Source organism: Hydra viridissima, unplaced genomic scaffold, assembly GCF_058129835.1.
Source record: "Hydra viridissima isolate aposymbiotic clone 2 unplaced genomic scaffold, HvirCarnegie_v1 scaffold_2, whole genome shotgun sequence".
NCBI classification, from domain to species: Eukaryota; Metazoa; Cnidaria; class Hydrozoa; order Anthoathecata; family Hydridae; genus Hydra; species Hydra viridissima.
In genome coordinates this window covers 13,432,228-13,491,443 of record NW_028324301.1, presented here as the reverse complement: position 1 = coordinate 13,491,443, position 59,216 = coordinate 13,432,228, and the positions used below count along the sequence as shown (strand labels likewise).

Sequence of the window (59,216 nt, the reverse complement as noted above, 5' to 3'; positions counted from 1 at the left end):
GAACCTTTGAAATGGTGGAAAAAAAATGAAATACATTTTCCTCATCTTAGCAAACTTGTGCGTAAAATCTACCACATCCCTGCTACATCTGCAACTTCAGAACGTGTTTTTTCAGCCTCTGGAAGAATTATCAGTGACAGAAGATCTAACCTCGATTCAGAAAATGTTCACATGATTGTGTTCATTAGAGAAAATTTGGACAAATTGAAACAGATCAAAGTTCTTGAGACTGAAGAAGAGCAAAGCTTAAGAATGGCTGCAGAAAAGTGACCTTAAAAAATGTCAATTTTAAGCATTTTTTTCACATTGTATATTTTTTCTAAACTTTTGGTATTTTTCTAGTATTTTCAAAATCTTTCAAAAAATAAGTCTTAAAATATGGCATTGATGTAGCCTATAGTTATCAGGAATACTGATAATGAGTCACTTACGCTTGAAGACTGTATTTTGGGTCAATTTTAACATCTCATTTTTTTGGAATTTCACACAGACCCTTAATGCCAGAGTTGACCTATATACATTGTTACATAACTCAACAGTTCAGTTTGGCACCCTATCATTTTTTTGACAATAGTTTTGTCAACAGAATCATTTTGTTTACAAACACATAAAAGATTCATTTTGTTGACATTCTTTTACTTAAAGTAACTTAACCTAACCTAAAGAGTTGCCAGTGGAGTTCAGTGAATTGTTAGGTTAAATTTGGTCTGGTTAGTTTAGTAAAAGATTGTAGACAAATTACCTTTTTATTTGTTGATGAAATGATGTGTTACCCCAGCAAGCACACAACGTTGAAACAACGTTGAAATAACGTTGATCGACGTTGATCAACGTTATTTCAACGTTGTTTCAACGTTGTGTGCTTGCTGGGACGTTATATGATATGTTATATTTATGTCAACTAAATAATAGTTTTATATCTTTATGTTGACAAAGTAATAGTTTTATTTTTATGTCAACGAAAGTATAGTTTTATTTTTATGTTGACTTAATCATAGTTTTGTTTATTGTTGACAAAATGAATGTTGATAAAATGAAAGGAAGCCTTCAGTTTCATTACAACGTGTCAGAATCACAAGTAGGATATTTCATGTTTTACTAATTTTTGGTAATCAAAGTATTCCTTCAGTACTTTTGTGTAATAAAAAATTAATAGTTAAATTTCCAATGTGTGCCTTCTTTTGTAATAAATAATGCAAAATATTTCTTTTAAGCAAGATTCATTTTGTTTAGTTTTAATAGATTATATTTGGGAACTTATTATGTTACATTTTTGTATAATATATGTTTGGGCATAAAAATTTTATCTGCTTGCATTACTAAAATAATAATGCCAAAATAATTATATTGATGATGAATTGTAAGGTTTATTTAGTTGGTATTGTAATACTGCAAGACGAACTGAGTTTTGTTATTTATATTAGTTATGTTTAACTACATTCTATAATGAAATTAACAAAATAAATACTCAATTTCATTACAGTCAAAAGAAGAGATTAATGTAATTTCATTACCATTATTTTTATAGCACTGGGGATGATACAGATCCTTATCCAAATATTAATCAATTATTACTTAATTAACAGAATTGAGCAACCATAATGCAGTATTTTATGTCATAATCTTAAATTTTAACAAATTCTTTACAATTCCGTTAATTTCGTTTAATTACGTACGAAACGTAACTTGAAAAATTCCGTTTAATTTTTTAACGAAATAAACGTAAGGCTGAGTTCGTTTTGTTCGTCAATTATGTTAATTACATTTAACGTAATTAACGTAATCAGACGTAATTGAACGAACGTAATGCAGGACTTTAGTTTTAACACAGTTAACTCTGTATTTCTCGCACAACTCTGTCGCCAACTGAGTAGTTGGTTTTTCTTATCTGCCTTCTCTCTCGTTTGTAATAAAAAAAGGTACTTTTTCTTAATAAATGCATCATCAGCTGGCACGCAACGTTGTACTAACATTGTAACGTTATACTAACATAAATTTAAGTTGGAAGATTATTGGTGGTTTATATTAACGTAAAATATTGATTGTAATTGTGTTTAATATTTAATTTTAATATACTGTTATATTCATATAACCCTGCCAAAGCCTATGGCTTCGTGTCATGGTTATTTAATGACTATAACCGTATGTAAACGGTTTACATATACCTTTAATGTAAATATACTAACATTAAATGTTTAACACAATTACAATCAATATTCTACGTTAATATAAGGGTTTCTAATCCCTTACGAGGCGTTAGAAAAACAGTTTTGGGGATACTCTAACTAAAAATACAATGTTTTTAAAGACTTTATTTAAAGATGTATTATATATTCTTTTGTATATTATATAGCATATATAATAAATTTATAAAAAAAACTGAAAATTAATAATTGTTCAACAATCACTTGCTTCCTCAATTAATTTCTTTTTGCTTCCATTTACAAATGGTGAGAACTTTAAGATGCTTCCTACTTGATCTTTTATTTGTGCTTCCGTCGAAGACTTGTGCATTAGCAGGATGACTTCTAAAATACAACATGGGATACTGTTAATGGGATGTTAAAAAAACAGTTAAAAATACATTTTTCTTATAACTGACTAGTTGCTTGATTTTTTCTTAACGCTAACTTTCAAGATACAAGACTAAAATATATCTAATTATACAAAACATATGTAAGGAAGAAGAGATAGATTGTATTTTTATTTTTTGTTTCAGAAGTATCTTTATGATCAAACACACAAAAAAAAATTGTTATACTTCTCAATTTCAATGTTTTGGAAATCAATGCTACTCTCCACTTCATTAATATTAGATTTGACATGCAATGAGTTGTCAATTTCTTCATTTACAAGAAGATTATTTAGGGTTCGATTACTTTACCGCCATTCCCTCAAGTATTGATTTTTCTCTTGTTTATTCATTTTTATTATTCTGAAATAAACCTAAATTTTAGTAGTTTTGACAATAACAAGATGATAATAAAAACTGAACATAATAAAAAAATAAAAAATAAGAAAACCTAAATTCTTTCTAATAATAAAAAGGTAACTACATTTATTCAAAGTAAGTTTTTTACTTGCTAGCTCATTAATCTCATACAGTTAAATGTTTCTATCATAATTAAAATCATACAGCTAAATGTTTTTATAGTAATTAAAATCATACAATTAAATTTTTGTATCATAATAAAATCATATAGTTAAACATTTATATAAAAATTAAAATCATACAGTTGAATGTTTGTATCATAATTAAAATAATACAGTTAAAAGTCTAATGAAATATTTTATTTTATTTTATTTTAAGCTAGTTTTTATTTTATCCTAAATAACCGTAACTAATAAACACAAGCAAGTGTTTTTACTATCTTTCCAAAAATTGTTTTCACCACAATTATTACTAATAATTATTACTATATAGTAATAAAAAACACTTGCTTGTGTTCATTAGCTATGGTTATTTAGGATAAAATAAAATCTAGCTTAAAATAAAATCTCAAAATAAAAATGAGGTATTACAGGTTTTTCAAGAATGAAATGTTAAGGTTAAAATTTAGTTTGGAAAATAATTTTTATTGTTTTTTTTTTCAGTTCAATTACTAAGTTATCTTAACTAAAACACAACTAAATGAATAAATAAATACTAAAAATGTGAAAATACAAGATGATTATAGGCATAGTATATAATATACGTTGTTTGTCAAAATATAAGCAATGCAAGCAGTTTATTGAAATTGATTTTCCACAGCTAACTTGATTTTAAAATATTATACTATATTGCTAAGAGTGATTAACTATCAGATTCAAAATAACATCATAGCAGATTTGATTGGATGAGCATTAGGCTCATACCAATTTGATACCTGTTTGTAATTTCCTTGCATCTAAAGTAAAATACTAGACAAATTACTCACATTTATTATAAAAAATCTAAACTTAGCTGTAAATTTGGATTTAACTAAAGGATTATAAAATAGTAGCACCACTCTTTAAAATTTTAAATGAGATAAAAAGAAGAAAAATTGTAATAATGAATACCCAAATACAAATGTTACATCATTGTTTGAACATTTCAAATAATTGGATACTAACTTTTTTTGTGGAAATTCAAAAGATTAAAAGTTGAACAAATTTAATGATATCAAGCTAAGTATTTATAATTTATCTGAGAACTAGTAGATTCAGAAAAAGTTGTAACAATAATTTATGAATAAAAAAATTATTCAATATCATAATAAAACATTCTATAACATAAAAAAAATCTGTTCTATATTTTATAGAATAGGTTTTGATAACAAGAAAAAATCAAATCAAACCTTTATAGTCGACATTTTAGTACCTTTTATTAAATCTTTTATCAGCAGTTCAAAGTTTTTAGTACTTGTACGCTTTATATTCAAAAATATTTTTTCGAAATTGCTTTATTGTTTTTTAAAAGACAATTCAAACCTTTAAACTTGGGTAATTACCTTCGAACTAAGCTTATAAGTTTAGTTCGAAGGTAAGTCACCTTTATATTTATATTTAAACAAATATATTTCCTATCTTCAAACTGATCTCAAAATTAAACTGGATAGCGTATTCAATTGCCTTTTTCAAAAAAAATTGAAGCCAAATTGGTCTCCCAAGATGGCGGATATCGGAGAACTTAGCGGTGATCGATGTACATTTTATAAGGCTTTTTACAGAAATATTAAAGAAAATAAATAGAGTTTTGAAAGAAAAACTAGACTATAAAATAAAGTTTTAATGACTTTAAAGAAATGAAATGATTTCTAAAAAATTCAGACAATTAAAGTAATTATTTAGATACTAAGGTACAAAATATTCGATATACTTTTTAAGTGCAATTTACGATTAAATAATATTTATGCACAATCTATGTACCTTTTAGTTCTTAGTTACCCAATGCAGTATGCTAGAAGGTTGATAACATGACTGTATGGTAAGCGGCAGTTGTGTCTACTTACAATTTTGACAAATTTTATATTTTCAATTTTTGTAGCAAGATACCAGATATGTACATGCTGCATGAACTATTAGCTGAGTGCTGTGAGTACACACAACTCAGGGGTTCCTTCTAGGATTATTTAATACATACATGTAATTAATGGATATAGTATTTAATAAAAATATTAAGTACAAAATATTATTTTTTAAAATATGTTATTTTACTTATATATTATTCTTTGTAATATTTCAGCTCTCAATAATTGAGTCAATTGTTTTTAACTTGTTATTCAAAACAAATCATTAAGGGAATGTTTTGATAACATATGTTTTGTATGTTATCAAACATTATCAACATTATGTATCTTATCAAAAAATTTATGATATGTAAATTTACAATAAACCATCTGCATTAAATGTTGGAATGCATTAGTACTTTCTTATCATTTCGAACAAACCAGTTTTTTAAAATTCAAAGACAGAGGAGGTTTAATTAAACCAACCAAAAGTGTTGCTATCATATGCGAAGAAACTGAAAGATGTTTCCAAAGGTTGCTTGCCTCAATAAATGGCAACCTTCCAAATGAAATAGGAATTCAAAATGCCATTTCTTGTGCTGTTTTGAGATCAGTTGATTACTCAAAAATATTTAATGAACAAACTTCTCATATGTTTGACTCAGCTATAACTGATAACCATTTATTTGCACTGATTAAACTTATTTCAGAAAACTATGCAAAAATATATCTTTATCACCTGGGTAAAAAACAAACTGCCAAAATAGCTGAAAAAAAGCTTAGGAAGCAATTAACAAAACTTATCCTATTCAAAAACCAATCAAAAATACTTTTATGATATATATATATATATATATATATATATATATATATATATATATATATATATATATATATATATATAATAATTCTAGAAGGAACCTCTGAGTTGTGTGTAATCACAGCGCTCAGCTACCCAGCCGGTGTAGTATGAGATTTTTACTCCCACTTTTTTTTTACTCCCCAGTAAAAATCTGATATGAAATTTTTACCGCGGAGTAAAAAACGCGTATGAGATTTCTACTCTCTTTAAGAGATTTTTACTCCCTTTAGATGTTTTTACCGTTATGTTTATATAGCGCTATTAAAAGTTGAACTTTTAATAATAATTTTATTGTTAACTAAAATTTTAAGTTACATATAGTAGCAAACAACTTTTTAAAAATAATTTATTTCCTACATTTCAATATAAGGAATTAAAATCATAATGGAAGTAAAAATTGTTTTACTATTTTAATTAAAACGGATTAAGTACTCACGTATCTGTAAAACTTATATTCTATTCCCGATAGTGATAAATTTGTTTTAAACTTTAAATTTAAACTTAATATTAAATGAGTTTTTTCCCCTTGACAGCCTTGAAAAAACGATATTTAAATTATTATGGAAAATAGTGCGATAAAACCCATATCTTACCATAAATATGAGCACAAATGCTAGGAGTATTGATTATTACATTAGGCGTTGTGAATAAAAATGAGCAATTGCCTTTGCTATGTGTTTTCGGAGCAATTGCTCCACTTTACATAAAAGTAATTGCTCCTAAAACACATAGCAAAAGTAATTGCTCATTCTTATTCACACCGCCTATTATATTTCATATCTCGGAAAGAAAATTAACAAAGAAATTATTATAACTTATAAAATTAACAAAGAAATTATTATAACTTATTTGTTAGGTCCTAGAAATTAAAGCAAATAAATTTAAATTATTCAAGGAACTTTGGCACTGTCAATATATATATATATATATATATATATATATATATATATATATATATATATATATATATATATATATATATATATATATATATATATATATATATATATATATTTTGCAGTCAGCAAACCTTTAATAGTAAATAACAGTTATATAGAAACAAGTAAATCAAAAATATTTATACAAATCATATATCTTAAAGTTATTAAGAGGATGATTTACAACTATTTTTCTGCAAAATAAATTTCTTTACAACAGTACAACATTAAAGTGATTTGCAGTTGAATTGTCAAGGAATATAGCATGTTCACTAAGCTGAGTAAGTGTTAAACTACATGGGTAAGTCAGCCATTTTAATTCCTCACCATATTTGCTATATACTTTTATATCAATACCCATGAATGAGGCACACCCAATTATTTCTGCATCCGTTGCCCATGTTGCATTATCACTCATACCACTTTCATTTAGATATGTTATGACCGATTGATTCATATATGAAGCCATTTTATCATTAATATGGGTACACATATGTCTTACAACTTTTTCTCTTATAATTTCATAACTGCTTTCACTGCCTGTAATGATATAAGATATTGCCCTAAAAAAGCAATTACCATCGCCTATGATACTGTGTAGTTGTTTTGGACATGAAAGTAGATTAATATCTGCAGTAAATATATTTTTGGTAATACCAATTCCAAATTTTTCAGAAATAGAAGTTCTCATTTCAATAGTTGCATACTTTCCAATCTTATCAATAGACATTTGCATATTCATTAGATTGAATGTGATTTCTTGTTTACCATCAGTTATTTTTTCATTATATAAACATAACTTTGTCAAGTTGTACTTTGTTTTTAAAACTTGACCATTTAGATTTTTCAAGGTACAGTTATTTGTGCTTGAAATGGATGTTACAATGTATGGTCCAGTCCAAGGCTTTACAAGTTTCCTTTTCTATCATCACGTTTACTATTTCTTAGCAACACTTTATTACTATTTAGCAACATTTATACTAATTTCAAAATTTGGAGCAATTCTCCTGTCATAATCAAGTTTTTGCCTTTTTTGAGATTTTTCTATATTTTGATAGGCTTCATCAAAAAGTTCATTCTTCATTTTATTCATTGCATGAAAGGTTTCTGAAATTATTTTTTTGTTGGAGGAATCATCATTGCTAAGAGTGTTATCATCATTAAAATCAATTAAATTGCAATCTAAATTAATAGGAAGAACTGCTTCCCTTTGGTAAAGCAATGAAAATGGTGAAAACCCAGTAGACTTATGTTTTCTGACTCTCAATGAAAACAAAACACTATCAATAATGTATGGCCATTCCAGAGCAGCCTCATCCAGCACCTTTACTAATGTACGTTTAATTGTTTGATTTTGTCGCTCTACTAATCCATTTGCTTGAGGATGATATGCACTCGTAATTCTTTGAATTGTTCCTGTTTTTGAGTAAAGTTCTTTAGAAATTTCATTTACAAACTCACGACCTTGGTCATTTATTTGAATTTCAAAACAACCATGTCGACATATCTGTTTATACAAAAAAAAAGCCACAGTTCTAGCAGTTTTATCAGTAAGTGCTTCTGCTTCAACCCATTTACTGAAGTAGTCGACTAATACGACCAGATATTTATAGCCATTAACTTCTGGTAGTTGTGTTAAATCAATTCCTACTTGCTTCATATTACCTTTTGGAATTAAAACATTTTGTAGCAATGGTTTTGACTGAAGTTTCCTGTTTTTCGACTTTTGACACTGGTCACATTCGGAAACATAGGTTATAATATCTTTTGTCATTGCATACCAAAAAAATCTACTTTGAATGTAATGTGTAGTGTTATTAATACCTGTATGACCAGATAAAACTTTGGACTCAACAGAGACATCGTTTCCTTCATGAACAAGCTTTATTATGTTTTGTTGTTCATCTCTGCTCCAAATAAATTCTCTAAAAAAAAACTATAAACCATAAATATAATGAAAACTACAAAGTTTTTTAGTGTTTATCTAGTTGTAAATTTTCGTGTTTATCTGGTAACTAGGTTCTAGTGGCGCTACTGCAGTTTCTCCCCCCCCCCCCTTTTTTTTTTATTTTTGATTATGATAGAGAATTTTATGCTGATTCAGAAAAATATAAAAACATGGACCTGAAAATCAACGGAAAGTGCTCTATTTCGAAGTCAAAGTTGAAAAAAATCCCACTAAAAACCCTAATATTCGCCATTTTGAAAATACTAAGTTAATGATCTTTTAGCTGACAAAAGCAATAAATTTATAGCATGGTTTTTACGTTAAAAAATTCGTTAAAGTATGTTTATCTTGCGCAATTTTTTGTGGCAATGAAAACAGCCGTTTTTTGATTTATTAGAGAATAAACTATATTGCAAGTAATGTACTTTTGTAATGAATTTTAAAAAAGAATTCAGCAGTTTTGTTTCCTAAAATAAGAGCTTTTGAAACTTAGTTCATAGTTGTTTTATCACATGTAAAGTTTAGAAAATGTCACCTTTAAACCGTTTTTTTCAATAAAAAAAACCAGCGTACAATACAATAATAATTATTCATCAATTTGTCTACATTCCCACATTCTACGTTCAACTTTTATTTGAAATCTTCCATTAATTTCATTTCGTTTATTACACTTTCGTTATAACACTTTAAAATAGTAATGCGAAGGCTGATGGAAACCAGGTCTTTTTATTGCGCAATGTAACGGTAATTAACTTTCGTTAAAAATGAAAGCGTTTTGAAAAAAAATGGCGAATATTAGGGTTTTTAGTGGGATTTTTTTCAACTTTGACTTCGAAATAGAGCACTTTCCGTTGATTTTCAGGTCCATGTTTTTATATTTTTCTGAATCAGCATAAAGTTCTCTATCATAATCAAAAATAAAAAAAAGGGGGGGGGGGGGGGAGAAACTGCAGTAGCGCCGGTTCTAGTTATAACAGGATAAAAATGACAAAATTGTTTAAAACATTTTGAAATAATAGAATACCTTTGCAGCTTTATTTAAATGATATAGCTCATTATTATGAACTATAAATGGCTTTGTTTGTCTTCTAAAATTGGCTTTATCACCTTTATTTATAACTTCTTTTGGATACGTTTTATATTTTAGATAACTAAATATATCAGCAAATCTGGCGTGCGTGTCTTCTTTATTTGTAATTTGGCTAAAATTAATTTGAGAGTAAAAATCTCATAAAGAGAGTAAAAATCTCATACCCGTTTTTTACTCCGCGGTAAAAATTTCATATCAGATTTTTACTGGGGAGTAAAAAAAAAGTGGGAGTAAAAATCTCATACTACACCGGCACACAACGTTGTATTTACGTTGTATTTATCGATGGCTCCGCGCAAAATCGGACTATCTGCAATCTCTGTGGAAAACAAATTTTGTCATATCTGCTTTCTCCGTATAAAACAAAATTGGCATATCTGCAATCTCCGCGTAAAACAAAATTGGACTATCTGCATTTTTGCCAGATACATTTTTGGACTATCTGCGTTTTTCGGGTGCATAAATTTTTGGTGGTGTTTCTTTAAATATTTGAAGTTTTTTATAAAATTCTTTAATTTTTTAAATAATAGCGATTATTTAAACATTTATTAATAGCGATTATTTAAACACAAAACCTTGATCATAACTTGATTAAGTTTGTGAGTAATCAAGTAGTTTTAGTTAAGATAAATATGTTAAAAATAACTTATGTTATTGTTAATAATAACATAGCATATGTAACAAAACATTGTTATGTTATATACTAATTGCTAAATTCATCATACATACTTTGTCAATTTTATTTAGCCTTGTTGTTGTACTAATAACTTTAGATCAAATTAAATTCTTGTTATGTTATGTTGAAATGTTGCTAAGTGGTCTTTATACGCAAGATCTGCATATAAATATATACAGGATGTCTGCCAAATCAGGGAAATGCCAGGGAATTCGGATATCTTCAAAAAAATCAGGGGATTATCAGAGAAATTAAGTTAAATTTTAGAAAAATCAGGAAAGATGAGTCTTTATCAAACTTATATAACTTAAATAAGTTGTATATAGTACACGTTAGCTAAAAGTTTATTTGGCAAATAGTTTTATGAACTTCTCTTGATATATTTAATGTGGGTTGTATTATTGTTTATATTTTTGCAGTTGAAGAGCATTTTTCTAAACGATAAATAGGTAAATATCAGGGAAAAGCTAGGGAAATCCAACTTAAAATATTGGCAGACACCCTGTGTATATATATATATATATATATATATATATATATATATATATATATATATATATATATATATATATATAAACTATGTTAGTGTATTCTATAAATAGAGTGCTCATTGCTCTTAAAGAGCAGAGCAGTAATAAATTAGTAAAAACACTTATCTAATTTTTTTCTTCCACAACTTGTTTCACCATCAATAAGTAATCAGGAAGGTTAACAAATTAATCATTAGTTAACATGTTATATATTAACCTTATATATTTATAAACTCATCTTTCACCATCACTAGGTTCATCAGACTTCCTGATGAACCTACTGATGGTAAAACAAGCTGTCAAAGAAAAAATTAGATAAATATTTTGGCTAATTATATATATATATATATATATATATATATATATATATATATATATATATATATATATATATATATATACACATATATCACAATATTTTGTGTATATATAAATATATGTATGTAAATATATATACTATACGTGTATATATAAATACATGTATGTATATATATATATATATATATATATATATATATATATATATATATATATATATATATATATATATATATATGTATGTATATATATACATACATATAATTATATATACACGTATATATACACACACGCATATATAAATATATATATATAGTAACCTAGATCGTTACTAACAAAATTATTGTTATTAACCTATTTTTGTTCATTAACAAATCAAACTATGTGGAGTTTTCTTTGTTGTTTACTTAAAACCATTCTTTTTTGGAGATGCTACTTAACTGAACACAAACTAGTTAAAAACTCATGCATGAGTATTAAACATTATGGTTTCCAACTTTTCTTAAACTTGGTTTTTCAATAATTAGGATCAAAATCAAACTGAACCTAAGGTTCAGTTGGATTTGAGCTCTAAACCATTAAACATTGGTTTAATCAGATGTCACCTCAACTGCAGTGATGATCAAACAATTTTGGTCCAATTACACTATGCAAAAAAAAATAATCGTACACTTGAAAAAAAATCAAAATTTTAAAGATTGCATCAAAAAAATGAGTTTTCCGTTAAAATACTTGAAATTTTTTTTTAGATATCTTATCAAGTATTGTTTAAAAAATTTATTTGTGTATTGGTGAATTAATTGCTTTTCATACCTAATGAACTTTACGCAGTTGATCTAATGATGCTTAAATTTGACTGCAAAAAAAAAATCGTACGCTGACAAAATAGGTCGTTATTTTAGCATAAATCGAGCAAATTGAACGATCAAACTGAAGTTTGTAAAATTGAAAATTGGAATTTTTTAAATACACTTTCGTTCTAGAAATGAAATATAGTGTTTCAGCGAAATGGCGTCAAGAAAACAACATTTGTCTCTCCATCAACGAAGCCTCGTAATTGATTTGAAAAATCAAGGAAAATCCTACCGTCAGATCCAAAAAGAAACAGGATTTCCTTTTACAACAGTGTCCTCAATTGTTAAGAAGCATAATCTGATCGGAACCGTTGCTAGTGTGGCTGGCAGAAGACGAAAACGCAAAACCACCAGTGCAATTGATTGCAATATCATCATTAATGTGAAGAAAAATAGATTTGTTTCGGCTGCTAAATTAGCTTTAAAAGTTCAAGATCACACTATCACAGTAGCCCCTCAAACAAATAGAAATCGTATTAGAGAACAAGGATATAGAGGTAGAGTTGTTCGAAAAAAACCTTTTTTAACGGCAAAACAAATGAAACGTCGATTAAAATTTGCATTGAAGTACGAAAAAATGCCGATATCATATTGGAAAAAAATTTTGTGGTTAGATGAGTCAAAATACAACCTCGTCTCATCGGATGGAGTTCAGAAAGTGTGGCGAAAAAAAGAAAAAGCTTACAAATTAAGTTGTTTGCGAGGTAGTGTAAAGCATGGAGGAGGAAATGTGATGGTTTGGGGTAGTATGAGTTGGAAGTTGGGGAAATTGACATTTATTGATGAAAAAATGGATGCCTCAATGTATTGTGAAATTCTCAAAGCCAACTTGCGACCATCTACTAAAAAATTGAGAACGGGAAACAATTTTATACTTCAGCAGGATAACGATCCAAAACATACCGCTATGAAAACGAAGGTATACTTTGAAACAAACAACATTAATGTTTTGGAATGGCCATCTCAAAGTCCGGACTTGAATCCTATAGAACATTTGTGGTATATTTTGGACAGAAAAATTGGTGACCGAGCATTTAAACGCAAAGACGACTTGAAAGAAGCTATAATGAGCGCATGGGATAATATAACAACAAAAGAGACTCAAAGTTTAGTCAACTCAATGCCAAATTGTCTAGCTGAGACCATGAAGGCAAAAGGAGGCCACACTCGATATTAATTTTCATGAAATTTGATTAGTATGACATTATTTTTTAACTGTACGATTATTTTTTTTGCAGTCAAATTTAAGCATCATTAGATCAACTGCGTAAAGTTCATTAGGTATGAAAAGCAATTAATTCACCAATACACAAATAAATTCTTTAAACAATACTTGATAAGATATCTAAAAAAAAATTTCAAGTATTTTAATGGCAAACTCATTTTCTTGATGCAATCTTTAAAATTTTGATTTTTTTTCAAGTGTACGATTATTTTTTTTTGCATACTGTATATTTGATAATTTTTACATATCCAAGACTTTGGGATGTAATGATATATAAAAAAGGGTTGTAATTTTTTTACTATGATAGTAATAACTATGATACAATCAAAAATAGCTGTATTTTTTCTATAAAAGAATAATTACAAAATAACAAAAAACTGCTGTTTTAAATAAAAATATCCTTAACTTGCACATTGATCTGAATATTAGGCTTTTATTACTTTTACAGTATACCCAATATAATAAATCATCGCATTTTTAAAAGACAATATTAATTACTTGAATTTAAATTATAGTCACATTTAGGTAACTTTTAACTTTAGAAATTATAATTTAACATACAAACACAACTTATCTAAAAACCAGGGCTGTGGAGTCGGAGTCGTGGAGTCGGAGTCGGAGTCGGAGCTCATTTTGGCTGGAGTCGGAGTCGGAGTCGGAAAAATTGTACCGACTCCGACTCCGGTTTAAAAAAAATCTTTCAAAGTTTCATAATTTTCATAAGGATTTTTATAGATGTTACAAAACTACAAGTCCCAGGATGGTCTGAAAGCTGTAGGATATCCAGACACTATGGGAATTGTAGTTTGCAACAACTGGAGGACAAGGAGTTTGACATGTTATTTTTAGGCCTTTAAAACTCTTATAAGCAATAGGGTATTTTGCTGCCTATCACTGAGAATCATATATCACCTCCCTTGCGCTCTCCTCTACCTTCCCTTAAACTATATAACTTCATGATCCCCTAACTCCCGACTTAAATTGTCTGGCACTGTGCTACATATTCTTAGTAGAAAGCTAGGCGTGCCACCACCAAGCACCAAAGAGTTGCTCCACAAACAGAAAGACTGTAAGTATTCAATTAACTTTGTTTCTCTGGACAGAGAGAATATTAGAAAATTAGTGATTGAAGAAGCTGTTAAACAAAAAGAAGAACTTAATGAATCTCTCAAGGGACGCTTTGTGTTTCTTAACAGAGTGAACTATTTTGCAATCAATGTTTAATTCTTTTTTGAAAAAAATGAAGCAGTTACCAAGACATTGGCAGTAAAAGACGCCAAAACTAATCACACCAGCAAATTTCTCCAGGTCTTAGTAGAAAAGATTCTTAAAGAATATGAACTTAAAGAAGAACAAGTTCTTTCATGTTTGAAATATTGTCCAACTGACAATATTTCAAACATGATTTTGACAAATTCATAATGTTATTAGCGACTGCATAAGAGTTTGTTGCATAACAAGAGTTCAGAAAAGTTGTTTGTTCAGAAATTGTTTTCTTATAAATATTGTTTAAAGCACTAAGTGGTTGGATTGTTTGTATCAGTGATGAAATAGCCAATGTTAACATTTTACTACAGTTATTTGTTGTTACAAACAAATAACTGTAGTAAAACAAACAACTATTTGTTGTTACAAATTGGTTACTTATGAAGGAGTCGGAGTCGGAGTCGGGAGTCGGAGTCGGAGTCGGTCCATGATAAAATCAAGGAGTCGGAGTCGGAGTCGGAACAGCAGCTTACCGACTCCACAGCCCTGCTAAAAACATCTATAATTTTGTAGTCCTATCATATTTTTAAGATCTAACATATTTTATTTGACGATAGCAATAATACACTTGAATTAATTAATTTTGTAAGCTAAACAAACCAACTTGTTATTTTCACATTTAACCCAAACATGACTGACTGCTATATGCTATATAGCATACCTATATAATATAGATAACACAGTAACACTACTATTTTTTTTTCTGTTGAAAATAGACAAACTTGAAAAACACCAAACAATGTTTCGAATAAGTCTCGTAAAACTGTAAAACGTTTTCTTAATCCAGCAGCATTTTAATTTCAAATTAAATTTGAATACATAAAATTGGTTTTGCGATCAGCTACACTTTGATCAATTCATGATGTGTATACGCTTACTAAGTTAAGACTGGAGATTAAAGTAGATGCAGACTGTTCTTATTTTAGCTGCTAAAATGATGTTCTAAAAGTATTGTAAATTTTTCATTTGCATTAACATACCATATGTCATATAACTATTTAAAATAATTACTTCTAAACAAAATCAAATGTGGCAAGTGAAACTTTGTGTTAAAACTTAAACAGATTTATATCTCAGGAATAGATGGAAAATAATGCAATTACTGTTTTCTTATTAACAACTTTTATCATCAAATCTGCCATTTGTAGTGAAATCACATTTTGACAAGGCGCTTAATTTCATGCAATAAAAACTTTGAACGCCCGTAGAATGCAGATAGTTCAAAAATAAAGCTGGCGGAAAATGCAGATAGTCCAATTTTGTTTTACGCGGAGATTGCAGATAGATCAATTTTGTTTTTGGCGGAGATTGCAGATAGTCTGATTTTGCGCGGAGCCATCGTTATGTTAAAATTACGTTTTACGTTACTTTACGTTAATCTGACGTTGTGTAAACGTTATCTTTTTAACGTATTATTCTAACGTTGAGCTAACGTTGACACAATGTTAAAAAAACAAAGAAATATTAACGTAGTTCTGCTAACTATAAAAAAACCTACCGTAACTTTTTGTATTTTTTTCTTCTTTAAGATGGCGTAAGAGAAGATAGGAAATATATTTGTTAAAATATAATTACTAAACTTAGTTTAGTTCGAAGGTAATTACCCAAGTTTAAAGGTTTGAATTGTCTTTTAAAAGACAATCGAAGAATTTTGAAAAAATGTTTTTAAATAAACAGCGTACAAGTAGTAAAAACTAAATAAACAGCGTACAAGTAGTAAAAACTTTGAATTGCTGATAAAAGATTTAAAAGGTAGTAAAATGTCGATTATAAAGGTTTGATTTGATTTTTTATCGTTGTCAAAACCTGTTCTATAAATTATAGAACAGGTTTTTTTTATGTTATAGAATGTTTTATTATGATATTGAACAATTTTTTATTCTTAAATTATTGTTACAACTTTTTCTTAATCTACTAGTTCTCAGATAAATTATAAATACTTAGCTCGATGTCATTAAATTTGTTCAAATTTTAATTTTTTGAATTTCTATAATAAAAGTTTGTATCCATTTATTTGAAATTTTCAACCATGATGTAACATTTGTATTTGGGTATTCATTATTACAATTTTTCTTCTTTTAATCTCATTTTAAATTTTAAAAAGTTTTGCTACTATTTTATATTCCTTTAGTTGAATCCAAATTTATAGCTAAGTTTAGATTTTTTATAATAAATGTGAGTAATATGTCTAGTATTTCACTTTAGATGCAAGGAAATTACAAACAAGTATCAAATTGGTAGGAGCCTAATGCTCATCCAATTAAATCTGCTACTCGGCGTAGTTAAGGCGAGTCAGTAAAATTTTATCCGAGAATTCCAACAAAATTCCTAACTTTGACAACCTATAACTTAGGTTTTGAATGAGATGAAATAAATTTGAATTCAATATTTTTTATGAAAACTATATCTGCTTGTGTTTAAAAAAAAAAAAAGAATGTGTGACAGTATTTAGGGTTTTTGTAAAGTGTATATTTGAGGTATTTTGCAATTTTGCTCTGTCGGTTTTCATCAAATTGATGTAAATGAAATTATAAAATATCCTTAATTTGAACATGATTATAGATCAAAAGAGCTAGAACATTTATAAAGTGTTTAAAGCTGATAATTTTATAAAAAACATGTTAATTTTACTCAAAATTACTCTTACCCACTTATTAAGTGAAAGTACTTTAAAAAATGAGATGCTGGGAGTTGTAGCTCTTTTTCTTCTATTTTCTCAATGAATTTTCTATTATAGTTTTTTGAAAAACACCTTAACTACGCTGAGTATGATGTTATTTTGAATCTGATAGTTACTCACTCTGAGCAATATAGTATAATATTTTAAAATCAAGTTAGCTGTGGGAAATCAATTTCAATAAACTGCTTGCATTGCTTATATTTTGACAAACAATGTAAGTATGTTATTAATAAGAAACATGAAGATTATTTTTCATATATCTTCACCAAACATCTGCTATGCAAAAGTGTTAAAAAGAAATCAAATTATAAAGTGAGTAGAATAAAATTTATTTCAAAATTTTCATTTGTAAAAAGCATAAAGAATCTTCAACAAAAGCTCAAATAAATGATCAGATTCCAAATATTGGAAAGATCTCTCCATTGGTATAAATAAATGCCAGCAAAAAGAGAATGCAAGCAATTGTTACACAGTTTTATTTATTATTGTTTAGTTTCTTCTTGTGTATCTATAGTATATACTATGCCTGTAATCATCTTGTATTTTCACATTTTTAGTATTTATTTGTTTATTCATTTAGTTGTGTTTTAGTTAAGATAACTTAGTAATTGAACTGAAAAAAAAACAATTAAAATTGCTTTCCAAACTAAAGTTTAACCTTAACATTTCATTCTTGGAATACCTGTAATACCTCGTTTTTATTTTGAGATTTTATTTTAAGTAAGTTTTTATTTTATCCTAAATAACCATAGCTAATAAACATAAGCAAGTGATTTTACTATCTTTCCAAAAAATGTTTTCAGCGGAATTATTACTAATAATTATTACAATATAGTAATAATTGTGCTGAAAAAAATCTTTGGAAAGATAGTAAAAACACTTGCTTGTGTTTATTAGCTATGGTTATTTAGGATAAAATAAAAACTAGCTTAAAATAAAATAAAATAAAATATTTCATTAGACTTTTAACTGTATGATTTTAATTATGATACAAACATTCAACTGTATGATTTTAATTATTATACAAATATTTAGCTGTATGATTTTATTATGATACAAAAATTTAATTGTATGATTTTAATTACTATAAAAACATTTAGCTGTATGATTTTAATTATGATAGAAACATTTAACTGTATGAGATTAATGAGCTAGCAAGTAAAAAACTTACTTTGAATAAATGTAGTTACCTTTTTATTATTATTAAAAATTTAGGTTTTCTTATTTTTTATTTTTTTATTATGTTCAGTTTTTATTATCATCTTGTTATTGTCAAAACTACTAAAATTTAGGTTTATTTCAGAATAATAAAAAAGAATAAACAAGAGAAAAATCAAAACTTGAGGGAATGACGGCAAAGTAATTGAGCCTTAAACAATCTTCTTGTAAATGAAGAAATTGACAACTCATTGCATGTCAAATCCAATATAAATGAAGTGGAGAGTAGCATTGATTTCCAAAACATTGAAATGGAGAACTATAACGATTTTTTTTGTGTGTCTGATCATAAAGATATTTCTGGAACTGAGAGTTCTGACCTAGACTCTGAGGTTCTTATGAGTGATGATGATGAAGATCTAAATATGTCAATATTGTTCTATCTATCTCTTCTTCCTTACATATTTTTTGTATACTTAGATATATCTTAGTCTTGTATCTTGAAAGTTAGCGTTAAGAAAAAATCAAGCAACTAGTCAGTTATAAGAAAAATGTATTTTTAACTATTTTTTTAACATCCCGTTAACAGTATCCCATGTTGTATTTTAGAAATCATCCTGCTAATGCACAAGTCTTCGACGGAAGCACAAATAAAAGATCAAATACACTCTAAAAACAATCCGTTAGAAAAAGTAACGGACTGCGTGTCTCCGTTAACTTAACGAAGTAATTCGTTTCCAAAAACAACAAAATTAACGGAGTAAAGTTAACAAATTACGTAATCTTCGAAATTCCATTAATTCAACGGATTAAATAATAAAATACGTTGAAAAAAAAAAATTTTTTTTTAAAAAGGTTACCGAAAGAAATTATGAAGTGCTTCCTCTGTAGATTGTATTTTTCTTCATTACATGTCCTTTTTTCTCATTTTCGAAATTTACATGGATTGACTTCGAGAGGTTCAGAAGTCAAATGCACTTTTGATAAATGCAGTAGAGTTTTCCTAAGTTTCATAAAGTTAAGAAAACATTATGAAACCCAGCATTTAACAATTCCTGATGAGATCAAAGCTGCAAGTTCAACTACCACTAGTTAGTTTCTTTTTATTTTGTTCAATCGTATGTATGTATGTATGTATGTATGTATGTATGTATGTATGTATGTATGTATGTATGTATGTATGTATGTATGTTACATATATTATATATATATATATATATATATATATATATATATATATATATATATATATATATATATATATATATATATATATATATATATATATATATATATATATATATATATATATATATATATATATATATATATATATATATATACATACAATTATATATATATATATAAATTTTTTCTTTTATATAAATTGTTTTCTGTAATTTTTTTTTAGATATCACTGATGAAGAAATAACAATTGAAAGCCAAAGGATTAACACAGATGACATTATTGAGGATGTAGAACAAACCACATCCATTAACTTGGAAGTTTCAATTATGAAATTTTTTTCAGAATTATCTGCAAAAGGTAACATTACTTTAAGTAACTCACAAATGATAATGGAAAATATAATTGGAGTTGTAAATGACATATCATTTTTTGGTTCACAATTGCTTAAAGATCTGATAATCCAGTTAAGTTTAACACAGGATAATACAAGTATCAATGAAGCTTTAATAAAAATGCAAAACATTTGTAATATAACAAATAACATTGATACAATTCATAAAAGGGAAAAGTGGTTAGTGGACAATGGTTTTTTTATAAAACCGATAGAAATACCTCTTGGCATGCGATTAGAACAAAGATTTTCAGCTGGTTTAAAATCAATGCAATCTGTAATTGTAGAAGATAAATGTTATTTTGTTCCAATTGATCAGCTTCTTGCAAAGATAATGGAGTCTGCATCCGAAAAAATTATTTTTCCAATGTACCGTCCTAGTTCAATTCCAACAAGAATTAGAGATTTCTTTGACACACGAAGATTTCACAGTCATCCTTTTCTCCAAAAATATCCAAAAACATTTTTACTTCATTTTTTTGTTGATGCATTTGAAGTAACTAATGTGTTAGGAAGTCATACAATTGTTCATAAACTTGAGGCTTTATACATGCAAGTTAGAAATGTTTTGCCAGAGTATCAGTCCAAGACAGACAGCATTTATTTGATTGGAATATGGTATGCTTTAGATGCCAATATTACAAGCTATTCATATGATAACATTTTGAAAAATGTTTTATGTCAGCTCCAAGAATTAGAAAGTGAGCAAGGGGTTCAAGTTATAGTAAATGGAAAGAAAATAACTATTCATGCAATAATTGTCATTTTTTCTGCAGATAATTTAGGAGCACATTCCTTATTTGGTTTTATGGAAAGTTTTCGTGCCACCTATTTTTGTCGTTTTTGTAAATGTACTCAATCTGAATTGCAAGAAACCTATAGGTCAATAGTTTTTGAAAAACGAACAATAGCTGATTACAATCTGTGTGTAGTTGAGTCTCAATCAACTGATTATGATCCTTCCAAAACTGGCATAAAACATGGTTGTTCTTTAAACTGTCTTAACTGGTTTCACTGTATAGAACAAAGTGCTGTAGATTGTATGCATGATTTGTTGGAAGGAGTAGTGCCGTTAGAAATATGTCTTGTGTTACGGACTCTTACAGACAAAAAAATTATTTCCCTTGTAGATATAAATAATGCAATAAATAATTTTAATTACTCCTTGGCAGACAAAAATAGCAAACCACCAGAAATAAATCTTCAGAATTTACGTATTGAAGCTGCTGAATCATGGTGCTTGATACGGAATTTGCCTCTCATGATAGGCAAATATATTCCAGATGAAGAACCCCACTGGAAACTTTTGGTTCTATTATTAGGATGTTTGGATATTATTTTTGCTCCTGAAATAACAGATGGTCTTATTACTCAACTTGAATTTTTAATCGAAGAGCATCATTACTACTTTAAATCAGTTTACCCAGAAAACAGTTTAATCCCAAAGCATCACTTTATGCTGCATTACCCAGAGTGTATGGCTAAGTTTGGGCCATTAAGTAGATATTGGTGTATGCGATTTGAGGCAAAACATCGTTTTGCTAAAGAACTTTCTTCAGTTATACGTAACTTTAAAAACATCTGTTACTCAGTCATGCATCGATACCAATTGAAACTTGCTAATTGCTTATTTAGTAGGTCATTGTATTCAGATAATAAGCAGCTTGGTAAATGTGATAAGGTTATTGTTGGAAATTTGCAGGTAGAAATTGGAAACACCATATGTGAATCATTGAATTTAAATATATTTGATGAGGTTTATGTTGCTCATTCAATTACTTTTGGATCATATGAAATCAAATTAGGTTGCATTTTATGTCATGATGTTGTTGAAAGTTATCCACAATTAGGAGAGTTGCTCTGCATTGTTCATATTAAACCTAAAACTTTTTTGGTGTTGAATCCACTAGAAACAGTTAATTTCAATGAGCATTTTCATGCTTATGTGGTAAAAAGAAATGAAAATTTGTTTAAAAATATTGTTATCAATGCAGATGATTGTAAAGATTATCACCCTTATAACATTACTAACTTAAATGATCAAATGTTTGTCGGCATACGCTATAGAATTTTTTAATTGTTATTGTTAGCAGTTATGATTTTGTCAATAGTTAAATTCATTACTTATTGAGAATAACTTTAAATTTTTGATTACTTACAGAGTTGTACATTTTAACAAATACTCTTTTTCTCATTTTTTAATATTTATTACATGAAGGTGTTGTTTTTTTAAGCAAATACTGCTTTATAATACTTGTTATGTTTATATAAAGTAATTTTGAAAACAATTTATGATTTTTGTTTTGATTTATATCATTGTTGAATGATATGTATAGAATGTCTCTAATTTTGAAAATATGGTCTGTTGATCAATCAAAAAAAAAGTTAATTCTGCTGAAGAAAGATGAAGACTTCGTTACTAAAGGTGAAATAATTATTAGATAAATAGATAGCATTTTATGTTTTGTTTTAAATTTTTTTTACGGAGAGTTTGTAAAACTTGTAGTCATTTGCTATTTTAGTTGCCAGTAAATTTGGTTTGTTGTCTGGAAATGATTTAAGATTTGCATTTCAAAGTGATGGAACAGAAATTGATGATTTTGACTATGAAGTTCTGAAACATTTTTCTGATAGTGGCACAAATATTACAGTGCTTGTCAATGATGAGAAATGGGTACCTAATAACTTGGTAAGCAAATTATTTTAAAGTATTCAAAATTTACATGTTTTTAATGATTTAAATCCATTTATATATTTTTAAATTTATTTTTGTATAAAAAAGATATTAATACCACATTACACAGATTGCGTGTACACCTGAAGTTTGCAGTTCTGCAAGTATAAAAGATGATTTTGTTGATGCCAATAAAGCATTTGTGTTTAATGATCAAACCTCGTTGAGCCTTAAGCAGGATGACACATTTTCTTGTTCAAAAACGTTAAAAGCTTACCTAGCACAACATCCGGTGAGTATGTAGCGGAATATATTTTTAAAATTATGAAGTTTCATTAATTGTCTACTATGTCCTATAAATTATAGGTATTGTCAACAGTAATTGTTTAAATTACAGGAAAAAAAAAACTGCATTAGTAGTGCATTTATTATTTTTATTTTACTGCTTTACATTTACTATAATTTATTATGTTTTTCCTAATAAAAAAAATTTCCTTATCTTTGTTAAAAGAATACCTTACAATATATGAGTGAAATAAATAATTTCAATGTCAATTGCAATGCAAGACAACATATTGTTAGAGTGGTTGTGCACAAAATGGTTTGTCTTTATGGAAACTATCCAAACAAATTTCAAAAAAGTAATGTTGCAGTATTGCTAGGCGAAACACTTGGATTGCCAAGCACCCTTTTTTATGATCCTGTAAGTTATCATGGGTATCTTGACAGGGCTCTGGAAAATGCTAGGAGAAAATTGTTACGTGAGTATTTTATAACATTTGTATTATTATAAAAACACTGGCTTCTATTTTTCAATTGTGTTTCTCATTTTAATGTCATCATGAAACATTTAAAGTTGTATTACAAATATTTAAAGGAACTTCTACCCCCACCCAACTTTCATGGAGGAATCAGCTCATAGTAAAGTGGCACTACAAATTATAAATAAAATTGTTCTTAATTCATGCATTTACCTCTTATAATGGTAATAATTAAGAAAGTATTTACGATGTTCATTTAGCTTCAGCTAAAAAGCATTCATGGTCAAAAAAAGGGGAAGCAGATAAAATCAAAATACCTGATTCTACTGTTTTGGGGTCATTTACAGAACAAACAGAAGGAGCCTCGTGCTCAAAACAATTGAAAGAAGGGTGTCCTCGTGACTTGGCAGATTGTATGATTTGTGGAGGTTTATTTTCATTTTAAGTTTATGAACATGTATACTAAATCTTCAATAATAGAATCCAGTGCAGTGGTTTTTCTAGATTGTGATTTAATTTTAATTTCATTTGCAAAATATTATATAATGGTGAAAAATTTTAAATAAACTGTCACTTTTATAAAGGTGTTTCAAACATTGAAGATGTTGAGAAACTAAGATATCTTGCCTTGTCGAGAGTTGAGGAAATAAAACAATGTACGCAATCTACCTTTTGTTTGCGACAGACATGGATTGCAGATGAGAAACCAATCTTGTCTACTATTATAACAAATTATCCCAAATTTGCCTTAATTCCCAAACTGGTAATATTCTGTATTTGCTTTTATATATTTGAAATTTTATGTTTAAACATACTTTTTATTTTTTTATGTGTGACATATCTTTAACAATAACATGAAATGTTTTTTTTACTTGTAACACTTTCAGTGTCTAGTTTTAGAAATAACTTTTGCTTATACTACTATACTATACGATTAGATTTGTATTATATTCGATTATAAACTTTTGGACATCAATTGAATAGAATACACTCTGTCAAATTTTATAACACCTTGCTTTTTTTTTCAAAAACCATTTTGTATTTGATAAGTTTTTTTGAAATAATATTGACTTTTTTAGATTGATATGGAATTTTCAACCAAATATCCTTTATGTAAGCTGAATGTAATGGATACGTTTTTGACTAAAATCGTTCAGCCACTGTTTCAGTATTGTGGACAAATGAAAGTTCTTTATCTGACAAATCTAGTCAATGCACCTAACCAGAGCAACATTGGTATACTCTTTGTATTTCAAATTTTATCATAAAAATTTTTTTAAGCATACCGTTGAAAATGGTATGCTTTAAAAAAACTTTTATGAAAAAATAATTATTTATTACCTAGATTGGAGAGTGTACAATGCATGCAAAATGTTATGCTATTTACTGCGACAAGGAGGAAAGCAAAGGAAATCTGCTCCTGAGATAATGGAACACATCATGATATGCAATGTAAGTATCATCTCTATAAAAGAAATTTTTGCCTAAAAAATTTTTATGCAATGTAATTAAGAAGAACAACCACCAGATACCTGATTTTTTGAGAGAAGAGAAACGGCAGTGAGGTGTTAAATCCTCAACAATAAATTTTATTGTTGAGGATTAAAAATAGTATTTTATTATTTAGGTAGGTGATGCAATCTCATATTTTGCAGAAAATCTTGATAACCCATATCCTGTACTGTTAATACAAGGACAAGAAGGCGAAAAAATTTTATCAATAAAAATTGCATACGAAAAAAAAATAATCAATGCGGGCCAATCTATAATGGAAGGTATAGATCGAATGCTCAAACTTTACTGGTGTTTTAACATTCAATACAATCCGATTTCCAATTATTTTTGGCAGTTTATTCAAGCTTATTATGATCTTGACTATGGAAAAAAGCCTAAATGTGTTATTGAACTGCTGGCTAATTTAATAAAATATACCACATAGTCATGTGGCTAATTTTTTTTTAACACATCCCATGACCTATAATATTTAGGTGTCTTGAAAAACAATATTTTTTGAAAATGTTTTTTAGAGTGTAAATTTGTTTGTATTTTATAGCTTTACTCTAACTATCTTGATTTTCCAGATATTTGAGATTTAATATTATTTTTATTCTTGTCCATATGGCTATAGGAAAAAGGTCTTACAAAATCATCAATAATTTTAATAAATTTTTAGATGACAAAACATTTATATATTTTAAAAACTTTTACACTTCATTTTTAACCTGGAAAATAACTTGTTATCACTGTTAACTAAGTCAATCAATGACTAACAAATTAATGGCCATAATAATAGTTATAGTTTTATAAGTGTGTGATGACACGCAGCTCGTTTTATTGAGAAAGATATTCTTTTGATAAATTATTTTTAAAATCTTGTTTGTTAGAGTTTTATCTGTCAGCATATTTAAGTTAATTGCATAAAAAATAATAAAGTTTTGAATTGTTTTTTCTATAATCATATAACAATAAAAAAATAAATAGATGTGTTTTTTATATTTGTATTATAATTTTATATGTTTTTAGCTTTAATATGTAGTTTAAGCAAGTTAAGGACTTACATGGACATCAACTTACAATGGTTTAATCATGTTCAAGTATTACAGTTATTTGTTCCTTGTTATTATACTTTTTTTTTTAAATAAATTTGTCAGTTACATCAGATAAATATTTTAAAAAATGAGTTGTTAACAATATTTTTTGTTTACAGGATCTTTAAATCACATTTACATCGTAGATAAAAGGTTTGTTGCAATAAGTTTAATTTGCTAGCTTTTTTGTAGTTACACAGTTTTAGTATAAACTAAATGGTCATTTACACAATTTTATTTATATGGCTTGTTTATATTCTTATAATTTGCTATTTTAGACACATGGCATGCAATATCACGCTGTAAGTTTAAATTAGTTGTAAAATTAAAAATTAGATTGTAATTTGCATTTCTTTTGATGGGGATATTTATTTAGGTTAGGTACAACTAAGTTTATGTATGTCTTGTTTATATTTGTTTAGAATTTGCTACTTAGACACGAGGGATGTGGTATCAAATTGAACTTCTGATATTGTTATTTGCAACTCTTTTGGTGAGCTTATTTATTTTTGTTTTAATTTATCGTTATTTAAGTTTAAGACCTTTTTTTTATTTTGTTCCTGACAGGTTTTGAAGTATGTGGAAATTATAGAACCTTTTAGTTATCAGATAAGATTATCTTTTGTTACACATTTTTGTTAAAGATATTATTTAGTTGTTGCATTGAACTTTATCTTTAGAAAATGGTATCAGAAATTTATAAAATAAAAAAATTTCTATTATCAATTTAAAAATAAAGAATTAGCAATGAATATATTTCTTAAAGGTAATTAGTAAAATTTTATTTTCATTTCATACTATTTATATCATTTAGGTTCCATATTTTCTTTATTGTATTTTATGTTATATTTACCTTTAGGAATTGACAACACGTTGCTGGAATTGAAGCGTGAAACATGGAAATATATTTAAAAATATATTTTTAAAAAAACTATTTTGATTGTAATTAAAAGTTTGTGTACTGAATTACATTATTATAAATATTTGGTTAGTTTTCAATGTCCAGTTAAAGAGTTTTTGAAGCTTGCTAACAAATTGAGCACTATATTTCTCCCAACCATGTTAGTTTGTATAATTAGTACTGCTTGTATCAGATAGTAATTATTACATTTATAATGGTAAGAACCAATGTGTATTAAGAATATTTTTATGAAATAATCCATGTATTAAAAAATGTAAGGATTATTTTATTATCAAATTTCAATATTATGTGGCTTAATTCATCTTTAATTATAATGGAATGATTTAAACTGATTATTCCCTACAATAACGTATGCACTAACGTAAAAACTCCTTTATTTAAAAGGATTGTTTTGTCGGAAAAATATCAACGGACTTCAATCCGTTAAAACTTTAATCCGTTAACCTAACGGAAAAGCCGTTGGTGCAATAGCGACGGATTGATCTGTTACCCAATTCGTTGTATTCAACGGATTTTTTTTTAGAGTGTAGGAAGCATCTTAAAGTTCTCACCATTTGTAAATGGAAGCAAAAAGAAATTAATTGAGGAAGCAAGTGATTGTTGAACAATTATTAATTTTATATATCTTTTGTATATTATATATGCTATATAATATACAAAAGAATATATAATACATCTTTAAATAAAGTCTTTAAATAAAACATTTATTGTATTTTTAGTTAGAGTATCCCCGAAACTGTTTTTCTAACGCCTTGTAAGGGATTAGAAACCCTTATATTAACGTAGAATATTGATTGTAATTGTGTTAAACATTTAATGTTAGTATGTTAACATTAAAGGCATATATAAACCGTTTACATACGGTTATATTCATATAAAAACCATGACACGAAGCCATAGGCTTCGGCAGGTTTATATGAATATAACAGTATATTAATATTAAATATTAAACATGGTTACAATCAATATTTTACGTTAATATAAAACGCCAATAATTTTCCAACTTAAATTTATGTTAGTATAACGTTAATCTAACATTAGATTTTTACGTTTGTATAACGTTATTATCTAACGTAAATCTAACGTAAGAATTTTACGTTACAAAACCTTTCCATTTTGCCGAACCGGCAACGTTGTACTAACTAAAAATCTAACGTAAATACAACGTTAATACAACGTTGCGTGCCGGCTGGGTAATATTTCATGCAGCATTTATAATTTTTTAGTGCCTATCTGATGAACTAATGCCTAAAAAACGTTTTATCTTAAAAATAAAATCAGCTGCCTACCATGCTGTTGTGTTATTAACCTTCTAGCACACAGCATTGGGTAGTTAAGAACTAAAAGGTACATAAATTATATAACTAATGCTAACTATTTGAAACTTGAGATTTCTGCACAAGCAAACAAATACTTTTTCTTTACTTTTATTAAACAAACTAAATTTAAGTAAATTAAAATTTGTACTTAGTTTTACTGAGAATTTTTATTTCATTATATTTGTTCTATAAAGCGAAAAATAGAAAGTTAATGTAGAGCAACTTATTGTAAGAATATGTTTTGTTAAATAAAAAAATATTTATATTTGAAATTTATGTAAATATGTAATATTCCGTTATTTTTATGAAAAAAATCTTGTTAAACAAAAAAACTAGATTTTTATTAGAAAATTATATATTTATCAATATTTGAGCTTAAGATATAAAACTTGATTATCATCAGTTTCTTGATTTTCATATCACCATTCCTTAATTCCGCCGCCATCTTGGGAGGCCAAAATTGGTTTCAAAAATTTTTTTCGCATACGCTATCCAGTTATATTTTGAGATCAGTGGATCAGTGGTGCTATCTTCACTTACGCCATCTTTAAGAAGAAAAAAAAGCAAAAAATTACGGTAGGTTTTTTTATAGTTAGCAGATCTACGTTAATATTTCTTTGTTTTTTTACATTGTCTTTTCGTTAGCTCAACGTTAGAATGTTATGTAAATATTTCTTTGTTTTTTTAACGTTGTGTCAACGTTAGAAAATTACGTTAAAAAGATTACGTTTACACAACGTTAGATTAACGTTAAGTAACGTAAAACGTAATTTTAACACAAACACAACGTAAATACTACGTTGTGTGCCGGTTGGGATGTCGATCGGCGTAAAATAACTAACTCTCGATGCTTGAGATTTGAAATGACGTAATTTTAAAATTTCAACATTGATGTGTCGATTTTTGGTTATCTGTCGTCGCGACAAAAAATCTTCCACTTATTGACGTTGAAATAAAGTGTTGTGCCCGCTGGGTAATTAAAACTTAGTCTTAAAAAGGATTTCGGTGCAAAAGTTTTGAAACAGTATCATACTCTGCAATTAAATCAAGTTTTTGTAAACGAAGGCATAATTAAAGGCCAAAATATTTAGGAAACTTAATAATCAAATTTTTTGAAATATTTTAAAAGCAAAGAAGTATAATAAATCGTCAAAATATTGGTAAAATTTTATAATTCAAATACTTTGTAATATTTCAAAAACATTGGAAAAACTAAGGAAGTTTCAAATCAAAAAAAGAAATTAATAATAAAAGCTATGGGAAAAAACGTTTTACAGAAAGATTTCTGAACTTTTTAATGTTTCAAAACCAGCAATAAGTAACATCAAGAAGGTTTGTCAGCGCAAAGCTATTGAAAATAAGCCTCGCACTGGAAGATCTAAAGTTTTTATTTGCTATGATTAAAGAATGCTGGTATAACATTCCTCAGGATGTTCTCATTATTTAGTTGATTTGATGCCTTATTGTTGTGATGTTGTTTTGAAGGCGAATTGATATGCTACCAAATATTGTTTTATTGAAATTGTCTTATTGAAAACTTGACATTTTGATAACTTTTGAAATAAATTTTCATCAAAATTCAGTTGTTTCTAAGATTTTGAATATGCTGTATTGCATCGGACCATCTTGTAGATATATTGATGTGAAAGTATTACCGTCTTCTGCTAAAAATCAGTACGTGCCATGTCTTTGAAGTGTAGACAACATACTTTCTTTATGTTCTAATTATGTCAATATTATGCCAAATAAACATAATTTACAAGAAGCACTGCTTTTTGATTTGAAGAAAACTGCAGCTGACGGACATTTTATGCTGTGTGAAGCATATGGGAAACATGCTTCATCAGTAAAAACACGTGAGTACTGGTTCTGGCCTTTTTAAAGTGGAGATTTTGACGGAACCAAAGGACGAGAAAGAACTTGAAGGGAGATCTATTAATTTTGATGTAATATCATCAGTTGGAGGTGCCATTGAACCAAATTCCATGCCAAGCTTTAGAAAAGCTTGGTGAAACTTGGAAGTGACTCAACACCAATTTTAAAAAGTCTTAAGCCATGGGTATGGTGCAAAAAAGGAAATTGTTTTCTATGAACTCAAACACCATTTTTTCATGAACAATGACGGGGGACAACAAGTGTAATTTTTGGGTTGAATATATTGAGATAAGTCAATATTAAAACAAATATTGACACTAGGCTAGAATTAAGAGATTCAGGCTAGAAATACCGTGATATAGGTCTATATTGAAACAAATATTGACACTAGGCTAGAACTAAGAGAATCAGACTTGAAATACACTGAGAAAGGTCAATAGTAAAACGAATGTTGACACTAGGCTAGAACTAAAGGAATCAGGCTAGAAATACATTGAGATAAGTCAATATTAAAACGAATATTGACGCTAGGCTAGAATTAAGAGAATTAGGCTAGAAACACATAGAGATAATGACACTAGGCTAGAACAAAGAGAATCAGGCTAAAAACGCAGAGAGATAAGATAATATTAAAACAAATGTTGACACTAGGTTAGAAATAAGAGAATTAGTTAAGAGAATCAGGCTAGAAATACCGTGATAAAGGTCAATATTGAAACGAATATTGACGATAGGCTAGAACTAAGAGAATCAGACTAGTAACACAGAGAGATAAGGTCAATAGTATAACGAATATTGACACTAGGCTAGAACTAAGTTATTAAGGCTAGAAATACACTGAGCAAGATCTTAATCCGACTTTAAAATGTTAATATTAAAACGAATATTGACACTAGAATAGAACTATGAAAATAAGTTTGGAATTACCTTCAGGAGAATTTTAATTTAATCAGAAATTTATTCCCAAGTTTCAATTTTGAATGAAATAAAGGCTTTTCGGGATTACATATGAGCCCCTGAGATGCATAGTGGTATAAGTCACTCATATCTAGTTTTGAGATAGAGGCATTTAGTAGACATCATATCATAAATCATCAAACTGTTTTAGAGAAAGTTTCTCTGGCTAATTGAACTGTTAATAAGTTCCCCCAACTATTTATTGGACTATTATGTATTTTCTGCTATTAACTTGAATGTCATAAGGGCTTAAAAATACCATTAGGGACTTATGCCACTCTGCCTTGATAATGCTTCTGATGAAAATGAATGGTTTTTAGCCTAAGTCATACAAAACATGCATTTTTTAACTTAATTATTGTGTTGTAATGGTGAAAACCTTAGACAGCTGTCTATTATTTAATATTTTATTCACTGAATAATTAATTCACTTCAAAAATATTTATATCTGTCAGTATGTAGCTTACAAACAAAAGTTTTTACTTTTTAATGCAACTTAAGTTGCATTAAAAAGTAAAAACTTTTGTTTGTAAGCTACATACTGACAGATATAAATATTTTTGAAGTGAATTAATTATTCAGTGAATAAAAATGTTTTAATGAATAATTATTCATTAAAATAATTAGATACATAGGAAATAATAAACACACGAAAAAATTATATCTGTCTGTAGCTTATAAACAAAAGTTTTCACTTTCAATATGCAACTTATTCATTCATCATCTTCTGAGCCTGATAAAGGCCGCTCTCCCTCAGCATTTGGCGTTGCCAGAAGGTTTGTAAAGAATCTGTGCTTTGCAGGAGGTATGAAAGTAAGCAAATCTTCCATACCCTTTTTTTTTGTTGTTGATGTGGGTAGGTCTTGGAGCAGTATACAAGTTCTGAAGCCAAATCTTATTAAAATTGTTTGTAGGTCTAACACGCCTTGGCTTTTTATCAATGTTGATTTTACAAAACTCAATCTCTTCATTTAGGCTTTCTTTATACAAAATCTGCAGAGGGTTTTCTTTAGTATATCGTAACCATTATACTTTAAGCCAATTGACAGGTTGTTTCATGTTGTTTGTATTCCTATTTGTGATATTTTTCAATAAACTTTCCACAGAAAATAACTCTGACTGGGACATAACTTTCAAGTGAAAAGGTTGTTTCTTCTTTGATTTTATTATACCTTCATACCAGTCATCTGTATCATAAATAGGTTTTGATTTGTTGTATGCTTCTATCACGACGAAATCTGCATCATTTGGCAGAAAAGAATGTCCACTCACTATGAACTTGTGATCTTTGATGCTGTGGTGATCCTGTTGTAAATTAGTGAATCCATTTTTTTGTAAAAAACTGAATTCCGGATTTTCGGAATTACAGGAGATGAAATCCGGAATTTCGGTTTAATTCCGGAATTATTATAGAAGAATTTAAAAAATATAAAGAAAAGAAAGTACATTATTTTTTAACATAAATGTATTTAGTTCAAAACAACAAAATTAAAACAAATTACAAAATAAGGAAATATTTCATATTAAAATTTTTTTGAACTACATAAATAAAATTGCAAAATGAAAGTTCAATTTTCATTTTGATTTTTGAAAAAGCTTCTTAAAAAACACAAAGTATCCAATGTTTTGTCGTTGAGCCTTGATCGAATTTTTTTGAAAATGCTCTTGCAGCGGAAAAAGCGCGCTCTGACTCCACACTAGTTGGTGGAATTGTTAATAAACTTTTGTAAAGATCTTCCAAAAGCATTCCGCGGGATCCCCCTTCATCCCAAAATTTCATTCCACTGCGAATTTCGGAATGAATCGATGATTTTTATAGAACTTTTGACCGTGATTCCGAGAGTGATTCCTTTATCTTTTGCTGAAGAATTTCCTGCAAGGATAACTGAGTTTCCAATGATTCGATAGGTTTATCGTCATCCATTTTAGTAGACTCAGATACTGTCGGGTCTATTTCTAATGCTACTTCACCACTAAGTCTTTGGATTAGGGATATGATAATTTTGGTTATTTCAGTTTTCGAGCGATGCAAAATGTTCTTGTGAATTTTGGTTTTACCCCCATTATGCAAATATTGAAGAACATCGGATACCACAGTTTTTCTTTGATTAATTTGAACTTCAAATTCTTTTTTCATTTCACGGCCAATTTCTTCATTCTCATCAAAATTTTCTAACACAAACGTAAATGTTGCATCCGCAGAAAGTAAATTTGCATCAGCACGGCATAACGAGTCTACAGCTAATTTTATAGGCTTCAAATTTCTAGAAACTGTAGATATTATATTTCATTCTGAATCATTCAAAAATGTATCCACTTTGATATCAATTATTGCCTTTTTTATTGAACTTTTCAAAAGATTAAAACGTTCTAACATGGACATCAGGCTACTCCATCTAGTCTTCGAATCAAGCAATAGCTGCAATTCCTTTCCATGATCTTCCTTCATATGTTTTTGCAACACTTCATTTTTTAAAGGGGAACGTCGAAACATTCGAACAATTACCCGAACTTTCATGATTACATTTCGCAATGTAAACTTTTTAGTAATTTCTACATCACATTCATTTCTCGTCCCCACTTGCATTCCTTCATCATCACTTAAATCTTCTTCATCAGAGTCCAGGTCTAGAACACTCTCATAATCATCTTCATCTACCTCTTTCTCTGTTTGTTTGTAGATCACATTTACAATTACAATCTGAGTTGCATGAGCAAAACACAAAATTTGTTCACATGGTAATAATCTACCCACTTTTTGCATCATAGAAGCACCATCAGTTACAATACACGAAATATCGTTCCTTATATTTAACTGAAATGATTCTAACTTGTCCTCTAACAATTTTACACAATTTTCAGCCGCAAATCGACCATAAATTCGAGAAAGACCCAAATTCCAGATATTTTTCGACCCATGAACGTTAACATTCATATAACGTCTATTTCGAGAGGACGTCCACTCGTCCAATGTTAGACTAAAGCATAAATTCTTTTTTAATTGATTAATTTCAGCAATTTGCAATTGTTTAATTTTTTTAGTATAATCCATCACGACTTTCTGTATGCTGGTGGGTGATTTTGGAATATCACCGAATCCACGCATTGTTAAACATTTTCTTAAATCGTTTGACGTACAAAAAACACGAAACGGTAAACCATCAGAAGCAATCATTCTAGCTACTACGGCAGGAAAAGTTTCATCTTTTTTTGACTTGAAAAAATCAATGATCGTGTTCGTTTTTCTGGTTGTGCTCACAACACTATCGTTACTGTCAAATGTAGAAGCTGTTGTATATAACAAACTTTCGCTTGTTCAAAACTGTGTTGTGTTTAGAACGAAGATGTGTGTGCATGGGAGTTGTACATCCACCCAATATCTTTAAAACTTGCTTGCATTGCATGCATTTCGCCACCTCATTTGTTTTCCCTCGTAGAAAATATTTCCACACAGAATTTGATGAGCTTTCTTTTGAAATGTCCATAAAAGTTTCTTCAGATTTATCTACCATACTTGGGTTGGGATTTAAAACAATAACAATCTAAGTCTACAAAATATTTGAAACATAAAATTAATATAATGACTTACTTTGTCTGCTCTGCATACAATTTAATTTCTTAATGTTAATATTTCATTAAAAAAAAATTTTTTAATGCATTTGCAGTAGCCTAAGCCTACTAAAATTTAAATTTTTTGAATTTATAACAATGAAAGTACACAATGCTGCCATCTATAGTAAAAGTTCTTCTAAATTCGAAATTCTAAAAATTTAAAAAAAAAACGTTTGTTTTGTTTTTATATCATGTATTTATTCCGTTTTAAAAATTTTAATTTTTATTACTAAAAACTGTTGTATTATACTACTGAGGATGACAACTTTGTTGTTGAAAAACGTTTTTAGTAATAAAAATTAAAATTTTTAGAACGGAAGAAATACATAATATAAAAACAAAACAAAAGTTTTTTTTGAAATTTTTATAAAAACAGTTCTAAATAACTTCAAAAATAAAATAAGAATTAAATAATCGAACTTCTAAATTCGAAAAATCCGGAATTTTCGTTTTTGAATTCCGGATTTTTAAAAATTCAAAATATGACGGAATTTCGGAATTCCGAAATTCCGAAATCCGGATTTGGATTCACTATTGTAAATAGTGCATGAAAGCCACAGCTGATTTCAAAAGTTTCAGCTGAGATCAAAAGATAGTCCATAGACATTTGAGTTTTCATTGCATTTTTCCCAAAGATTTTTTAAAGCATTCCATGCAGCTTCAGCCTTTCTTAAATGAACTTCATGTTCAATTTCAATCTCTCTTTTTTTATCTGGTTCAATTTAACTATAAATTTTTATACAAATTACATTTTTTACAGGTGTATTTGTGTGGATGTTTAAACTGCAGGTTGAACTGTGCGTTAAATAATTTACGATACATAGACTCAGTCACTGGGTTATCTATGGCAATAACTTTACAGTGTTCCAAGTGTAAACTAAACATTGCCCTTATGTTTAATTCTGGTGAAAGGTATTTTCTATTGGAGTTATGCTGTCGTGTGTAGTGAGATTGTACACTTGGAAAACTTGAGATATGATCACATTCAAGTTTCACTGCATCTTTCCTAGTTTTATTAGTTGGAGTATTACGTCCTCTCTTTTGGCTTCCAGGTTCAATCCCCTGTACTTCCTTCTCTAGCAACCGCTGTAAAAGATCATTTGATACTTCAAAAGTTTTCAAAAAGAATTGCTTGCAAAATTTCTGTGCTACTGCTTCATCATGTTCTTTAAACTTTAAGAAGTACTTTACTGATTGTTTTCTTTGTCATACACCCTTTCGTGGACGATGTGTGGAGGGCTTACTCTGGTGACAAAGACCAAGAAAAAAGGCACTCTGTGTGCTGTAGGAGCCTGTCTTATAAAAATTTTCAAATAATTTCTTCCTTAAATCTTCTTTAATTTTCTCATTGCTTTTTATTTTGCAATTGCAAGGGATGTTTTCAAATACTTTTTTTTTAACTGTCTTACCTTTTATGCTGTTGTACTGCTCACCTAAGTTTTTTAGCCTTTTTTTTTTCACTCAACAAGGTTCTCCCTTGATTCTTTTACAAGATATCTTTTCTGGTCTTTTTTTCCTTGTTGAGTCAGAAGTTGAAGTCAGAAGTTGAGTGTCATCTACACCAGCTGTTGAAGTGGAAGGTCCGCCTCCATCTGAGTGTCTCCATCTGTTTTGATCATCATTCTCTGGTATTCTGAAAACAAAAAAAAATTATTGTACTGACAACTTAAATGCAAACCATCAGACATATTATGCCAACTATTATTGTATATTGCATAGTGTAATGGTGCCATGAACTCAATACATAAAGCTTAAAAAGTTATACTGGTGTAATGTCTAGTATAAGATTTCATAAATTTCCCTCAAGTTCAAATAATTTAACAGAAGGTGCTTTCAGTTACAACTGGCGTTTTAACTGATAAGAGCTAAGCTAGTATAATTTTTCAAATGAATAGTGTTTCAAAGGATCTAGCAAGTAAACCAGTAAGTTATTAACAACAAAACAATGTAACTAAATGTAACATGCATTCATAGTATTCCCACTCTTAGGCCTGTAGTTTAGTATGCAATCCTTAATCTGTTTTTATCATGACTGTTTAAAACTGAAATAAGTTAAGTGAAATAAGAAAAATGAATTTAAGTTTTGATTAATACAAGTTTCTTGTCTATGTTTATGACAAACAATTATTATCCAAAACAAAACCTCAAAAAGTAAACTTACTTTCTTCCAAAATCTGAAGGAACATATTCAAATCCTGAATCTTCCATTATGGATGGCTCATTAGATGGTTAATTACCACTTGAATTCATTTTTAAAAAAGAAAACTCAATATCCTGTAGCTTACGCAAAAATCATAACATCATACATATATTCCAGAACCATATCAATCTTGTTTACAGCCAGATTAGGAAATGGCAAAGTGGTAAAAGTCAAGTTGCTGGTTGCAATTGTGGTATAAGTCTGACTAATATCACTATGGCTGTGAATAAAAACAGCTGTTTAGTGAGGAGCATAACAAAAAACAGTTCCGGCATCATTATCGATTTCATTAGACTTATACCACTCTACCATGTAATAGAATAAACAAAATGCTAACCATTGGTAGCAATAACTCAAAATATTGAAAAAAGTGACTTATACCACTATGCATCTCATGGGCTCATATATGACTCAGAATTATTAAGTAATTCTATGTAAATAAGGACTGTTTAGCGGTCTGATGTGTGTGCAACGTGTGTACTTAGAAACTTTTTCATCGGCTTGTGTCTTGATTTTCTTCATCTACGTGAGTCTTCAATTGACTCTGGACATCTGTCCGAAAATATTTTTACTACTCCTAATCATGAGGCTTTTGCTATTTCTTCCCTGAGGCTGCTCAGTCTTGACCAATGTATGCAAATACATATTAAATTATATTGTCAATGCGACTATATCAAACAATACAATCTCTAATACATGTGAATCTCTAATACATGTGAACCCATATATTTAGGTATAACTATATTAATTATTTATATAATTATAGATCTAAATAACTATTTATTTACATATTTTTTCTCTTTTTTAATAAGTATTTATTTAAATGTTTATAGTTTCAACTGTTCACATTTTCCCTGGCACCACGTCTAAAAAGATAGAATTGAAAGTGGCACGATTTTTTAATAACGCCAGAATCGCTTAGGTGGTCGTCTGCAGCGCTGTAAAAAAAAGACACTTGAAGTGTTGATTGAGGAAGACGACGACTATGAAGGAAATGATGACGACAGTGAAAACGAAGACAACAGTGAAAACGAAGATCCTCGACAGAAAAAGCAAAATACTTAGAAATAACTTTTATAAATAAAGATATCATGTAATGATGATTCATATAAATATTATTATATTGTGAGGAGGGAAAACTAAAATAAAAACGACGATTGATAGAAAAACATACACAAGATGATTCACCAACTCTTCACATGAATAAGTGATAAAGCGTTAGAAGAAAAGTTAAATACAACTGTGGAAAAACGTAAACACGAAGACGCGTAAATAATAAAGCGATAATAAGAAAAGCTAAAAACAACGATCGGAAAAGACACATACAAGATGACTCGTCCACTATTCACATAAATAAATGATAAAGCAAAAAAGAATTAAGTTAAAAAACAACAACTGAGAAAAGACGTAAACGTGGAGACTCGTAAACGATAAAGCGACAATTAGAAAAGTTAAAAACAACGATCAGAAAAGACTTATACACGATGATTCACCGATCTATCACGTAAGTAGACGATAAAACGGAAAGAAGAAAAGTTAAAAACAACTGAGAAAAGACGTAAACACGAAGACTCATAAACCTGCCATATAAATAAATGAAAAGATATCGCAACAGGAAAACAAGCAAAAACTATAAAAGCTCAAAAAAGAAAGAACCTGACAGTTAAGTGGAGAGAGAGTTAAGAGAAGAAGAATTAGAGTTTTTAAGTGAAGTTTTTGGGAGAAGAGAAAGAGTTTTTGAAGAAGAGATTTAAAATAGAATTTTAAGAGAAAGAGTTTTAAAAAGATTTAAAAGAAGATTTTTATGAGAAAAGAGTTTTAAGAGATTTAAAGAGGATTTTTAAAGAAGAAAAAGAATTTTGTGGTAAGAAGAGTATTTTGATGAATAAACAGTTTAATAAGCAGTTGAATAAAAGAAGAAAAGAAGATTTTAATATTGATTGTTGGAGAATAACCAGAAGATTTAATTAAAGAAGAGATATTTGTAATAAAAGAAGATATAAAAGAGGAGTAATTGAAATAAAAAGTATTGAACACTGCAAGAAGCGTAAGAGAATATTATTTGTATTATATAAAAGTTATAAGAGTAAGAGTGCTACCATTACACATTAATAGAACATTTGTTGAGTTTTATTATATTACAGAATATACTGAGGACGGCGATTATAAGTTTAGCCTTTTAGATTAAACCTTGCCCATTCTTAACCAAACTATTCCCAAACCTAGCCCTTTCCTAACCAAATACTCCCCAGACCACTAACCTCGTTCCCAAACTCCATATACCTAATCCAAACATAACACCAAACCCAAACTTCCCCTTCCCCTTTACTGCAAAAGAAAACAGAATAAACATAATAATAATAATAATAATAATAATAATAATAATAATAATAATAATAATAATAATAATAATAATAATAATAATAATAATAATAATAATAATAATAATAATAATAATAATAATAATAATAATAATAATAATAATAATAATAATAATAATAATAATAATAATAAAAAACGCCACCCTCACAATATAAACTGTGTTAAACTATTGAATATTAATAGATTAAAAAAAAACCACGCTTTACTAATTATACAGGATGAGTAGTAAAGCATGGGTTTTTTTTTGACCGCTCTAGGGCAACTCCTTAAGGGACCCTGAAGTTTTTTTAAGGCGGGATCAATGTAATAAAACTAATATATCAGAAACATTTTAAATTACATTACATATTTTTTTTACTTTACACTGTTTAAAATTTTATTCTGTAATGGCTTTAAAAATTGTCAAATTGTTACATCCTGTAATAATACTTAGCTAACTTTATATTACAGGAAATACTAAAGTTGTTCAGTTAAACTTTTTCAAACATGTTGTACTTATCAAATAATGAATACTTTCAAAAATGGCGGAAAACAAGGTTTTTAAGTGTTTATCAACATTTCTATTTCTTTAATAACTTCCAATACCGCAGTAATCCCTTTATAATTTAAAATTAGAAATGTTAATTAACTAGAAAAAATGTATATATTTTTGGTACTTGGTGAAACTTTTTTTTAGCTAATATATATCCAAAAAATATAATTACTTGCAACCTTTTTTTAGAAAAGTCATTAAATTTAAACAAAAAAATCAGACTTTTTTTTTCTTTTTAGTAAATTTGAAATATATAGAGCCAAAAGGTTATCTTCAAAATAAATATACACTTTTATTTAAATTAAAAATACTCTATTTTAGTTAAATAAAATTCTCACTTTTTTCAGATTTCTTTGAAAATAATATCAAATTTTTTTACTTCTTTTAATTATAAAACAAAAGATAAAAGTTTTATGAAACAATTATTTATACTTTTGAAATAAAAAATTATTGAAATTTAATATTATTTAAAATAGGTCACTTAATTTATAGAAAAGTTGTGAGGGGTTTATTACCATTTTTTTGCTGTTTTGAGTCACTGTAAGCTGTATTTTATAACATCTGGTCCTGAAAATTTACATAAAGGTTAGGACTATTCCCGCCAGCCCACTACACCATAAAAGGTCTGTGAAACATTACGCCTAGTGAGGTACTCGAAGGAAAAATCATCTGGAATTACATTTGGGCTCTATTTCTAATAGACTTAAACATGTCTAAAAAAGTACAGAAAGTGATGGTTCAACCTATTGTATCTTTTTCAATTTTAAGGCACAGTTCAGGTTTTATTCAAAGACATAAATAACCTCGTGGTATATTTGACACAGAATTATCTTACTGTCTTACAGCTAAATTTGGTCTAAAATTTGTTTTAATACTTATAAATAATATGTATAGGTATGGTATATGTCACAAAATCAACTAATCAAAAAATTAATTAACATGTAAATAGCATAAAATATTTTAATGCTTGTTAATGCTTTTATTACTTTTACTTCTACTTTATACATACACACACATACGTACGTACGTACGTACGTACGTACGTACGTACGTACGTACGTACGTACGTACGTACATACATACATACATACATACATACATACATACATACATACATACATACATAAATACATAAGTATGTATGTATACAGCAGTGGCCAAAAATTAAAGACCACTCTTTTTTTTTCAAAATTTATTTTTAACCTTAGTATAATTTTATTTTGGAAAAAGGTATCAAAAAAAGAAAAACATTTTTAGAAAGAATTTTTATTGTATTTTATTTTTATTATAAAAGAATTTATAATTTTTTTACAAAATAATGTTAAAAAATTAAAAAACTGACTAGTAAAAAATATAAATGGGAAAAAAAATTGGACAAAATTTTAAGACCAGTTTCAAAAATATTTCAAAAAGCAATAAAAAAATAATTTAGAAACGTGTTGTTCCTCCATTTGTTTTCAAGCACTCTTGTACTCGCTCTGGCATTGAATTCATTAAAGTTTTGATTACTTCATCAGGCACATTTTTCAAATGATGAGAGATAGAAGATTTCAAATCTTCCAAATTGTAAAGTTGTTCTTTACCAAGCTTTTGATCAAGCCATGACCATAAATTCTCTATTGGATTCAAGTCTGGTCTATTGGCAGGCCATGGAAGCACTTGAATTTTATTAGAATTGAACCAATCGCTAACAACATGTGCTTTATGACAGGATGCATTATCTTGCTGGAAAATAAATCCAACTTGCAACTGCCATAAATCAATGCTAGGAAAAAGCGAGTTTTCCAAAATTTCGATTTACCTTTCTTTGTTGAGTCTACCATCGAATAAATGAAAAATGCCAACTCCACAGGCACTCATACAGGCCCAAATGCCTATTGAACCACTGCCTTGTTTTGTTCGTTTCAAAATGCATGATTCATCGAACCGTTCGCTTGGAAGTCTACACAACATTACGCGACCTTTTCTGTTGTCTACCTCAACGTTCATTTCATCACTAAAGACCACACTGCTCCACTGATTTGTTGACCAATTTTTATGTAGTTTGCACCACTCTTTCCTGGCAAATTTTTGTTTTTTATTTAAGCGTGGTTTTTTTGCAGCAGCACGCCATAAATAATTTAAATTGTGGAGGACCCTTTGCACAGTTCTAGGGCTTGCTTTCAAACCATATGACAGTGTCCATTTCGTAGACAAGTCTGTAGATGATGCTTGTCTGTTTTCTTTCATTAATCCACTAACAAGCGAACATCACGGTCATTTGAAATTCTATTGCATCCAGTCCTATGACGATCATTAATTGACCGGGTCTCTTTGTATCGTTGAATTATGTTAATAATGCAAGGGTGAGACCTTCCGAGCTTTTCTGCTATTTGTCTGATGCTATAGCCTTCTTCTTTTAATACAAGAGCCACGTATCTGTCTTTTTCTTTGATCTTTACACACATTTTTGCAATATTTTTATATCCTTATTGCAATTCAAAAAATAAATGTTTATTTGATATCGAAACTCAGGTTTCAATATTTTATTTTATAGCCAACGTAATAAGCAATTAAGACAGTTAAAAAAAATAATGGATTATTATTTTTAATAAGTGAAAATTAAAGATTTGAAAGTGGTCGTTAAATTTTGTCCAATTTATTTAAAGAAGATTTATAAGTACTCATCAGTTTTTTAATAAATTTAACGCTATTTAATTAGAATTAGATTTAAAAAATTACACCACTTTAATCCGTATGTTTTAATTAACAAGATATTAAAAAAAAAAAATTAATATGTCAATTAGAATTTTCTTAATTTTAATTTAAAGATTAAGAAACCAACTAAAAAATGAGTGGTCTTTAACTTTTGGCCACTGCTGTATAAATGTACATATGTATTTATATAAGTATATGTATGTATATATACATATGTATGCATGTATATATATATGTGTGTACTTTATTTATGTATTTATTTGCAATGATAATGATGGGAATAATAATAATAGTAATAATAATAATAATAATAATAATAATAATAATAATAATAATAATAATAATAATAATAATAATAATAGTAGCAATAGTTATATGAAATCAATAATATAATAATGATAGTAATAATAATATGATAATAGTAGTAATTATTATTACTAATTTTATTACTATTACCAAAATGTACTTTTTGAATTAATGTAACTTACAATTGATTAAAACTAACTTTATTCTAATAAATCATAGTAAATTTAGTAAATAGATTTTAGCTGTAAATATTTCTTCAAAGTTGAATTAGTTTTTGATTATTCATTTTACAAACAATTAGTTTTAGATTCAGTTTCTTTTTAATATTTGAATAGCTATTGTTTTTTCCAAATCTGTCATCTACAACTTTTGAATTAAGAGGATATTCTAATTAGATGGTGTCCAAGTATCTATAGCAAAATATTTAAATTTATCTATGTAGTTATGAAAAAAAACTCATCAATCCACAAACAATTAGTTTGGAAATATTAAAGGATTTACCAAACCCTAAAGCTCTAGCATTATTTTTTATGTGTTTCATAAAAATGATTTACAGATTTTTTTAATATTTGTGGATTTCAGCATAACTACAGAGATAAGAATACCATCAAGATGTTGGCATAAAGTGTTATTTGAAGTATATGGTGATTGCCATTTAACTTTTGATGAAAACTCAGTCTTTAAAATACAATAAGTTTTAACTTTTATTGTGCATTGTTAATATAATTCCCTTAACATTTATTAGAATCTCATATTTAGGTATTTACAAAATGTAAGTAAAATTTTCTAATAAATAGTTCTCATGTCTAATGTGATACTTTTTTAAATTAATTGTTTAATGGGTGAAAACTGCATTATTACTCCTACATAGAAATTCTTTATTTTTAGCGAGCTCGAATTCAAATATGGCTTTATGAACAAAATAATCTAAGAATTGAAGGTCATATCATAGGTTTTGATGAATATATGAATTTGGTGTTAGATGATGCACAGGAAGTCCACATAAAAAACAAAACCAAGAAGCAACTTGGTAAGTATATGACTAAAATCTTCTAATAATTTTCTCTTAAATATTACATTGGTATGTGTTACAATACCTGTTTTGGTTTTTAGGGCGTATTCTTCTTAAAGGAGATAATATAACCTTAATTCAAAATGTTGCAACAGGTTGAAGTACCTTGTTTTTAAAATCTATGTTTAATCTGAAGATTCTAACAAGAGTTTGGGAACAACTTTGATTTTAAAAAAAACCTTAAACAGTATAATTATAAAAAGTTGTTATTAAAACGACTCAAACTACCTAGTTACATGACATTTGTTTATAAACTTTCAATCGGGTTTTTCATATTAGTTTTAATCTTGGCAGCCTATTTCGTTTATCTTTTAAATGTGTTCTTTTAAAATCTGAAGTTCTCAAAGGTCAGTTAAGATTAAGTTGTAAAAGAAGTTCTAAGAACAATTCTATTTGGAAATAGCAGTATTTAATCCTCTACAGTCATTCAAGACAAATATCTAAACATTTAACTTCCTACGCTCACTACCATTTGTTTTTGGTTTGCTTGAGGGTCGCCTTGCTAACAGCTGACAATTGCGAATAGATATAAGCGCGAACAATCCAAAAAACAAATTTTTGTTCCCCGAAAGATTGATTTCTTTGTGAACATTACAAGATAATAAAACAAACTTCAACTTCGAACGGGATTTAAAAATTTAGAATTAGCCTCCTTTTGTAGTTAAATCTCACTTAATCTCTGCGTGATGTTCGCTAGTTGATAGTCGCGCTAATTTGTAACAATGCGCACTCATTCCAGTTTAACGGATCTAAAATATATCTATTTTTGTAAATATGTCAGATCGGGCAACTGGAATGAGCTTTCCAGAAGAAACTTTAAAAATGCTTCAGGAGGAAACAGTTTATAATCTTTATTCATTGGTAGCGGTTGTGAAGATGTTCAGTGTTTTCCAGCTGATCCTGCTGTTAAAAATACTTATATTAGAAGTTTCTTATAAAAAGGCATATTTACGTACTAAAACATAAATTTACACATATCTAGAATTTAATTTTAAAAGTTCCAAAATATTGTTTTTTAGTGAATGTATCTCTACGGATAAACTCCAGATATGTTCCTTAAAAAGATATATTCTTTTAACCCTTTAGCGCCCGTGTAGCAGATCTGCTACATAACTTCAGAAACCTTTTATGGCCATCCTGTCAACACAGTGATCTCAAAAACACCTTTTGTAGCATATTTACAACATATTTTTGTTGATCTGATTTAGCTAGGTTAATATAATTAGATAATCAAGACTTAAAAACACATCAAAATTGTCTTTTTAAAAATCGGATGATTGCTGTCAGACAAGGTATTTTCAAAGAGAGTTTTTTCCTGTTTTTTTACGAATATTAAAGCTTATTTGTTTATTTTATTTTAAATTAATAACACATGTAAGTTTTAGAAGTATTTAAGAGAGTTTCCTCTTTTTGAAACTATCACAAAATGCTATCTGAATTTATATGTATCACATATGCTACAATGACAAAATTGGGTTTGCTAGTGAAATTTTAAAATTTTATTTTTTAATTCATAATCTAGGCCCTAAAACAATTGCTTTTTGAAGTTTTAGGAGTTTTTTGAAAATTTTAAGCCCTGGTGGGCGCTAAAGGGTTAATATAAAGTTCTATTGCAGAAAACTTTGCTGAAAATTTCGTACCACATGGTCGGCTAGAACCAAACATAAGTGTCATCGCACTTTACCAAATACTTTCAATAGGTTAAAGATATCACAAATTATGTCTTAAAAGTAATATAAAGACAAATATACAAACAAACGTTTAGCATATTTTAAATGCCAAGATTAGAAGAATGCATCATCGTAATCCCTTAAATTGTCATGGACATTTACAAATGTATATCTACCACTTTGAAAAATGGTGACAATGTCACAGGAAATTGCTTTGTAAAATACTTGTTTCAACAAAAAGGGCTATTTTTACAGGTGTGAAGTTTGTGCCTGTTTGCGTGTGACTGTGTGCTATAAATTTATCTAATTTACAAACTATTGCCCAGATTAGCAAATGGTAGTTAATCATTTGCTAAACCGGCCGATCGTTTTGTTCTCGATAAAATATATTTGGTAAGATACCCCTAGGACTGCATAACACTGTGAACCAGAGAGACCGCCAGGTTTTATGCGTGTCGCTCAATTAAAAACTTGATTACACTACCAAACATTGTATAATTGAGTGTATAATTGACAAAAGACAAACTAAACAGGATTGTAATTCAGCCAGCAGAAGTCAGCTATCATTCTCTCATCGGCGCGCCCCTGTCGGTCCAACGAATACTCTTTCCTTAACTTTTGCAAGTGACAGCTTTGGAAAGGTCTCTTTTATGATTTTCATCTGTTCGCAGTCAGAGTGTACTGCCTTAAAAAAGTTCTTAAACAGGCCAAGCTTTATGTGCAATGGAGGTATAATAACTTTGTCAGACTGAACAAGTGGCTCATAGCGAAATTTGTGAACACCAAGGGTCGCATTGCCTCGTGCTGGCCACTCATTCCTGATGTAATGCTCATGTTTAGCGCGGCTATCCCGCAAACATATGAAGCATGTGTATTTCACGTAACCTCCTTGCATACCTGTCAGCAGACCTAGAACTTTCAGATCCGAGTAAACTCTCCACTGAAATGTGTCATAACAAACAAGCTGCAAAATAGATTTCATAGTTTCATAAGATTCTTTTGCTGTAATTGAGTAAGCAATCGGGATGGCTGGATATGCGTTCTCATTATGCAAAAGGACCACCTTTACACTTCTTGTGCTGCCATTGATGAACAACCACCAGTCATTCTCCACTTGCGTATAGATACCCATCTTCATCAACAAACCAGGAATATCACAACAAATTACAAAGTTATTGTCTTCACTTCTCTTAAAAAATGGCACGTAAGCTGCGTCTCTTGTCTTATAAACAGACGTTCTCGTTTCCTTAGCAAGGACACCGAATTCTCTTAGCATTGAACCAGCCAAACACGCATCCTGTTTGGACTGGCCAAGTCTCCTAACAAACAAGTCCAGCTGTCTCTGGCTGATAGACTTCGGCTCGTCGTTAGGCAGCCAATCATCATAATCTTTACCGCTCTTCTTCATGTTCGGCACATCATCATCATCAATCAAAAGAACATCGAGAAGATCAGAAGAAAACACAGGAGACTCTTCTCCCTCATCATATGCTCTCGGTTTTATCGCTGATGGTAAGTCAGGGTAAATTATGCTTTTAGCTGTCCTTCTGGTAAATTGCGCCGTGTGCGTCAAACAAAAATAGCAATTAGTTACATGATTGCTATTTTTGTTTAAAATTTTCAATTTACAAAAAAATGTTTCACCTAGACTATCAAAACTATACTTTTTCTTTCATCATTCATTAAGTACTAAATGTTTTCGTTACAGATTCTCTTGTATAAAAATTCATGTCTGGTAGTGTTATTAATTTATTATTAGTTTATATTGATCATTAAAAATGTTTTTCAATTCAAAATCGCGTGTTAACATGTCAAAAAATGATAATTAAAAGCCTTAGTTAGACGCTTAAAAAAGTTACGAAAAACCAGTAAAAAAAGTCGTCGTAATGACGACTTAGCAACTGAGAGTCATGAAAAGCGTGTCTTATACTAGAATCCAAAAAAACGGGTGTCAATCATGTGATACAAACAACTTTTACAAATATTTATTTAAGAATCAGATATTGTAAAATCAATTTTCAAAAAAAAGCTGAAAAAAAAATTATAGTAACTTTTTCTAAAGATTGCATTTCATGTTCATTTTCTTCAAAATTATATATTTTTTATAAAATCATGTCATTTGAAACAAGACACCCGTGTTATTTTTTGGATTTACTTCATTTTAAGTTAAATGAAAATGGCTGGTGTTAGCCCATCGATTGCTGTCTTTGAACGAAATGCCTTTTGTTGCTGCTGGGAATTTTTTGGAGCGAGGTCCAAATCTTTATACCCTGTAAATTCAACAATAGAAGATCTGAGGAAGTTGTATATATATCCTGGGTATTCCCTTGAAATTTATAATTACCTAACTGTAGTTTTCTCTAGTTGTAGAAGAAACCTTTACTTGATGAAGTCGGATAATACACCCAGAGGCTCGTGGGGAGAGAAAGTATCAAAGGCAATTCTCATATTTATAGATTAAAATTATTTTTTAAAGACATTTACTTTTTGGCGCTAATTTACTTTTCTACCCCCCTATTTTTATTTTTGACTATGATAGAGAATTTTATCCTGATTAAGAATCGTATAAAAACAAACACCTGAAAACCAAAGGAATGTTCTCTAATTTGATGTTGAAGTGTAAAAAAAATATACCAAAAACGCTAATATTCGCCATCTTTTTTTACAACACTTTAAAATTTCACTATTTAATTATGCCGCCTGGTTTCTGTGTTTAAAAGTAATTAAAATTCTCATGAAAATTCAGAAAGTATTCATGAAAATTCCGATGCAAAAAATTTGCAAAAAACAAAATGTAATTATAAAAGACTCTCTCTATAAGAAATTTTTCTTTATTTCTGTTTTAAAATTAAAATGGCGAATCTAGTCGACCTACTATTATTGAGTTTGATAGCTTTAATTTACCGGAAATTGGTCGCAGGTTTAAAAACAATAATAACGAGTGTATCCGTTGGTGCAGGGAGTTTGGTTTACTTGCTATCAATATGATCTGTCCTCGATGTAACATCCAGTGCAACGAACAAAATAGCTATAATGTTGATGGAAAGATTTGGAGATGCATGCAAATAATAGGTATTACCTATATTTGGACTCGTAGCGCCGGAAAAAGACGTGGCCTTTCAGTAGAAGACATTCAAAAGGATTTAGAAATTGGTAGCAATAAAACTGTTGATGAATGGAATCAATTTTGTAGAGACATTACCGTTACTTATTTTCTTAATAACCGTGTGCAATTAGGAGGACCAGGTTCAATAGTGGAAATAGATGAATCACTTTTTTCAAGAAGGAAATACAACCGAGGTAGAATTGTAGAAGATCAATGGATTTTTGGTACGATATAGCGACTAAAGAAGGGTTACTCATTCCTGCAGCGCACCGCGATGCTGCAACCTTACTACCCACCATCATACAATGGATTCATCCTGGAACTGAAATATGGAGCGATATGTGGGCAGCATACCGAGGTTTAGCAGCGAAAGGTTTTCAACATTACATTTTGTTGATCCCGCAACAATTGTTACAACAAACAGGGTTGAGGCAATGTGGCAAAGAAGTAAAGCCAAATTTAAAGCTATGTTTGGGCCCACAAATCGAGAAGTGATTCCCGATTATTTGTCAGAATTTATGTAGAGAATATCCCGTTTGAATAATATTTTTGTATATAGTAACATTTGTTTATCTAAAATCATTAATATATTTTTAAAAAAATCTATATAATCTGAAAATAAGAAAAAAAGTTATTGAAATTCGAAGTTTTTTTTAAAAAAAAAATACTAAAATAAAAAGAAATTACATAACAAATTTCTCCATAAAATGTTTTAGCGAAATAAAAACCGGGCTATAAAGTTTTTTTTAATGAATAATTTCATGTTTACGGCATTAATTATTAATTTAGTAGTGTTGTAAAAAAAGATGGCGAATATTAGCGTTTTTGGTATATTTTTTTTGACACTTCAACATCAAGTTAGAGAACTTTCCTTTGGTTTTCAGGTGTATGTTTTTATACGATTCTGAATCAAGATAAAATTCTCTATCATAATCAAAAATAAAAATAGGGGGGTAGAAAAGTAAATTAGCGCCCAAAGTTAAATGGTTCAATGGTTAAAGTTGTTGATAACTGCTGTTCAAAAAACATTACAGGCAACCGAATAGTTGATATGGAATTGTTAGTTGAAACTTTTAAGATTCTTTTGTGCTCAGAGTTTTCACATGATTCAGTAAAGCTTAATCAAAATCAGAAATTAGGAATTGCTTTTGAACTTGAATTGAAGTGTACTATGTGTGGTTGGTTTAAATTGTTCTGGACTTCCAAAAAAAGATCAAAAACAAAAAGTTTTGACATTAATAGTAGAATGTTTTACAGTATGCGTAGAATAGGAAAAGGTTATCAATCTTTGAAACTATTTCTTACATTACTAAATCATCCTCACCCTATGACAGAAAAAAGTTACAATAATATTGCTTCTAATTATCAAGTTGTAATCAAAAAAGTTGCCAAAAATATAATGCATCAAGCTGTTAAAGAAATAGGAACATTGAAAAAACAAGATCCAATCGTCAATCAATTTAGATAGTCAAGCAGATATATTATGTGATGCAGGTGTATCTGTTGATGGTACTTGGCAGCGGCGTGGATTTAGTTCAAATAACGGTATTGTTGCAGCAATTTCTATTGACACAGGTCGAGTACTAGATATTGAGGTAATGAGTAAATATTGCCAGGCTTGTATTAATGCCAGAATATGGAAACATTCAAATGTAGAGAAATATGCAAGTTTTATAGCAGACCATACTTGTACAAACAATCATCATGGATCTGCACCATCAATGGAATTGGTTGGCACAATACTTATGCATTGTTGGCACAATACTTATGCACAATACAGTGCAATACTTAATAGATAAAAAGGCTCCAGATAAATATAGTTATTATCAATAATAGAGTTAACATAATTTTTTTTTTTAAACCTTTTTTTCTAAGATTTCCACATTTTCCTAACTTTGCCTGACTGTGGCAAAGATATTTCAAAAACGGTTTGATTAAAACTTCTCATATTTTGACAGATTGTTTATTATGTACAAGGTTGTGCAATAAACCTCAAAATTATAAGAATATATGTGTTAAAAATAAAATATAACGATTTTTCGGTCATTATGGGGGATAAAAATATCATTTTTTTTGTATCCTTCAAACAAATAAAGCACGACCCCAAGGGATAAGTAAGTTGTTAAGTTTTTGAGGTTCATTGCATACCTCTAACATCAAGCTAGTTAAATGCCAAATTTTATTCTATGTGACCTTCTGCATTTTGAAATATTTTTGCCACAAAATGGTCAATTTTTAAGTTTTTGCCCCCTAAAAATTGGCCCACAGGGCAACCCTTTCTTTTTTTTTAATTTTTTTTTTTTTTAATCTTAATTTTATTATGAATTTACTTAATAAATAGAAAAAATTATTTAAATATCAAAATTAAAGATTTTTTTATTTATGGGGTTGTGCACCCTTAAGAGGGTTGAGAGGAAGGCAAAGTAAGAGTCAAGAAGAGAAAAGAGTTTTAAAGAGATTTAAAGAGAAACTTACGAGAAGAATTGGTAAGAAAAGATATTTGAGTAACTTTAAATAAGCGTTATTATCTGTATTGATTTATTGATATTTGCATGAGTTAATATTAAGAGAATATATATTGATGAGAATATTTGAGAATATTTATTAAGAAAAATAAGTAAGAGAAGAAGAACCAGTAGTAAGTACTTTTGTTTGCATTTCGAATATTAATATTATTGTTGTTATTACTATATTGTTATTGAAAAGTTTGATGCTCTAACCGCGCACCTTATCATAGCCGCGCCGTAATATATCACCTGAGGGACCGAACATAGAAAACATTTAATAATACCCCAACCTTGCTCCCAACCTCCATATACCTTTCTACAACCCAAACCTGCCCCTTTCTTAACCAAATACTCCCCATACCATCAACCTTGTTCCCAACCTCCACATACCTAATCCAAACAACACCAAACACAAACCTTCCCTTTACCCATTTCCTTTAAATATAAGAGAAACTTTAACATTAAGAAAATAAAATAAATAAAATAAAAGGAAAAACCACCGCCCTCACAATACGTATATTTTATGAAATTTTTTTTCAAAAATGGTTTTTCAAAATTTGAAAAAATGAATTGTTTCCGTCCTGGGGTCACCACTATAAAACTCATTCCGATTCCGAATTATTTGTTGTCTCCTGAAAGGTTTAATTCTCTTTTTAATCATTTATTGTAAGTTTGTCGGAGAGAGAGAGAGAGTCAGTAGTTATCGTATCCTTGATAATTTTACTTTATAAAAAGTATTGCTACATGCAATATTTTAATGTAGTAAAAGTGACCTATTGCCCAAGGTGAAAATGATGCCTGGTATAGATAGTGCAAGATATTACAGTAATGCAATATCGTAGTATAAGATGTCATCCATGTTGTAAAATGTTACAAACTTAAAATGTATTATTTAACTATGAAGGACTTTTGGGACAACATCAAACAAGCGACTTCAAAGAAGGTGTCAAGTTCTAACAAAAGTAGTATGGGGGGTCAAAAGCTAATACCACTTGATGAGATTGTTTTTGACATTAGACTAAATTAGTTCAATAGAATGTAGTAAAACTATTTTAGAATCAAGTTCTTAGTTTTTATAGTCATATTTAGCGTGTTCTTCTGCAGTATAAAGAAATCTAAACAAAAGTGTTTGTAATTGGCAAAGCAATTTCTTTCTCTGTTAGTGACACTAAACTTAATAGTGTCTTTTTTTGCAAATAACATTTAATGACTAACTTGGTGTATGATATTTGTGGAGAAATTCAAGTGAAAATACAGTTTGGTCTAAAAAAAGTTAGAAAATCATGGTCAAATTCAAAATCATGGAAAATACAGTTTGGTCTAAAAAAAGTTAGAAATTCATGGTCAAATTATTTTTACCGGGTTTTTACGCTTAAATTGGCGGAAATTACGAAATAATATGTTTATGGTTGCAATACGCACACTTAAGCGGGTTTCAGATAGAGACCCCGATTCGTTACTGTTTATCGGTTTGCGGATTGTCCACCGAATTATCTATGCTAAACGGTTCAAATTACTTACGTATTGATTTGATCCGAAAATAATGTATCGGAAAAAAATTCGTTAAAATTTTTTCGGATTATTTTTTCGGATTGCAATCCGGGGGCCAATGCTATAAACAATTCGAAGTTTTTTTCGAGAAAAAAAATCTTTCGTAAAAACGCAATTTCTTAAGTAAATTATTTTTTCGTAAAAAAATGCGTAAACTCGAAGAATATATCGGTATTTGTATTTTTTTCGGCTATTGCTATAAAGCATAAAACGTATACGTCACTAAAATTCACGGACTTTTTTATCCGTAATACATCATTGATAGCAATTTTTGTTTAGTAGGCTTACTTAATAAACTTTATTAGTTATTAAGTAGGCTGTGCTGTCTATTCTATTTTTATAAATATTTTTACATTCTAGTATTTAGTGTTTAAAAAAACTGTGTAAAATTAAAATAGGTACATGGATTTAATTTTTTCGGATGAAGACTTAGATTTTGAAGTTGCAGAATATGAGCTTCGTCACCGATTGCCTTGAGAGGTTGGTGTTTAAAACATCACTTAAAATTACTAAACTTTGATGTTTTTTTATTGATTTTTTATCGAATAAAATCAGAAATCATACTAAATAGGCGCAGAAATTATATTTTTGTTTTGTTTTTCAATATCATTTTAGTCTAATGGTCGCTTTTTTAACGAAGATGTTTCTGACAACGTTTTTCGAGAGCAGTATCGAGTCCTAAGAATTTTATTAGATTTTTAGAAACTAGGCTTAAAGATGATTTGTAACATTATACTACGCGAAATAAAACCACTTCAGTACGTTTCCAGATAATGGTATTTCTTCATTTTATTGGCACAAATGTTTTTTTTCATGTTCTCAGAGACTGTCATAGAATCTCTACCAACACAATTTATCGTATTATGCACAGTGTAGGAGAAGCAATTTACAATGTTAGTGTATTAAGTTAATAAAACTATTGGAAGTATATATATATATATATATATATATATATATATATATATATATATATATATATATATATATATATATATATATATATATATATATATATATATATATATGTAGATATATTCTTTATATGTATATGTATATATATGTATATGTATATATATTACATATATAAAAAATTTATATATACTATAGATTACATCATTTTATCATTGTTAATTTTATATATTGAATTTTAATTTTATATATCTCTGCTGTTGCTACTGTTTTTGAATATAATGATTAAATTGCCATTATTATTACCCTTGTTATATATCATTAGCACTATTAGTAGTTTACTTCACATTAGTTTATCATATATATATATATATATATATATATATATATATATATATATATATATATATATATATATATATATATATATATACGTACATGTAATAATACATATTTTTATCTAAATAGTTTGCTAATTAAAACATACTAAGCTTCCCAAGAAGAACCTCTTTGTTTTCTCTGATCTTTATTGCAAGTGACATTTTAAGTTTTTAGACAGCATTTTATTTTGTTCTGTATTTGTGTATTTGTGCATTATGGCATATTTTATTATGTTGCGTATTTGTGTATTATATGGCATATTTGTCGACTATTTATACTTTTCTTTAATCAAACACTATGAAAAATTTGTTTAACCAAAATAACTATCGAAAACCTACATAAATAAGCATGGAATGTTAAATTCATGCATGCATTGTTAACGAAACAAGGAACTGAATAATCGATTAAATGCTGGGGCAAACGCTATAAACAATTTGAAGTTTTTTTCGAGAAAAAAAATCTTTCGTAAAAACGCAACTTTTCACTTACGAAAAAAAGTTCGTAATCTCGAAGAATTTATCGCTGTTTGTATTTTTTTCGGCTATTGCTATAAAGCATAAAACGTATGCGTCACTAAAATTCACGAACTTTTTTTATCCGAAATATATAGTAGTAATATAATAGTAATTTTTATTGTAATTTTTATTTAGTAGGCCTACTTAATAAATTTTATTAGTCATTAAGTATGCTGTGCTGTCTATTCTATTTTTATGAATATTTTTACATTCTAGTATTTGGTGTTTAAAAAAACTGTGTAAAATTAAAGCAGGAACATGGATTTAATTTTTTCGGATGAAGACTTAGATTTCGAAGTTGCAGAAAATGAGCTTCGCCACCGATTGCCTCGAGAGGTTAGTGTTAAAAACATTACTTAAAATTACTATATATATATATTTTTTAAATGATTTTTTATCAAACAAAATCAGAAATCATACTAAATAGGCGCAGAAATTATATTTTTGTTTTGTTTTTCAATATCATTTTAGTCTAATGGTCGCTTTTTTAACGAAGATGTTTCTGACAACGTTTTTCGAGAGCAGTATCGAGTCCCAAGAGCTGTATTAGATTTTTTAGAAACTAGGCTTAAAGATGATTTGCAACATTACACTAAGCGAAATAAAAGCATTTCAGTACTTTTCCAAATAATGGTATTTCTTCATTTTATTGGCACAAATGTTTTTTTTTCATGTTCTCAGAGACTGTCATAGAATCTCTAACAACACAATTTATCGTATTATACAGTGTAGGAGAAGCAATTTTCAATGTTAGTGTATTAAGTTAATAAAACTATTGGAAGTATATATATATATATATATATATATATATATATATATATATATATATATATATATATATATATATATATATATATATATATATATATATATATATATATATATATATTAGGGTGGCCCTTATTTTTGAAGTTTTAAAATATCATTGTCTGACCCCTCAGATGAGTTCCAATATATAAAAAAATAATTCAGGCCAAATATGAGCAGGATTGAACAATATTTAGAGGTGGCTCAACTAAGCTTTAGTTTTGTGAGAATACCAAAATCGGCGAAAAAAAATTTCAGGTTCTTTTCAATAAATGATTTTGAATATTAAATGAATAAATATATTTCAATCAATAATTTGAACTAGATATCATGTTTCAATAATGTACTAATCTAAAAAATAATTAAATATAAAATTATAATAAATATAAAGGTAATAACGCATAAAAAAATGTTCTTCAATATATCTAAATAAATAATTTATAATTTTCCTCAGTAATTTTATTAATTCATAATTTTCTTCAGTCATTTTTTTCAGTAAACAAAACTAAACATGTAATATAATTTAATATTAGCACCTATTGGGCATCTTATATAATATTTAAATAAATCTTGTGCTAGTTCTTTGTAGCCATCTTGTAATATAAATTTCTTCTTCTACTGTTGTTTGTTAATTAATCAAAATAAAATTTCTATTTAATAGTTATCAATAATCACAGATATTAGCAATCAGCAAAGGTTAGTATGTCAATTTAATTATAAAATATATTATGTTATATATATAATTATATGAGGGAGTCTGTATGACTGTAGATTTCGTTTTGTATTATTGCATGGCATGTCAATGGCATGTGTAATTTTGTAATTTGTTTATGCCAAAAATTGCATAGTTTAATATTATGTTATAATATTATGATGATTAGTATAAATCTGTTTGGCATTTTCAGATGGCATTGCGTTCACAAATTTATCTTGTTAGCCCTGCTGAAAGAATTGAAGGTAGTAAATTGCCATCAGGGAAGCAGGTTCTTGGTCACTTTCTACATCTCCACAATGTTTTGAAAGAGGATATTCGAAAGGCTGCAACCCACGCTATTGAGAAAGTTGAAGATTTCTGGTTTCGAGCTAAAATTCCAACCAGGCATCATTAAGATTCCATCAAAAAGCTTGAGCAATTATTCTTCGAGTGGAAAAGTCTAAAGAAAAACAAGAGCCGCAAGACCGAGACTCAACAAACAAATGAAACCGCATTTTCAGCCGCAATAGAAGAACTGTTCGACATTGCACATGCTGACGCCATGGAGCTAATTGAGAATCAAGAAGATAAGGTCTTTCCGGAATCTCAAAGAAAAAAGGGACGACCTGGCTGCATGGGCGGAATCGATAAGGTTCTGCTTCAACAACAAAAAAAGCAGAATGAGAGAAAGCAGATATTGCAAAAGAGAGTACATCGATCTCAACTTGATAAAAACACCTTGCTAGATAAAGCTGTGTTGGAGAGCAGCAGCGCTGATTCAGAAGAAAGTCAGTCTGAACCTGAAGATGAGGATCCAGTTCTAAGCACAAGTACTGTTACTCCTTCTTCTTCATCACGAAAGCGAGGACGCCAAAGTGTTGTTTCACCACAGCTGGCATCTATGCTTGATAGAAATAAAATGAGCGACAGGGCTGCTATGATGGTCATCGTTGAGGCTTCGAGGGCTCTTGGACAAGACGCTGAATCACTCGCTTTGAATAGATCAACCATCCAACGACTCCGTCGGAAACACCGACAGCAAATTGCCTCCGGAATCATTCAACATTTCAAGCCAAATACTGCTCTTACAGTACACTGGGATGGCAAGCTGATGCAAGATCTGACTGGAACAGAGAAGGTGGATAGGTTGCCCATTCTTGTCACAACAATGGGGAAGACAAAGCTTTTGGATATTCCAAAGATTCCTGCAGGTAATACATAATGGTATAATATATAATGGTATAATATATATGCCTACTTTTATTTTAGTTAAATGTTTTTATAAATTTCGAAATCATTTATTATTATGAAATGTGAATGTGAAATCATGTCAGACAAACTTTAATAAAGACTACTATAAATTACTTTTTAGGCACTGGACAAGACGAGGCCAAAGCAGTCTATGATGCTATCCGAAAATGGGAGCTGGAAAACTTTGTCCATGGTATGTGTTTCGATACAACCTCTTCCAACACCGGTCGGCTGTCTGGCGCTTGCGTTCTTCTCGAACAGCTACTAGGGCGGCCTCTACTGCACTTTGGTTGTCGACATCACATCATGGAACTGGTATTGGCTGCTGCTTTTTGTGTCTGTATGGGACCCAGTAAAGCTCCGGAAATACTCGTTTTCAAACGATTTCAAGCACAGTGGTCATCCTTTGACCAGGAAAGTTATGAAGATGCCTTTTCGGATGATGTTGCCTCAGCTGAACTCTCCGAAGTCAAACATGTAATCATTGTTTTCTGTGAACAGCAGCTGCAAGATCATCAGCCACGAGATGACTATCGCGAGCTGCTCAAACTGATGCTCATCTTTTTAGGAAGAAAGCCTACAGATTGGAAGAATTTTCGAGCGCCTGGGTCAATGCATCAAGCTCGATGGATGGCGAAAGCCATTTACAGTATAAAGGTTTTGCTGTTTCGATCACAGTTTAAGCTGACCTTGCGAGAGTCTCGTGGCCTCCTACGTGTGAACATATTTCTTGCAAAGGTTTATATCACGTTCTGGTTTTTGGCGCCTCTGGCTTACAAAGCCGCTAGGAATGATCTACAACTTATTCAACAACTCCAGGCTTACCCTGATCAAGATATTGGTGCCGCAACATCACGCAAGCTTGCGGGCCATCTTTGGTACCTGTCAGAAGATTTGATCCTTTTCAGCCTCTTCGATCCAGAAGTGGATTTCACTACGAAACGCGAAATTGTTAAAAGATCATTAGAACAGGAAGGAGAAGAAGTACCTTTGAAACGTGTCGTGGTGGACTTGGCGACAGTACAACAAAAGACGCTTCCTGATTTTGTCTCAAAAAGAAGCAGAAACCTGTTTTCTATTCTGGGCATGCCAGATGGATTCCTGGCCGAAGATCCTGAATCATGGAACAGGAGAGATGACTTCAAGGTTGCAGAGGCAATCGTGAAATCCCAGGCAGTAACAAACGACCATGCAGAACGAGGAGTTGCCTTGATCCAAGATGCAACAAAGTCTGGCCGATTTAAGAGCGAAGAACAGCTGCAATATGCTCTGCAGGTTATCGAACAGAACCGGGCAAACTTTCCGAATGTGAAAAAATCCACCTTACTTCACAATTAACTAGTTCAACTAAGTGAAGATGTGTAACTTTGTGTATTCTATTGTTTCTGTGTTTGTCTCTGTAATTAAGAACTGTTTTTAGTAGTTAGAATTAATTTTCTGTATGAAACTGATGGCAAAATGTGCTGAATTCTGTCACAGATATCAAAAATTCGTATATGAGAAAACTTTGACGGCGTTGAGCCACCTCTAAATATTAATATTTTTTTATGAAACTTTACACATAATTTTTTTGTATGAAATGGAACCATTTAAAATGGTCAGACTTAACATTGCTCTTATTTAATTTTTTATCATCATATAAGGGCCACCCTAATAAATATGTAATATATAGTATATATTAACATAATATAAGTATGTAATCAATCAATCATATTTCTAAATAAAGATTTTACATTCAAGTTTATATACAAATAGTTATTAACTAATGTAAAGTAAACTACTAACAGTGCTAATGATATATAACAAGGGTAATAATAATGGTAATTTAATCAT

General features: G+C 28.9%; 6 protein-coding genes and 1 long non-coding RNA gene across 14 annotated transcripts; 5 read left to right on the top strand and 2 right to left on the bottom strand.

Moving 5' to 3' along the window:
• Positions 1–6,909: 6,909 nt before the first annotated feature.
• On the bottom strand, positions 6,910–7,512 carry LOC149892056 (uncharacterized). Its single transcript, XM_090080638.1, has one exon. The coding sequence runs from the start codon at positions 7,510–7,512 to the stop codon at positions 6,982–6,984; it is 531 nt and encodes a 176-aa protein (XP_089936764.1). The 3' UTR covers positions 6,910–6,981.
• An 11,124-nt stretch (positions 7,513–18,636) lies between these two features.
• On the top strand, positions 18,637–22,249 carry LOC149892055 (uncharacterized). The gene is made up of 2 exons (XM_090077724.1): positions 18,637–19,606; positions 19,927–22,249. Exons 1-2 carry the CDS (start codon positions 19,387–19,389, stop codon positions 22,170–22,172), a joined length of 2,466 nt encoding a protein of 821 aa, XP_089933850.1. The 5' UTR covers positions 18,637–19,386; the 3' UTR covers positions 22,173–22,249.
• On the top strand, positions 19,977–27,101 carry LOC149892054 (uncharacterized). 7 transcript variants are annotated; one of them, XR_016449600.1, is made up of 15 exons: positions 22,239–22,520; positions 22,618–22,784; positions 22,900–23,061; positions 23,281–23,530; positions 23,791–23,958; positions 24,115–24,293; positions 24,610–24,766; positions 24,876–24,982; positions 25,158–25,305; positions 26,054–26,124; positions 26,238–26,271; positions 26,397–26,420; positions 26,541–26,611; positions 26,799–26,884; positions 26,978–27,101. XR_016449600.1 is itself a non-coding variant. In XM_090077726.1 (13 exons), the coding sequence occupies exons 1-12, from the start codon at positions 22,424–22,426 to the stop codon at positions 26,586–26,588; spliced, it is 1,578 nt and encodes a 525-aa protein (XP_089933852.1). In that variant the 5' UTR covers positions 22,282–22,423; the 3' UTR covers positions 26,589–26,611; positions 26,978–27,101. The 7 variants fall into 7 exon arrangements, 3 of the variants coding, with proteins under 3 accessions (XP_089933853.1, XP_089933852.1, XP_089933851.1); XR_016449603.1 differs by lacking the exon at positions 25,158–25,305; XR_016449599.1 differs by lacking the exon at positions 26,238–26,271 and having other exon boundaries at positions 22,282–22,520.
• Positions 27,102–35,474: 8,373 nt separating this feature from the next.
• Positions 35,475–37,859, bottom strand: LOC149892053 (uncharacterized). The gene is made up of 2 exons (XR_016450209.1): positions 36,965–37,859; positions 35,475–36,436 (listed from the first exon to the last, which is right to left on the bottom strand). It is a non-coding gene; the product is annotated as an uncharacterized LOC149892053 (long non-coding RNA).
• Positions 37,860–37,965: 106 nt separating this feature from the next.
• On the top strand, positions 37,966–44,265 carry LOC149892052 (small nuclear ribonucleoprotein E-like). Its single transcript, XM_090080280.1, has 6 exons — positions 37,966–39,050; positions 39,836–39,921; positions 40,503–40,665; positions 43,666–43,692; positions 43,809–43,950; positions 44,034–44,265. The coding sequence occupies exons 3-6, from the start codon at positions 40,627–40,629 to the stop codon at positions 44,090–44,092; spliced, it is 267 nt and encodes an 88-aa protein (XP_089936406.1). The 5' UTR covers positions 37,966–39,050; positions 39,836–39,921; positions 40,503–40,626; the 3' UTR covers positions 44,093–44,265.
• Positions 44,266–51,189: 6,924 nt separating this feature from the next.
• LOC149892051 (uncharacterized) lies at positions 51,190–56,466 on the top strand. Of its 2 annotated transcripts, XM_090079261.1 has the most exons (6): positions 51,497–53,306; positions 53,442–53,719; positions 54,848–54,967; positions 55,103–55,264; positions 56,100–56,134; positions 56,344–56,466. In XM_090079261.1, exons 3-6 carry the CDS (start codon positions 54,890–54,892, stop codon positions 56,456–56,458), a joined length of 390 nt encoding a protein of 129 aa, XP_089935387.1. In that variant the 5' UTR covers positions 51,497–53,306; positions 53,442–53,719; positions 54,848–54,889; the 3' UTR covers positions 56,459–56,466. The 2 variants fall into 2 exon arrangements, with proteins under 2 accessions (XP_089935388.1, XP_089935387.1); XM_090079262.1 differs by lacking the exons at positions 51,497–53,306; positions 53,442–53,719 and adding an exon at positions 51,190–51,254.
• On the top strand, positions 55,514–59,005 carry LOC149892050 (uncharacterized). The gene is made up of 2 exons (XM_090079260.1): positions 55,514–57,343; positions 57,505–59,005. Exons 1-2 carry the CDS (start codon positions 56,695–56,697, stop codon positions 58,719–58,721), a joined length of 1,866 nt encoding a protein of 621 aa, XP_089935386.1. The 5' UTR covers positions 55,514–56,694; the 3' UTR covers positions 58,722–59,005.
• Positions 59,006–59,216: the final 211 nt, after the last annotated feature.

Coding starts and splice junctions, on each gene's coding strand:
- LOC149892052 (XM_090080280.1), top strand. CDS start 40,627: ATGTCTAAAAAAGTACAGAAAGTGATGGTTCAACCTATT. Junction 43,693..43,808: donor TATTTAGGTATTTACAAAAT/GTAAGTAAAATT, acceptor CTTTATTTTTAG/CGAGCTCGAATTCAAATATG. Junction 43,951..44,033: donor CAAAACCAAGAAGCAACTTG/GTAAGTATATGA, acceptor TTTGGTTTTTAG/GGCGTATTCTTCTTAAAGGA.
- LOC149892050 (XM_090079260.1), top strand. CDS start 56,695: ATGGAGCTAATTGAGAATCAAGAAGATAAGGTCTTTCCGGAATCTCAA. Junction 57,344..57,504: donor TATTCCAAAGATTCCTGCAG/GTAATACATAAT, acceptor ATTACTTTTTAG/GCACTGGACAAGACGAGGCC.
- LOC149892051 (XM_090079262.1), top strand. CDS start 54,890: ATGGATTTAATTTTTTCGGATGAAGACTTAGATTTCGAAGTTGCAGAA. Junction 55,265..56,099: donor CAGTACTTTTCCAAATAATG/GTATTTCTTCAT, acceptor TCTATTTAATAG/TTATCAATAATCACAGATAT. Junction 56,135..56,343: donor GATATTAGCAATCAGCAAAG/GTTAGTATGTCA, acceptor TGGCATTTTCAG/ATGGCATTGCGTTCACAAAT.
- LOC149892054 (XM_090077725.1), top strand. CDS start 22,424: ATGTATAGAATGTCTCTAATTTTGAAAATATGGTCTGTTGATCAATCA. Junction 23,959..24,114: donor AGATTGTATGATTTGTGGAG/GTTTATTTTCAT, acceptor ACTTTTATAAAG/GTGTTTCAAACATTGAAGAT. Junction 24,767..24,875: donor ACCTAACCAGAGCAACATTG/GTATACTCTTTG, acceptor TTTATTACCTAG/ATTGGAGAGTGTACAATGCA.
- LOC149892055 (XM_090077724.1), top strand. CDS start 19,387: ATGAAGTGCTTCCTCTGTAGATTGTATTTTTCTTCATTACATGTCCTT. Junction 19,607..19,926: donor TGCAAGTTCAACTACCACTA/GTTAGTTTCTTT, acceptor ATTTTTTTTTAG/ATATCACTGATGAAGAAATA.
- LOC149892056 (XM_090080638.1), bottom strand. CDS start 7,512: ATGAATATGCAAATGTCTATTGATAAGATTGGAAAGTATGCAACTATT.